General features: G+C 46.7%; 6 protein-coding genes and 1 pseudogene across 6 annotated transcripts; 3 read left to right on the top strand and 4 right to left on the bottom strand.

Annotated features, from left to right (window-relative positions):
• Positions 1-23,946: 23,946 nt before the first annotated feature.
• On the bottom strand, positions 23,947-26,348 carry LOC125540135 (phenolic glucoside malonyltransferase 2). The gene is made up of 2 exons (XM_048703726.2): positions 25,471-26,348; positions 23,947-24,727 (listed from the first exon to the last, which is right to left on the bottom strand). Exons 1-2 carry the CDS (start codon positions 26,119-26,121, stop codon positions 24,053-24,055), a joined length of 1,326 nt encoding a protein of 441 aa, XP_048559683.2. The 5' UTR covers positions 26,122-26,348; the 3' UTR covers positions 23,947-24,052.
• A 616-nt stretch (positions 26,349-26,964) lies between these two features.
• LOC125540136 (phenolic glucoside malonyltransferase 2) lies at positions 26,965-28,866 on the bottom strand. Its single transcript, XM_048703727.2, has 2 exons — positions 28,063-28,866; positions 26,965-27,979 (listed from the first exon to the last, which is right to left on the bottom strand). Exons 1-2 carry the CDS (start codon positions 28,711-28,713, stop codon positions 27,305-27,307), a joined length of 1,326 nt encoding a protein of 441 aa, XP_048559684.2. The 5' UTR covers positions 28,714-28,866; the 3' UTR covers positions 26,965-27,304.
• A 232-nt stretch (positions 28,867-29,098) lies between these two features.
• On the top strand, positions 29,099-29,917 carry LOC125538221 (uncharacterized). Its single transcript, XM_087545197.1, has one exon. The coding sequence runs from the start codon at positions 29,183-29,185 to the stop codon at positions 29,846-29,848; it is 666 nt and encodes a 221-aa protein (XP_087401323.1). The 5' UTR covers positions 29,099-29,182; the 3' UTR covers positions 29,849-29,917.
• Positions 29,918-31,667: 1,750 nt separating this feature from the next.
• Positions 31,668-33,861, top strand: LOC147987270 (protein FAR1-RELATED SEQUENCE 5-like; annotated as a pseudogene).
• An 11,377-nt stretch (positions 33,862-45,238) lies between these two features.
• Positions 45,239-46,551, bottom strand: LOC125534372 (uncharacterized). The gene is made up of 2 exons (XM_048697624.2): positions 45,799-46,551; positions 45,239-45,696 (listed from the first exon to the last, which is right to left on the bottom strand). Exons 1-2 carry the CDS (start codon positions 46,414-46,416, stop codon positions 45,589-45,591), a joined length of 726 nt encoding a protein of 241 aa, XP_048553581.2. The 5' UTR covers positions 46,417-46,551; the 3' UTR covers positions 45,239-45,588.
• A 15,139-nt stretch (positions 46,552-61,690) lies between these two features.
• LOC125540134 (G-type lectin S-receptor-like serine/threonine-protein kinase At2g19130) lies at positions 61,691-64,473 on the bottom strand. The gene has a single exon (XM_048703725.2). It carries the CDS (start codon positions 64,317-64,319, stop codon positions 61,929-61,931), a length of 2,391 nt encoding a protein of 796 aa, XP_048559682.1. The 5' UTR covers positions 64,320-64,473; the 3' UTR covers positions 61,691-61,928.
• A 720-nt stretch (positions 64,474-65,193) lies between these two features.
• Positions 65,194-65,775, top strand: LOC147987269 (uncharacterized). The gene has a single exon (XM_087542334.1). It carries the CDS (start codon positions 65,194-65,196, stop codon positions 65,773-65,775), a length of 582 nt encoding a protein of 193 aa, XP_087398460.1.
• Positions 65,776-71,327: the final 5,552 nt, after the last annotated feature.

The raw sequence follows: 71,327 nt of genomic DNA, 5'->3' as shown, positions 1-71,327 counted from the left end.
GCACGGAGGAGCACATTGCGACCCTCGCAGCAGAAGCGCAAAGCAGCCTCTCAAGGCAATCCACCAGTTCGGCGTTTCAAGACCCGGACACCTTCAAGCGCGCTCGGAGTAATCGGCAACTAGACCGCCTAGCACGACCTGAGCTCGCGTAGCAATGCGGCCCCCACCCCAGTCCCAGCCAAACGGCGAAATCCGTGCCACGCGTACATAATTACGCGTTAAAAATACCATGGGCACAGGTGGGGGGCACAACTACGACACGCCCCAAGACGCGGCTTAAACCGCACTAGGGGATTCCCGCTTTACTATCTTTCTCTTTTCAGGACTTTAATCTCTGGAAACCCTGACCGGTAGCATGATTGTCGAACACATGATGCAGCAACCAAGGAGGCAGAAAGCTACGTCACACCACGGAACTCCTAGGTGGATTACAATAACGAGTGAAATATTTGCTTTAATACTATTCCTCAGCTTGCCCTTGGAAGGGACATAGTCCTACTTTTTGCTTATCGCACTATCTGTATCATTCTGCTTTAACGCACCTTTTTGAATAAACAATGCATAACATTACGACTATTATTGCATTCTTGTTTTATATATATGTGTTCATTAATGACGCCTTGCAACCGTACACTTTGGTATGACCAATACACCAGGGGCTTAAGTACCCCACATTATGGTGTGAGAAGTCCGAACACTTTCACAAGTGTGGCACCCCGAACTTATAGCATTATATGCATCAGCTCCGAATCATGTCTTTGGTCAAATGTTGGGTTTACCCAGCTCCTATGTTTTGGTACCTTACGTTCCGCTCTATTGGCTAAGGTAGCACTAGGAGAACTACTGCGATTGTGCCCCGGTTCTGCTGGGCTAAGCACCTCAGTAGAGAAAGCTAAAACTGACTGTCATGATAAGGCGAGAGACTGGTCGCTGTTCGGCGAGGTTTCGAGTCCCTAAAGACTTATGCCGCTTAGAGCGAGGAGTCGGTCCTGTCCGGCTTAAAGGCGTGTATCGCGCCCCGAATTCGGCCTTCCGAATACCAGGGGCTTCGCCGAAATTTGAAGTTATAGAATTCTATGGCTAAGTGAGAGCGATAAAGCATTATTAGTCCGGTTGCCTTGTTCGCTGTGCTGAGCACCTCCCTCGAAGGACCCAAAAATGGGAACAAGAGTGCTCAGGTTTATCCCGAACACCCCAGCACTCGCGACATGGGGGCAGAAGCCGAGGACTAGCCATCTCTCAGATTGGATAAACGGCCAAACAGAAGGTAATATTTTAAATTCAAACAAGCGTTGCATAGCGCATATGAAACAAGTTTTCATCATACAGGATTACACGGGCAAGTTTACTCAAATATTACATCCTTTGGACGTTCGTCCGCTACAAGACAGGCACCCTTCAGGACACCCTCATAATAAATTTCGGGGGTGTGATGCTCCTTGCCCTGCGGCGGTCCTTCCTTGATCAGCTTCACGGCGTCTAGCTTGGCCCATTGCACCTTCACACGGGCGAAAGCTCGGCGTGCACCTTCGATGCAGACGGACCGCTTGACGACTTCCAGCCATGGGTAGGCATCCACAAGCCGCCTCACCAGGCTGAAGTAGCTGTTCGGAAGGGCGTTGCCAGGCCACAGCCGGACTATAAAGCCCTTCATGGCCTGTTCGGCCGCCTTGTGTAGCTCGACCAGCTACTTCAGCTGGTTGCTCATAGGCACCGGGTGTTCGGTCTCAGTATACTGAGACCAGAACAGCTTCTCCGTTGAGCTTCCCTCCTCGGCCTGGTAAAACTGTGCGGCATCCGACACGCTGCGGGGCAAATCTGCGAATGCTCCTGGAGAGCTCCGGATTCGGGTAAGTAATAGGTAATTTATTTTCACATGCTTGCTTTGCATATAGAATGCCTTACCGCCGCTATTTTCTTCATCGCGTCAATCTCCTGGAGGGCCTTTTGGACTTCGGCCTTGGCACTCTTTGCGCTCTCAAGGGCCGCGGCAAGCTCAGACTCTCGCGTCTTCGAGTCAAGCTCTAACGCCTCGTGCTTCGTCACGAGAGCCTGGAGCTCTTGCTGCACCTCGCCCACCCGAGCCTCTTGCCTTTCCCGCTCGGTGCGCTCCTTGGCCGCTTTATCTTCGGCCTCGCACCGCGCTTGCTTTAGGGTCGCCACTTCGGTCGTGGCCCCTGGCAAATTCATGATGATCCCGTCCTTTTGCAATCGCATTCTTTTTATACATATCCATAGACTAGGTACTACTTACCTTTGTTCTCCTCGAGCTGCCTCTTGGCAAGGCCGAGCTCATCCTTGGACCCTTTAAGGTCCTGCTTCAGTGCGGCGACCTCCGCAGTCAGTGCGGCAGATGCCAGCAGCGAAGCCTGCATACGCATATTGACATACTTATATTAAACTCCTGCGATATTGTTTGATCCTCGGTTCGGCTTTTCTTTGTGAACACCGAACAGAGCATCAGGGGCTACTGTCTATGCGGTAATATTTTTCCTATATTTTAAACACTTACCTCAAAGCCTGTTAGAAGGCTGGCATAGGCTTCAGTCAATCCTCTCTTGGCGGACTGAACCTTCTGGACCACCGCACTCATAATAGTACGGTGCTCCTCGTCGATGGAAGCGCTGCGAAGTGCTCCCAGCAGATTTTCCGGCGCCTCTGGATGGATAGAGGTCACCGGCATAGGTGTCTTGCCCCTCTTGGAAGGAGGCCGCCTGCCCGAGTCCGGAACCACTGGAGGTTCCGGCGCGGTGTTCGGCTGAGGGCCGAACTCGGAGCCCTCAGGGGCCTTGTTCCCTCTGCTCCCGGAGTCCGGAAGGTCGCCTTGAGGCGCCTCCGGGACTGTCTCCCCTCGACCCGGTGCCTCTTGAGACAATACCTCGGCGTCGTCCGCAGGGCAAGGGGAGGTGGCGGTCGGAAGTGGATCGTTGTCCATATCCGACGAGCCCAGGGAGCCGTCCGATGATACGGGCTCGTGGCGGCCTGCATAATCATATTCGGCGTTAGGGGAAGCAGTGCGACAAAGGAATGCTATGAGTTACTCTGGTATCCGAATACTTACGACTTCGCCAGGGGCTTGGCCCTGAGAAGCCACTCGTCTTCGCCTTCGGCGACGGTGGTGGAACTGTCCAGAAGGAGAGTCCTTCCCTTCTTGGACCCTTCGGCCTCCCCAGTTGGGGCGCCCTTCCTTTTCTTGTCTCCCCCAACTGAAGGGGGAGCATCTTCTTCTTCCTCCTCGTCTTCGGGGGAGGAGTGTGTCGCAGAGTTATCAGACGATGGAGTCCGATGACGCCTGGCGTCGGGAACTCTTTCGGGTTCCCTTGGCCTTCTTGGTCTTCTCCGGCACCTTGTAAGGAGCCGGAGTCAGCATCTTCGTCAGGAGAGCGTCTGCTGGGCCTTCGGGCAAAGGAGCCGGACAGTCAATCTGTCCGGCCGTCTGCTGCCAGTCTTGTCAAAGGTACGGGAGCTTAGATCCCGCATAGAGTCAAACTATGAAAAAACAAGTATCCTGTGAGAGGTAAGACAGCTTACCGCGTTGGCTTGGCGCTTCGCGCAGAATCCGCGATCCTCGGTAGTAGGAGGGGGAACCTCGGCACCCTTGAATAGGACCTTCCAGGCAACCTCGTGAGTTGTGTCGAAGAGCCTGTTCAGAGTTTGGTGCTGGGCCGGGTCGAACTCCCACAAGTTGAAAGCCCGTTGTTGGCACGGGAGGATCCGGCGGATGAGCATGACCTGGACTACGTTGACGAGTTTGAGCTTCCTGTTCACCATGTTTTGAATACATGTTTGGAGTCCAGTCAGCTCTCCGAACTACCCCAGGATAGGCCTTTCTCTTGCCAGGAGGTGAGCCGCGTGGGGATGCCAGATCGAAACTCGGGGGCCGCTGCCCATTTAGGGTCACGCGGCTCGATGATGTAGAACCACCCCGATTGCCACCCCTTTACGGTCTCCACGAAGGAGCCCTCGAGCCATGTGACGTTGGGCATCTTGCCCACCATGGCGCCTCCGCACTCCGCCTGGCGGCCGCTCACTACCTTCGGCTTGACATTGAAGGTCTTCAGCCATAAGCCGAAGTGGGGCTTGATGCGAAGGAAGGCCTCGCACACGACGATAAACGCCGAGATGTTGAGGATGAAGTTCGGGGCCAGATCGTGGAAATCCAGGCCGTAGTAGAACATGAGCCCCCGGACGAATGGGTGGAGAGGGAATCCCAGTCCGCGGAGGAAATGGGTAAGGAACACTACCCTCTCATGGGGCCTGGGGGTGGGGATGAGCTGCCCCTCATCTGGGAGCCGGTGCGCGATGTCGTCGGGCAGGTATCCGGCTCTCCTCAGCTTCTTGATGCGTCCCTCCGTGATGGAGGAGACCATCCACCTGCCTCCCGCTCCGGACATGGTTGGAGAAGGTTGAGGTGGGAAGTGCGGACTTGGGCGCTGGAGCTCGAGTGCGCGAAAATGGATGAGCAAAGGAGGAAGAAGGCGTGGATGAAAAGGTGAATCCCTATCCCTTCATATGGGTGGACGAAACTATGCGTCCTCACTAGCCTGGTAAAACTCGCTTATCCCCCAAGCGCCGTAATCGATGGCGCGGTTGGGTTACCCACGCCCGTATTGATGAGAATCCCGTAATAAGGGGGACACGATCTCTGCTTTGACAAGACGTGTCAAAAAAAAACTGCCTCGCGTTATGTGCGGGGCTAATTAAAGGAAACGGTTCGAATAATCATCGGGACATGGCATAATGTCATGTTGCCAAAACAAGTCAGCAAATTGGATTTGTGGAAATACTATTCTCTCTACGGTGGTATGTGGAACTTATTTTACAGGGTCGGACACTATCCTTGTATTCAAATTATTCTGTGATGTGTTTGGAGGAGGAACCCGCCTTGCAATGCCGAAGACAACACTGCGCACCGGACTCATCGTCATTGAAGTCTCGTTCAGGGGCTACTGAGGGAGTCCTGGATTAGGGGGTCTCCGGACAGCCGGACTATATCCTTTGGCCGGACTGTTGGACTATGAATATACGAGATTGAAGACCTCGTCTCGTGTCCGGATGGGACTCTACTTGTCGTGGAAGGCAAGCTTAGGCAATACGGATATGTATATCTCCTCCTTTCTAACTGACCTTGTGTAACCCTAACCCCCTCCGGTGTCTATATAAACCGGAGGGTTTTAGTCCGTAGGACGACATACAATCATACCATAGTCTAGCTTCTAGGGTTTAGCCTCTTCGATCTCGTGGTAGATCAACTCTTGTAATACCCATATCATCAAGAATAAATCAAGCAGGACGTAGGGTTTTACCTCCATCAAGAGGGCCCGAACCTGGGTAAAACATCGTGTTTCCTGCCTCCTGTTACCATCCGCCTTAGACGCACAGTTCGGGACCCCCTTCCCGAGATCCGCCGGTTTTGACACCGACAACGGGTTAGATGTTTCTAGTCCGTTGTATGTCATTTGCCATGTTGGTAATCTTGTGATGATGCTAGGCTGGATTAAGCTTAATCGAAAACCTTCCAATTTTCTAACAATCCAAAAGCCTTATCCATTCAGGCAATTTTCATTAACTGGCTTTGATACTACTATGAAATCAAGCCCATTTAAGGGTGCTCACTTCAAGAGATAGCAGACCAAAATTACCATCTGGCTCACTGCTACGAATGTGTAATGGGTTTCAGCTAGCACTCTGATGGGGGCACTTACTCCTGAACAAGACAAAGCTTTCTCAGATGCCACTATAATCTTTGTGGATGTCGTCATTAGTGTGTTGGGTGATAGGCTGATTGATGCATATTTACATATGTGAAATGCCAAAGGACTGTGAGATGCACTTCAATCCAAGTTTGGCACCACATATGCTGTTGTGAAATGTATTCTGTAGACCAGTCTAATGACTATAGGATGATTAAGAACCGTTCTATGGTTAAACAAGCCCATGAGCTTTAGTGATGGCAAAAGAACTTAAACTCCTTACTTGTGTGTTGTCTGATAAGTTTATTGCCGGGAGCATTGTTGTTAAGATTCCTCCTTCACGGAGGAGCCACTTCTCTAAAACACCAAAAACTAGAGATCTCTGTTGAATTTTCATTGAATCTTTTTTCGATGAAGGGCGCTTTTATTAACTCATAATGTAGCATCAAGTGGATACAAAACATAATGAGCGACACCCGACCTCTGCATAGCTAAGATGCACACAACCTTAACGAAGAGTCTAGCAAAGTATATATATATAAAAAACGACAAGTTAGCAACAGTAAAGCCATATGAGTCCAAAACTATGCCAATGTCGACGGAGGAGGTGGACCGATCCGGAGATTATGTTGCCACCCATGTTGGGTAAAAACCAATGTTTTGAATAGCGGGCTATGGAAAATAGCGGCGGGCCTGTAAATCAGTTATAGCGGAGCTATAGCGGGCTAAAGCGGACTATTTGTGAAGGCGACCATTTAGCGGCACCTTGCTGAAAAGGCTATAGCGGGCTATAGCTGAGCTATAGCCGGCTATTTAAAACTATGGTAGAAACCTCCTTGGCCACCCGCTCCAACCGCATACACACCGCGTTGAACAACGATTCTCATTGAATCTTTGAATGTTGAAGAGAAGGTTAACATGACACACGAGCTAAGGGATACAAGTTGCTCCAGCCGTAGCAAATGATTTGTAAAAACATGGCGATATCAGAGGGTGACTAGCATCACCAGCCGTTGGAACTGAACTGCTCGACACAACATCACAAGTATGACTGGACTTGAAAGAAAAGGGGAAGAGAAGAGAAGACATCATACCTCGGACCTGTAGGCCGTCCGTCGGGACTGGCTCGGAGATGTCACTGGAGACCGAGGCGACCAGCAGTCCGCATGCATCAACAAGCAGCAGCTCCCATCTCCTCGGCGTCAATGGCAACCATAGCACCGTGTCTCTCTTGCGCCATGTCGGGGCAAGAGAAGGGGGTGGATCGGAATCCACCCGATGCGACCTCCATGGCGCTACTGGCGCTGCCGCCGCCGTAGAAGGATGAAGACCGGCCGTAGTTTGTGCCACAGTAGATTAGGGTGCAGCCGCTGGAAGCACCGACGACAAGGGTGGAGTAGTCACTGGGAGTGGGCGATTTGCATCTGCTGACGTGGTAACGCCTCATCGGATGGAACACATAGCATGGTGCGCAAGCTACCGAGAACAGACTCCTAGTCTGTAGAAAATTTTAACTTTTTTCAACCGAAAGAAAAAACATACATTGATACGAATGATATTAACAATAAATCTCAGTCGACTTAGGATAATCAAATCCACGTAGGAACATCTAAAAAAATGGCGCCTGCTAAGCGTCATCCGGTTGGTAACCGAGAAAAATCACCCGCCCTATTCGCCCTACGATCTATGAGAATCGGACCGCTCAGATTCACGTGGGTGCTGAAACGTAGGCTTTTCACACATTACATGGGCGCTGGGACTACAAGGCTGGTTATACACGTCGTTACTCGCCTCCATGACCCAACCAGCTACTACTAAGGCAGCTACGTAGTCAATGTAGAAAAGCCTCCCATTCCGTTCAGCTAGGGGTCGTCCACTAGTATCCATGCAGCCTACTTCTTGCGTACATATTTGACACTTTGGATTGGAAGTCAAACGACAGAGCAACACGAGCTGTTGCGGCTTCATGTTGTGACCGCGGCCTGACCTCCTCGACGACCAAGGTGATACTACGAGGCGTGTTGCAATTGTGGCTCGACTGCTTCAACGAGCACGGAGATGCTACGAGCCGTGAAGTGACGGCAGCCCGGCTGCTTCGACGATGTTGCGACCACATGTTTCAAAAGACATGGCGATGTAGCAATGGCCTTCTTTGAACAGTCGTGGTGTGCTTCAGCGACATGCGTCGACGGACACGGTAATGCTACAATGGCAGCCTGGTTGCTTCGATGATGTTGCAACGGCGTGCTTCGACTGGTGCGTGGGTGCTTCGACGGTCGTGGCAGCGGCGTGCCTTTTGAACGGCCACGTCAATGTCGCGACGACGTGCTTTTGACGACCACCTGGTTGCTTCGCTGTTGCGATGGTGTGCTTGGATGCCGTGGTGGGTGCTTCGGCAGCCGTGGCGGCGGTGTGCTTCGAACGGCCACGTCGATGTTGCGTCGGCGTGCTTCGACGGCCGCCCGGCTACTCGACGATGTTGCGACGGCGTGCTTCGACGGCCGTGGTGTGTGCTTCGGCAGCCGTGACGACGACGTGCTTCGACGACCGCCTAGTACTTCGACGATGTTGCGACGGTGTACTTCGACAGCCGTGGTGGGTGCTTCGGTAGACGTGGCGGCGGCTGCTTTGAATGGCAGCGATGCTGTGACGAAGGCTCGGCTGATTCGATAATACTGCAACAGCGGTCCGGCGACTTCGATGATGTTGCGTGGCGACGACAAAGATGTTCACTGGCCAAGCATGCATTGCTACTGGAAGTGTTTTGCTATACATGTGTAGCTATACATGGCAAAGCACTACGTGTGCACAAGTAGGAGTAAGAAAATGAACATTTAAATTGACACAAAGAACACTCAGCTTCAGGCCCTGAGGCTGGATACTACCACGGCTACGCGGTCGTGATGGTATGGCCTACTATCGCGGGTGGTGGGCAGAGAGGCGCTCCGAGCCACACGGTTGTCTGGAATCGGACGTCACCAGGCACTATGCATTTTGGATCAATGGTTTAAAATATAGCAGTTGCGCTTAAAAGAACATAATTAATTCAAGACCATAATTAAGATCTGACAATGTATTTAGTTCAAGGTAGATCCTATTAGCTATAGTGTCAGAACAAAAGGCAAATCAGTAACCTGTTCCATAAAAGGTAGATGCAAATTATATGGCTTTCACAGAACTGAAGAAAAGGTTTGGTTACATTGAAGTGAGCAACGAACACATACCAGAATTATATGGCCTTCAATCAATTAGATTTGCACCATTTCTCAATCAGATCCGTACCTATCAATGATATGACAAAGAGCAGTTTCACCACCCTACAGAAGAGATGGTGCAGAAGCAAATGGTTAAACGATTATGATAAGACAGTGTAAAGCAACTGAATGATAAACTGTGATAAAACTTCAAGTAAACTACCATCGTGTGCATGCGCCATCTCTCTTCCTTTCATCTTGCATCAACTCTCTCCATCGGAGTCAGGTTTTCTTTATGCTTCTTCTGAATGATAAACTATGATAAAACTTCTAAACTACCATCGTGTGCATGCGCCATCTCTCTTGCTTTCATCTTGCATCAACTCTCTCCATCGGAGTCAGGTTTTCTTTATGCTTCTTCCAGACCTCAAAAACACCATGGCCAGACACAAATAGGAAATTATTAATCATATGGTCCCACCAATTTCTTAAAGATACTTCCAAAATTTAGTGATGATGCAAAATTATTCATCATCAACTACCCCCCAAACCCGCTATTCCAAAAATTATTGAAAACAGGCAACAGTCATTTCATGTCAGTTCTCTGCCATTCCATAGGTGCGTATGGGTAATTCAAAAAGCAAGGCCGGTGAACATCAACGAGAAGAGGACGTAACTACAGGTATGAAGCACTCTACCAGTGATACGTGCATTTCTGACAGTGACAAACTTTATGCATAATGTGTTGCAGGCCTTACGAGCGGGAAAAATGTTGAAGAATACAATGCAACCATCATACCCGTAGATGAAAAAGTTGACGATAGTTACGCGACGGAACCCGGTATAATTCTGTGTGAAAAATACTAAGAAGTGGTGCCTGACGTGCATTTCTGACAATGACAAGCTGTATGCATAATGTGTTGCAGGCCCTACGAGCGGGACAAATGTTGAAGAATACAATGCAAGCATCGTACCCGTAGTTGAAAATGTTGACGCTATTTACACGACGGAACCAGGTATAAGACTATGTGAAGATTTCTGAGAATGTTGCCTGCATACTTTGTCGCCTATGTATCATTGGTCTTGTATTCATCCTGACTACAACTCTACAGATGGATCAAGGCCTGGAGACCATCATGATGCTTCGTTGTCGACTCCGAGTAATCTAACACTCGATTATGGCACTTATGTAGCACAAGATTCTTATGGTGCAGACTCGTCCGCCTTTCATGTGACATAGTTAATAATTGAGACCGTTCACCTTCATGTACAACATACAACATTATTTGTTGATTGGTAATTTGTAGGGCGGGAACCTTTAAACGGCGGGATGCGGTCGTATTATGAGAATAATAATGATGGTATGACGAAGCTACGAGATGATACTCAAGGTATTCCTAGGCATGCTTATCGACCTTCCAAACCGACGTCTTCGGTAGCGGATCAGTGAGGTTTATGGGCTTTCTAATTTTTACTTATAACATGATGCAGACGACACAACTTCCGAGCAGCATGAAACTAGAGCTGTATTTAATGAACGCAAAAAATACGCTGTGGAAACAAGGGAGCAGTTCAACGCACGGAGGCGTGCAGCTTATCAGAAGAAAAAAAGAGGAGGATATTGTCAGGTTATGAGAGGATCAGCCTTCCCTTGCAAAATCTGGTGAGTTGTTTAACGTAAGTTTGCTGGCTACTCTTAGGTTGATGTGCAGAAGTATAGTATGGAAGGTATTCGTTGTAGTAACCTGAATGTGATCTAAGTGATTTGTAAACTCCACCCGAATATATCTGGCCTGAGTAAACATAACCTGAATACGCATAAGATGAACAGATAAACCTATTGCTCATAATTTTTTTTGTTCACTAACTCTCATACTTGTGGTACATATGGTAGACCATAGGGATCTTATCAATGCACGTAGGCGGGCGTCTTATCGCAATAACAAGTCAGATGGTTTAAATAACCAACAAGACGATGGGCAGTCTGTTCGCTGCCGGACTCTATGTGATATCACAAATGTTCAAGAAGATGGGCAGATAAACAAACCCACACGAGATTATCATCAGATGAAAATTGATCTTGGTCCCCTTAGTGTTTCAAGTAAGACTATTTTATGATCATCTACCGTTTGTACATATGTATTCACGTTTCAGCCATTTAAATAAATACTAACCAAGCTTGTTGAATCAGATAATCCAGCTAGCTCGGACTATACATCAGTCTCACCTAATGATGCAACATACCCTCGTGAAGCTACTGTCACATAGGGTGTCATTTGTGTGAAAGATAAACAAGGTAAATTGATTTTACCTTCTCCGTGATCGTTTGATGTCAAGTTGTGTTTTTCCTTTGGCTTTTTAGAGAATGACATGAAAGGCACCATTAGATGACTTGAATGACACCAAAGAAAATACGCGAAGAACAGAAGAAGATAGCAAAAGAGACCATAGAAACGCCCTAAGGAGGGCTGCCTATCGGCGGAAAAAACATCGAAATGTCTGAGATGAAAATGCACAGGTCCTTCATTTATCAGGTAAGCTTAAAATGCTTTAACCATTATAGTCAGTACCGTCATAACCATTAAGCATTAATATGTTTGGACAACTTTGGTTCACCAGACAACCCAACTAACTCTAACTATACATCATTCTCGCATGATGCATCAACATTTCCTGCTATAACTACGGTCACATCTGGTCTCATTAATGACAATGATCTACAAGGTAATCATATTGTGCCTACTCATATAGCAATTGCTGGCATGGTTCTGTTTTATTCTCTAATTTTCGGGAATGTCCTGAATGACACCAGATGTAATCTTGAATGACACCCAAGAAACAAAGCAAAAAACGGATGAAGAACGCAAGAGAGAACATAAAAACGCCCTGCGGTGAGCTGCTTATCGGAGGAAAAAGGATAAGCTTATCGAAGATGAAAACAAACATCCACTTTCGACATCAGGTAGAAGCTTACCTTGAGTTTCACTTTCGACATCAGGCCCTAATATCCTTGATGACACTACCCCCACACGCCTTAAAAGAAAATTGTTCTAACTATGTTTTGAAAACATTGTTCAACCAGCCAACCTGAATAGCTCCAGCATTACAGAATTATTGCATGAGGAAGCAACATTTCCCCCTTCAACTTTACACGCGTCTGGTGTCACCCATAACGCTGTTCTAGCTAGGAGGCAATGTGACAATGAGCGGAAATGTAAATTAACAAACGAGCAAAGGGAGCAGAAAAATGCATGTAGCCGAGTATGTTATCAGAAGAAAAAGGACGAAGTAACAGTGGATGTCAGAGAAACACTGAATGAAAAACTATGATAGAAGTGCGTGCAACTCCGCAAAAGCATGTCGGTGATTGAGAAGGGGGAGTCCCATGTCCGCAACGCCGCAAAAGCAACGTCGCAAAAGCATGAAAGAAGGAAAAACACCCCGTGCAAAGAATGCATCGCAAACCCATTTCCAGACCTAGCAAACTCAACCTCTGAATGTCCCGCTTCCCCAAGCCACGCATCACCTGTCTCTCGGGCTGCGGAAGATGATTCATCTGATGGCGACCCTAGGACAAACATGCCGAGTTACACTGTCGGTGCTGATGGTATGAAATTGCTATTGTCACTTTCTTATGCTCATTCTCAGCAACCCTGTTCTAACATGATGTTGTCTATTGTCACATTCGGCACGACGATAATGCAGAAGACATCGATGTATTCCTAAGCGGCACCATGCGCGATGAGCCGACAGCATCCGACTTGATGGATGAGGAGTACTACATGTTTCACAACGAGGTATGGTCAACTCTAAACTAGGACATTGTGGAGCTTTATTGTAGTTAGAATTATTAGTTATCATTGTTTTGAATGTTGTGTTTCAACAAATTCCCGTAGGATCCGATAATGACATATTAGATGATGACGAGGAAGCGAGCATGTCTAGCACTAAACCTAGCAAGATTGATCCATTTGACAGCGCCGAAAACTGCAAACACTACAAGGCTAGGAAGTTTGTGTCTGAGACTGGCGGGTTCTGCTGTCGCAATGGCTAGATCGAACTTAAGCAACTGGAACCAATCCCAGAGCTGATGAGGCTATGGTCCAGCATGGATGTAGATTTTATACATTTTCGGGAGAACACACGGTTCTTCAACGGGCATTTCGCCTTCACAACCCTTGGCATCAGCCTTGATGAAAACTACACAAACATGAAGTCTGGGGTGTGCACATTCCGGGCACACGGCACCATCTACTACAATGTGCATTCGTTCGGGCCTAGCTCCCGTCCAGAACATCTGCAGTTGTACTTCTATGATGACGACCCAAACCTAACTCATCGTAAGGTGGCCACCAAGCAATTAGACCAGGATGTCGTGAAGAGGTTAGTAGACATACTCAAAGAAAACAACAATTCAGGAGTTTGGGTGTACATAAGGACAACCTCGATGATTATAGGATAGACCTAAACACCGATAAGAGGCTTGACCAAAGAAGATATAATAGACCGGTGTCATCTGACGTCGCTGCAATTTGGGTTGAGGGCAATGACCTAGCAAAAAGGTTTGACCGGAGGATAACACTTTGTGGTAACAACAACAAAAGGCATCGTATACGTGTGACCTCAGGAGCATATGACTCGTTGTCTTATCCCTTATTCTATCCAAGGGGGGAGCTAGGTTGGCATCCGAAGCTACCTAAACGTAATGTTTCTTGGGAGGTTGTACAACATCCTCGACTGGGCCATGATGATGAGGAGGATGCAGGTATGTCGTTTGTGTCCCATTTTGTTACAAATAATATCTTATTTCTCAAAATAATGCTCATGCTATGGTACTCAAACATGTGCAGAGGGGAATAGCAGGTTATGCATCTCCGTGAGAGACTACTACTGTTACATGCTGCAAACACGGCCTGCGATCTTCAATTCCATATTCTGTGGAGCACGCCTGCTGCAGCAATGGGCGGTTGACACGTACATCAAAATTAAGAGTTGTCGGTTGAGGTGGTACAGGAAGAACCAGACGCAGATTTGTGTCGACTTGTATAAAGGAGTTGTTGATGCGATCACATCGGGGGAGACGCGAGCAAGCGCTGTTGGGGTAAGAATAGTGCTCCCTGGGACTTACCCTGGTGGCGACCGCGACATGAAGAAGAGACATATGGATGTCATGGCAATTGTCCATACATACGGGAAGCCTGACATCTTCTTGACCATGACTTGCAACCCTAAATGGGAAGATGTAGGATCAAAAGTATGTCTAGAGGGGGGGTGATTAGACTACTTGACCAAATAAAAACTTAACATTTTCCCAATTTTAGTTCTTGGCAGATTTTAGCTATTGTAGGACAAGTCAAGCAATCATCACAAAATTCAAGCAAGCATGCAAAGAGTATATTGGCAGCGAAAAGTAAAGCATGCAACTTGCAAGAATGTAAAGGGAAGGGTTTGGAGAACTCAAACGCAATTGGAGACACGGATGTTTTTCCCGTGGTTCGGATAGGTGGTGCTATCCTATATCCACGTTGATGGAGACTTCAACCCACGAAGGGTAACGGTTGCACGAGTCCACACAGGGCTCCACCCACGAAGGGTAATGGTTGCGCGAGTCCACGGAGGACTCCACCCACGAAGGGTCCACGAAGAAGCAACCACCCACGAAGGCTCCACGAAGAAGCAACCTTGTCTATCCCACCATGGCCATCGCCCACGAAGGACTTGCCTCACTAGCGGTAGATCTTCATGAAGTAGGCGATCTCCTTGCCCTTACAAACTCCTTGGTTCAACTCCACAATCTTGTCGGAGGCTCCCAAGTGACACCTAGCCAATCTAGGAGACACCACTCTCCAAGAAGTAACAAATGGTGTGTTGATGATGAACTCCTTGCTCTTGTGCTTCAAATGATAGTCTCCCCAACACTCAACTCTCTCTCATAGGATTTGGATTTTGTGGAAAGAAGATTTGAGTGAAAAGCAACTTGGGGAAGGCTAGAGATCAAGATTCATATGGTAGGAATGGAATATCTTGGTCTCAACACATGAGTAGGTGGTTCTCTCTCGGAACATATGAGTTGGAATTGTGTATGTGTTCTGATGGCTCTCTCTACGAATGAAGAGGAGGTGGAGGGGTATATATAGCCTCCACACAAAATCCAACCGTTACACACAGTTTTCCAATCTCGGTGGGACCGAATCAACAAACTCGGTCGGACCAAAAAGGTAAACCTAGTGACCGTTAGAGATTTTCGGTGGGACTGACATGCAACTCGGTAGGACCGATATGGTTAGGGTTTGGGCATAACGTAATCTCGGTGAGACCGATTACACAAACTCGGTGAGACCGAGTTTGGTAATAAGCTAACCAGAGAGTTGGTCAGGTAAACTCGGTGGGACCGATTTGCTCTTTCGGTGAGACCGAAAAGTTACAAAAGGGAAATAGAGAGTTTACACTGCAATCTCGGTGGGACCGATTCGCTCTTTCGGTGAGACCGAAAAGTTACGAAGAGAAACAGAGAGTTTGCAATCCCATCTCGGTGAGACCGAGATCCCTATCGGTAGAACCGAATTGCTAGGGTTTGGCAATGGCTTATGACAAGTGAAACTCGGTGGCGCCGGATAGAAAGAATCGGTAGGACCGAGTTTGGCTTAGGGTTTAGGTCATATGTGGATATGGGAAAGTAGTTGAGGGTTTTGGAGCATATCACTAAGCACATGAAGCAAGAGGCTCATTAAGCAACACCTCATCCCTCCTTGATAGTATTGGCTTTTCCTAAAGACTCAATGTGATCTTGGATCACTAAAATATAAAATGAAGAGTCTTGAGCTTTTGAGCTTGAGCCAATCCTTTGTCCTTAGCATTTTGAGGGTTCCACTTTCACATCCATGCCATGCCAATCATTGAGCTTTCCTGAAATAGTCATCTTGGAATAGCATTAGCTCAATGAGCTATATGTTGTTATGAATTACCAAAACCGCCTAGGGATAGTTGCACTTTCAGAAGAGATAACGAATGAGTTGCTTCCTGGTTAGACGGCGCAAGACCGACCTGATATTGTGGCTCGCTTGTTCTACGGCAAACTAGAGGCTATGAAAGACATGTTGCTCAAGAAGCATATCCTGGGTGTTGTTGTTGCTTATGTATACGTAGTCGAGTTCCAAAAGAGGGGCCTCCCCCACGCACATTTTTTGTTGATCATGGATTCAACATATAAGTTTATCGTCCCGGAGCAGTATGACCGACTCATTTCTGCGGAGCTCTGAGACAAGCAGAAGTATCCGAAATTGTATGCATTGGTGGTAAAACATATGATGCACGGACCATGCGGTGCTCTCAACCTGAAGAATGTTTGCATGCAAGATAATGAATGCAAGTGCAGATACCCGTGGCCGTTCAATGAGAACACGGTACAAGGCAAGGACCCATACCTAGTTTATCGACGTAGAGACGATGGAAGACGTGCTAAGGTCCGAGGGAAAATGTTGGACAACCGATGGGTTGTGCCATATAACCCTTACCTTCTACGGATGTTTAATTGCCACATCAACGTTGAGGTCTGCTCTAGCATAAACGCCGTCAAATACATTTATAAGTACATTTATAAGGGTCATGATAAGGCTTCTTTCAGCATCGACCAGCCCGACGCCGATGGTAACATTGATGAGATCAAGAGATACGTTGACGCAAGATGGGTCATCCCGTCGTAGGCTATGTGGAGGATATTTGGCTTCCCACTGTGCACCAATTACCCGCCTGTCTTGCAGTTGCCTTTTCATCTCCCGAATATGCACAGGGTTGCATTCAATGCACAGGTTGACTTGAAGAATGTTGTCTCCTCCGAAAATGCTTCAAAATCCATGTTAACGGAGTATTTCAAGGCTAACGAAGAACACCCTTGGGCAAGGCATATATTGTACAAGGATTTTCCCGGAAGCTTCACGTGGGAGAAGAGAAAGAAGTTCTAGAAGCGGCGGGTGGAGCGTTTTCAAATAGGTCGTATCGTGAGGTGCATCACATCCCTCGTGCACATGTCCCCTCAGGCTAGGATATCCAGCGTGACACGGGGTCAAATGTAGAGAGGAAAGACGGTTGGGGTACCAGCAACTATGAGATTCTGCGGGCAGAACAACATACTTGCATGTTGGTGCAAACTTTGATTAACCTAATAAATCAGTTGCCGGAGATGGTCGTGAAGCATATCCAAGCATGCGACAAGAAGCCACCACCACCTTCAAAGGACCAAGCATGAGGAGTCTACAGTGTTATTTATATATCTTAGTATGTTAGTTGTTGCATTGCTCCTTATGAGCATTTATCAATATAATCGTTCGGAGTCAAATAATGAATGGTGATTATTTTGCTTGTTTTCTCTTATTTGTGCTCGATGACAATGTGATTTTCAGTTTTCTTTTATTTATCCCAGCAAACATGCTATTGTCATTTTCTTTTATCACTACACGTTGAGAAGAACAGAAGATTGTCTTAAGTTGCATGTTTGTTCTCAGCCCCATGACATGTTTTAGCAATGGCAGCATCGATACAAGTGCTTACTCGGAAACTATTTAGATAGCAAAAAAATGTATGCCGATATATTTAGAACTGAACGATATACATCCTTGGGTTGAACTCCGTTTCAGTTTTATTTGGTGCAAGATTAACTAACTTCCGTCCCACTACAAATTCGTCTCAGTTAAAAATAATAGTTCGAATGACTCTGTACACAATATTAAAAATAGATGTAATTACGTTGCTGAGACACCTACACCATTGTCCAGCTAGCAAGCAATTTTGATAGAGCTGCTCACGGTTCTATCAAAATATTTAGTGCGTGTTGTTGATGCTTCAAAATAATTTAATATCTAGAAACTGTGGTTTTTAGAATTTACTGCCAAACACAGCAATTACGAAATCAGAAAAGGCTGACTAAAGAAACATTTTAAATTATATTTCTCGACATGACGCCATCATTGGCATAAAGCCGACACACAAACAAATTTCGACTTATGTTCACAATTTCATTTCATTTCATTTGAAGTATTAATAAATCCTTAAAAAAACTCTGGGTTGCATAATAACTCAATGCTTTGTACTTATGTTCAGCACAGCTTATTTGCAAAATGAAACAATATCCTGTCTTTATGACATCAAATTGCACGCAATCAAGGCAAAGTATACTTTGTTACACACATAAGGAAAATAAACTTATCTTATTCAAGCATGAGACGTAACGTTGGTGCATTAATGGAATATATATATTACATGACTACCCTTACGGTAACAGGGTATCTCCTTCATTATATTGAGATCCACAATTATTGTGTTACTAAAAGTAAATAAACAGTAATTATTTGGATACTCGCCTCGATTGGAATCAGATCCTGATTTGTTTGATTACTATAAATAATAAATTGTGTTTATTAAGTTGTCTAAGATTGATCAATCTTTATTTGGTTTCCAAAGATTGATCAAACTTTCTATTGGACAACTAGAGCCCCAAAACTAATTTTTGAAAGTTATTGCTTTTCCCGCCGCCCACTATGGTAATATATAAATGCCACGCACCACCATACACGAGCCTCCATATTTCTACACAGGTTCAACAATATCATCTACATCCTCTACGACTATGGTGATCTCTTACAACTTGACAAGAACTAGGAGGGTGATGGTAAATCCGCCGGCTCCTATCATCCCTCATGTAGAAATCCCTCCGATGAACAGCCAAGATCTATCAATCATCATGTACGTTGATTTGCCATCGCGCTCGTTTATTTACCTCATATATTAATTCTATGCTATGCAGGAACTTGACTTTCCAGAACGTTGACATGGAGCATATATAACATAATTGTTGGATCATTCGTGCTAAGGTGTTGTGGAAGGCCCAGATCAAGGAGAATGCAATGAGAAACCAATACCTTCGTTGTATACTACTTGATCAGGATGTAAGTCATTACTCATCACCACATATAGCACTTTTTTTAGTATGCAGATGTGTTAACGAGTTTCTCAACCTGATTTTTTTAATGATAAAATATTATTAGGGAACAAAGATGGAAGCAATTGCCTACATCAACCAAGCATTCAGCTTCAACGCCGTGCTGCAGACCGGGATGACATATGACTTCACTTCCGTCGGATTCAACCCCAAGGAAATGCTAGATGGACATTTTTGGTATATATGCATGGAGTTTGTCATCGCACTACATTCTAGGACCGAGGTTAGCATGTCGGCCCACAGGATATCATCGACAATTTGTCCACCGTGCTTCCCATAGCTCGGGGCCATATTGTCGCTACGGGACAAAACCATCACTGGTGCAGCACCTTCAGCTTTGTTATTGCACATTAGTCCATACATAGCATTGTCTCATTATGATTACATTTTTTCAGATGTTGTTGCTATTCTTGTCTATGCTGGTAAGATACAACATCAGTGGGATTCAATATATAGACGGCATGTCCCTTTCATTGAGATTGGCCTCATGAATTTTTGATAAGCTCCATTCAGTATATGAGATTTTCATATGGTTATTTTAATTTTATTATTGTTCCCTACGCCTAACATTTGTTTTTGTATGTAGACGGGAGATAATTTTTCTACGCCTAAGTCAGGAGCATGTTGGTCGTCACTTGTACCATTTGCAACGCACAGAAAATCTCTTCGAGAAGATTGATGTTACTTACGTACAGTTAAATTGGGGGGATCAATGCCTCCAAACTATGAGGGAGAGCACATTCTTCTTCTCTCCTGAAATTAATGATGATGATCATTATCTACAAGGTAGGGTTTCTAAAGTATTTTTAATTTTGTGTCATTGTGTTATTTTATGTAATTCTGTAATAAAGTTGTCATTATTACTAACACTTATTTTTATCAAAGATATCCACGAAGCCAGCCTGATGACTTATGACGAAGCAATTTCTTATGTCAATGATTGCGTTCAAGCCAGGAAAAATGGACGCTAGAGTAATTTGTGTATCAACATGGTGCATGCAACATTTCGTTGCCAAATGTCGTTATATCTCTTTTTGGTTTAATAGTGTATTATAATCAATAAAATAGTATGATCAAGTGTCAGCATTTTTGCTTGTCAACTTATAGTGATCCCCTTTTGGCATTATGCTTCAATGTATGATACACGTACTCCTATTCAAATATTTGGTTTTATACAAAGGTGAATTGTTTCTTTTCGCTGGGAATGATAAAAATATATTATGCAATCGGAAGATATTATTCACTCATAAATTCTGAGAATGATCTGGTACGTCCCCAAGATCTGATACATCCACAACATTTCCTAATTACAAACAAATGGCATTAATTAAATGGCTTTCGATATTTGGAAGGCAATATTAAGTCTCCATAAATATGACACACACACACACACACACACACACACACACACACACACACTTATTGGCTGGTGAATAGGCTACGCCCGTTCCTCAGTGAGATCATTTCAGAAACGCAAAGTGCGTTCATCCCGGGGAGACTGATCACAGACAATGCCATAATAGCCTTCGAATGCTTTCACAAAATCCAGCACAGCAAAAACCAGAGGGACACCTATTGTGCCTATAAGTTGGACTTGGCAAAGGCCTATGATCGGGTTGACTGGAACTTATTGGAGAAAGCACTCCAGAAGATGGGTTTTGACCCAAGGTGGATTAACTGGGTGATGATTTGTGTAAAATCAGTGAGGTATACAGTCAGATGCAATGGTGAATTGCTGGAACCGCTCTACCCTTCGAGAGGCCTCGGACAAGGTGACCCGTTAAGCCCCTATTTATTCCTTCTTGTGGCTGATGGACTTGCTACCTTGCTAAGCAGAGAAGTGGCCGCAGGGAGCATAACCCCAATAAAAATTGCGCGGGGGAGCCCGGGAATATCGAACCTGCTCTTTGCAGATGACAGTCTCTTGTTTTTTAAGGCATCGACGAAACAAGCAAGTAAAGTGAAGGGTGTCCTCAACACATTCCAAAAAGCAACCGGCCAGCTGCTCAGTCAGGATAAATGTTCACTTTTATTCAGTGAGGCGTGCCCGAGCCTAGAGCGAGAAAGCATAATGAACACACTGGGAGTGGTTTCTGCCTCCTTTGAGAGCAAATACCTTGGGCTCCCAACCCCAGAAGGAAGGATGAAGGATGAAAAATTTGTTCCAATCATGGACAAATTCGGGAAGAGATGCAATGACTGGAATGAGAGGTTCATGTCCCAAGCAGCGAAGGAAGTGAACGTCAAATCAGTTGCACAAGCCCTGCCAACCTACCCCATGGGAATATTCAAGTTTAATCAAAGCTTCTGTGAGAAGTATGAGAAAGTTATAAGAGACTTCTGGTGGGGGGATAAGGAAGATAATAGAAAGATTCACTGAATGTCTTGGGATAACATGACAAAAGCAAAGAGGAATGGAGGGATGGGCTTTCGAGACACTCACCTGTTTAACCAAGCACTCCTCGCTAGGCAAGGGTGGATGATTTTGCAAAACCCTGACAGTCTTTGTGCACGTATACTAAAGTCAAAGTACTTTCCCCATGGCAAATTACTTGACACAGTATTCAGCTCTGATGCTTCCCCGGTTTGGAGAGGAATTGAATTTGGTCTTGAGCTACTCAAGGAAGGCCTCATTTGGCGTGTAGGGGACGGGAGGAAAATTCAAATCATAAGAGACCAGTGGATCCCGGGGAATGAGGGGCTTAAGACAGCTACCTTCATTAGAAGATCGCGACTCCCATGGGTGAACCAACTTATCACCCCAGGGACACGGGAATGGAATGAAGAGCTGGTGCGACAAATCTTCCACCCTTTTGACGCGGATGAAATATGTAAGATAAGAATCCCAGCAAATGGAATAGAGGATCATGTGGCATGGCACTATGAAAATACGGGTATCTTTACAGTCAGTAGCGCGTACAAACTCGCGGACAACCTGAGAAGAAGCGGAAGAAACCAGGCCACGAGCTCCACAAGTGACCCAGGAGATCGTAGCGTTTGGGATGCGATATGGAAAGCAAGTGTTCCTGAGAGAGTGAAGATTTTTGGATGGAGAGTGGCCACCGAATCCCTGGCAACAAAGCACAACTCTCTCCGTAGAACACTAGTGAAAGAAGATATCTGCGATATCTGTGGAGTTGAAAAAGAAGATGAGTTCCACGCTACTGTGTCATGCACCAGGAGCAAGGCACTGAGGCACGCAATGAGAGACCATTGGAACTTCCCGAAGGAGTCTCAGTTCTCCCACACGGGACCGGAATGGCTGCAGAACCTGCTGTTGGCCAATTCCAAGACGGTCAGAAATAAGATACTACTGATCCTATGGCAGAGTTGGAGTTTAAGAAATAATATAATCCATGGTGACAGAAAGGACACGGTGTCGGGAGCAGCCCAGTACCTAATCAGACTGAATGATGAACTAACAAGCGGCTAGTACAAGCCGGAATCGAGCCCGACGGAGGAATATGCTCGCCTGTTCCCTGACAGGCTATGCAAAACACCAATGAAGAAGGCAGATCATTGGACCGCCCCAAATCCAGGTATGGCAAAACTGAATTGTGACGCAAGTTACTACGAAGAAACAGGTGAGGCATGGGGCGGGGCAGTGGCCAGGAACCATCGCGGAGAAATCATGGCTTCGGCAGGCCGACGTTTGCATCGCTGCAACACAGTAGAGGAAGCGGAAGCAGCGGCAGTTCTTATGGGCCTGACAGAACTCTCAAACCTGTTCAGTGGAGGCTTATTGCTTGAGATCGACTGTGCCAGGCTAGGACGAGACCTAGCGACACCGGGAACCTGCAAATCAGCTAACCATGCCCTGGTTTACGATATCAAGTTGTTGATGGGAAGATTTGCAGTGTGCAAGATCAGCGTGGTCGGCCGGGCGTTAAACACCGTAGCCCATGAATTGGCAGCAACATGTCGCAGAGAAGGTGACTTCTCCCTGATAGGTGTTGTACCCCAAAACGTAGCACAATTTGTGACATCTGATTGTACCCCTACCATGGTGTAGTGTAAGCCATGGTTCTCAAAAAAAAATATGTATGTACGTGCAAAACTAATCAAAGATGAGCTACCGCATGCATGTACTTGTGCATGTTTGCTTCCCTGTATATTTTGCATTCATTTTATTTTTCAGTAATTAAATTCTCTTTGGTACAAAATCACGTCGAACACCATCCAAATAAAGTCACATATTGAAGCTAAACAACAACGTAAATTTTTGGTCACATACCTCATGAGGGGCAAATTGGTCTTTTCATGTGTCATTTAACACCGTTAAGGCTCAAAATGGATGGAAGTGTCATAAAGGGCATAAAATTTAGACATGGTGTTATATAACGAAGAAAAAAGTTTTCAGTGTCAAATAAGGAAACAATATTTAAAACAGTGTTATATAAGGAATTTTCTCTCATATAATTAATGTATGCGTGTGTGTATGAGCGTCTGCGTATGTACAATATTAAGAAAAATATTAACATCGATTCCTTCAGCTATATCTCCCTAGTTATTTTGTATTCTTATTATCTAAACCACCGCAAATTTGAAAAAAGAAGAATTGAACACAAAAGAGTTGTACATTTTCAACTGTGTATCGCCTGCTCAATTTCGATTTATCATTTTCTAATTTTGGAGCTCTCTTGTTCAATTATGATTATTCAATATTGGATTTGGTTCATTATTTTGATCAGGTCAACTATTTAGATTGGATGAAGAATTTCTCAAATTAATCAGCAACAATCAGGTTGTAATAACACATTAGTCATGTGCACTATTACACCGCCTAACAAAAGAAGCGTCTACACTTGATGTAGCCACCAACGTAAGAAATTTTCCTACATATAAGAAGTGTACGAGCTAATTAGCAGATAACACATAATCACATAAGCAAGAAAGCCCATTGAGACATCGCATTATAAAAGGACATTTTATCATCTTCGACACGTGCCAAGTCAATTTTTGTCGAAATCTCAACCACACAAAGTGCACGGAGAAGCACGCTCAGCCTTTCTAGTAAGATAAAGAACCAACAACTAAAGATCCGCAACTTCGAAATAAGGATCTCTTAGTTAAATAAACAATTCAATTATAATGTATAAATAATCTTTATAAAACATTTGTGTGTACTGTTTTGAATTGACCTAAGTAGGTCTTTTTGAGAACAAAAATTGTCACTCAAGTAGCGCCAGAAAGTTAGATTTGAACTCGTCCATTTGTGCCGCTTGGAGGAGTGCCACTGAGACCTGCACACCCCGGCCGTCCCTGCTGCCCATGAGTGCCACCTGACCGTCCGTGTTCATCCTAATCGGCTCTGTTCGCCTTGGCTTCCCCCACCCGAAGTCGGCGATCTGGTAGGCACTAAAGCCCGACGATCCTGATATGTTCATCAGCCGGTCCATGGAAGGCATGGGATCGAACGAGAAGAAATTCCACCCAGCGATAGGGTCTTCCTTCATCTTGTTGATCTCGTCCTGGACCGCCGACGCCGCAACCGCCAGGGCGCGCTCGCCATGAAGCTCCCGGGCGGGGAGCCTTGCCAAGCACTTGGTGAGGCATGAGCCGATGTACCCCGCGCCGACGGGAGGGTCAAGGCGCTCGCGGATGTCGGCGAAGAAGAAGAGCCACACGTCGTCGTCCAAGGAGAAGGACTTGCACCGGGCGAAGCACGTCCACGCAAGCGCGACGACGGCCGCGAAAGCAGACGGCGGGCGAGGCAGGGGCGTGCCGCCCGACTCATTGAGGTGGACAATGCGCTGCTTCAGGCGTTGGATGTCTCCTTCGTCCAAGGTGAACGTTCGGCGAGTGAGCCGCTTTCGGTCTTCGAAGACCGATGATGCTAGTGCCACCTGCGGTTAGGAACATGTAAGGTGTCAAATGAGTAATGCTACACCTATGTAATTATCTGTTGCGTATCTTAGACTAATCATAATGAAGAGTAACTTAGACTAGTAACATGTGAGGAGCCATATGTTACTAGTCTTTGTGAGGGCATTTCCAACAGGAAGCCACAAATTTCCGCGGACAAGGCCAGTCCGCAGACACGGATGTGAGAGGCCGTCATTCAACCGTAGCCGCATACATTTTAACAACAGTTCGAACCAATCGGATGAACCCGTTCAGATTTCATATAAACATGTTTTTCTTCATCATATTATCTATTTTGTATTGTTATCGCTTATGTTACTCTTACTATGGGTAGTCTTACCGGGGATGTGAACATGTGAAAAGATTTGATTGGAGAAGAATAAGGCAGGAGCCCACCCAGTTAAATTCAGGGGAGGAGATTAGTTTAAGTGAGGAACTTTCACACTAATCTGCTCCCCTGGAAATGTAGCCAGTTTGTAAGTCTAGCATTTTCGGTGTCAAATACACCAAATTTTCAGAGAAGGTTCTGAAAGGTGATGGGACCATCACTCCATCTACAGCAAAATTGATCTAGATTTTTCACCTCAGTCTTTCGGCGTCTCTGTACGTACTGTATAAGATTGTGATTGGATGTGCTACCTTTCTGCTCTAAAAGTACTCAAATTCAACACGAAGACATCAAGACGCTTAGTAGTAGTATGAAACAGACGAAGCACGTACGTACCGAGGGCAAATTGGGAGCGAACTTCCGCAGAACATCACTGGCCAGCTCGTCGCCTGCGGGCATCTTGACGAGCGAGCGGTCGAAGCACGGCGTGGCGGCCGGCGTCTCGCCCCGGCACGCCGTCGCCCACGCGTCAACGAACGTCCACAGCGCCCGCCCGTCGGCGGCGCCGTGGTGCACCGTCAGCCCGACCGCCACGCCGCCCTCGAAACGGGTGGCCTGCACGGCCAGCACGGCGGTCGGCAGCCGGTCCATGTCCACCTCCGGCACGAGCGCCTCGAGCACGCGCAGGTCGTGCTCCTCGTCGCCGGCCAGGCGGCGGATGTCGGCGTCGCACTCGGCGACGACGAACCTGACGCCGTCGGAGGCGGAGCAGCTGATGCCGACGTCCCCCGTCTCCTCGAGGTGGACCAGCTTGCCGGCGAGCGGCGCGAAGCTGCCCAGAGTGGCCGCGAGGGAGGAGCGGAGGGACTGGAGAATGGCGTCGAAGGGCGGCATGTCGTCGCCGGCCTCGTAGAGCAGGACGTGCTGCAGCACCGGGAAGACGACCCAGAGCGCCTCCATCGCGGTGAACCTGATCGGCCCCGGCGGCGGCGCGGCGGTCTCCGGCACGCCGACATAGGCCGACTCGACGATCCTCACCGGCGACATGGGGACGACGGAGCAGATCGGGAGCTGCGCGGTCGCCGGTGAGGATTATGGAGCCGAGCGTGCGCGCGTGCGGACGACAGGAGCCTGCTACTCGCAGGCGATGGACATGAACATTGATGATGATAATGATAGATATAATGCGGTGGCGCTAGGCGTGCCAGCGGTATCAAAAACTGGTGAACCGGAGCGATTTTATGATCCTACGAAAGCCTCAGCTGGGCAACGCGCATGTGGTGGTACCCAGAGAGATAGAGAGAGAGAGAGAGAGAGTGTCGAACCCAACCACGCAACCTGGGACACTCGTCAATCACGACTTCACTTTTTGTTTGACGAGCAGTCGTGGATTCGTGGGGACGCCCACCGATTGCCATTTTACGTAGTGTCAGCGATGACGTCATTTTCCTCAACAGTGATCTTCTCACGTGTACTGCTATTTTCGTCCTCCATCAAACATTTGAACCTAGTACTAAATTTGACTTTGCCCGAGAAGGCGTCCATATGTGCCGGTGGTACATGAACGATTTTATGGTACACGAACCTCAGCTGGTGCCCAGACCCAGAGGAAGTGTCAAACCGAGCCACGCAACCTGAGACACCGGTCAACTACAACTTTCCTTTCCATAGACGAGCAACAGTGAGGCTCACAGCTTATGGAGTGCCAGCCATGTCATTTTCTTCAGTAATGATATTCATAAGCGTGTTTCTATTTGCATCCTCCATCAAACATTTATAAGCCTATTAATTTGAATTGACCCAGATAGGTACTCCCACCACCATTTCTTTTCTACTTCGCGCATAATATTTGCTTGAAATTAAACTATAAAAAGTTTGACCAAATTTATATTTAAAATTATCAACATATATAATACAAAAGCTATGTATATAATATAAAAACTAATTTGATGATGCATCTAACGATATTGATTAGGTACAGTGAGTGCTTGAAACTTTTCTATAAAGATGAACCAACTTTGCAAAGTTTAACTTCAAAATTTTATATGCAAACTATAAGGAAGTGTTCGAGAGACCTCCAGCTCTCTGAAATCTCTGAACCTGTGGAGCTCCTTTTTTCCCACTCCGTCATTTTTAGCTACAACTCCGCCCACTCCCGGTGCGAACTTGAGGAGTGAAGAGTCTCCAAACATGCCCTAAAGAAACGAAACTAGTACTTGAGAAAGAATCGTCACTTGAGCAGCTCGAGGAAACTAGACTTGAACGCATCCATATGTGCCGGCTGGAGCAGCGACACCGACACCTGGACGCCCTGCCCGTCCCTGCTGCGCATCAGCGCCACCTGACCGTCGTGGTTCATCGTAATCGGCTCTGTTCGCCTCGGCTTCCCCCACCCGAAGTCGGCGACCTCATATGCTCTAAATCCCGACGAGCCCGATATGTTCATGATACGGTCCAGGCAGGCATCGGGGATGAGCGTGAAGAAGTTCCACCCGGCAACAGGGTCCTCCTTCACCTTGTTGATCTTGTCCTGGACCTCTGACGCCGCGGCTGCCAAGGCGTGGTCACCACGAAGCTCCGGCACGGGGAGCTTCGATAGGGACCCGGTGAGGCACGCACCGATGTACCCTGCATCGACGGGCGGATCAAGGCGGTCGCGGGTGTCGGCGAAGAAGAAGAGCTGCGCGTCGTCCTCCGAGGAGAACGGCTTGCACCGGGCGAAGCACGTCCAGGCGAGCGCGACGACGGCCGTGAAAGTTGACGGCGGGCGAGGCAGGGGCGCGCCGTGGGATTCTGCTAGATGGACGATGCGTTGCTTGAGGCGTTGGATGTCCCCCGCGTCCAGGGTGAACGTTCGACGGGTGAACCGCTTTCGTTCTTCAACCAGGGACGACGGTGGTGCCACCTGCGCATAAGAATATCGATTCCTCTGAGCCCACGAAAATCCCAGTTCGAACGTCGAAGACATGAAAGAGAGCAACCACGTACCGAAGGCAAATTCGGGGCCACCTTCCGTAGGACGCTCCTGGCCAGCTCTTCGCCGCCGGGCAGCTTGACGAGCGAGCGGTCGAAGCACGGCGTCGTGGCCGGCGTCTCTCCCCTACACACCGCCGCCCACGCCTCAACGAACGTCCACAGCGCCCGGCCATCCGCGACACCGTGGTGCACCGTCACGCCCACCGCCACGCCGCCCTGGAAGCGCGTGGCCTGCACGGCCAGCACGGGGGCCGGCAACTGGCTCATGTCCACCTCCGGCACGAGCCCCTCGAGCACCCGCAGGTCGTGCTCCTCGTCGCCAGCCAGGCGTCCGATGTCTGCGTCGCACTCCGCGACGACGAACCGGACGCCGTCGGAGGCGGAGCAGCTGACGCCGACGTCCCCCGTCTCCTCGAGGTGGACCAGCTTGCCGGCAAGCGGCGCGAAGCTGCCAAGAGTGGCCGCGAGGGAGGAGCGGAGGGACTCGAGAATGGCGTCGAAGGGCGGCATGTCGTGGTCGGCCTCGTAGAGCAGGACGTGCTGCAGCACCGGGAAGACGACCCAGAGCGCCTCCATCGCGGTGAACCTGATCGGCCCCGGCGGCGGCGCGGCGGTCTCCGGCACGCCGACATAGCTCGCGTCGATGATCCTCACGGGCGACATGGCGGCCGGGGTGGGGTGACGGAGGTCGCAGTTGCCAGGTAGAATTGCCCGCTGGCTATGGCGAGTGGGTGGAGCTGGGCACCACACGGATGCACCGCGCCTTCATTATATTTGGCAGTACGTACGCCAGTCCATGTGCAGGCAGGACATACAGACCACACAACTTGTCGACGGAGACGGATCGGACGATTTGTAATGTACCGGGAATCTCCGGTAGATAGTCCTCCGGTGAATCTGTGCCGCGCCATGATACTGCAATTGACACTACCTAGGACGTAAAGATAAAGGCCACGTGCCGGATACACCAAAACTGAGAGCATCTCCAACAGATGCGACAAAAAGCGCACCCGCATGATAAAATTTGGTTTTAGCGCGCGCCGAATGGTTCCGCGCGCTCCAGCGGTGGCGGGATCTTACCGCGCGCGGAAGAAAGCGGCACGCGGCGCGGTAGATTTGGCGCGCCTATAAAATGCCGCGCTCGCCACGCGCCCTTCCCTCGCAACCTCGCCGCTTTGCCACCTCGCCGCTTCGCCGCTATCCGCGTCACCATCGCGCCACCATGCCGCCGCGCCGCCGGGGTTCTTCGGGCTACCCCGGCATCCGTGAGCGCCTCAACGGCTGGTACTCCGCCGAGATCCGGTCCGGCGACGTCCGGCTCGGCCTCGGGTCGTTCCGGAGCGCGTACGAGGCGGCCCGCGCGTACAACGCGGCGGTGTGGCGCTTGGATAGGCCCCGGTCGCAGATGAACTTCCGGAACGTCTTCACGCGCAAGCAGGCGCAGCGCGTCGCCCCTCCGCCGCGTCTCATCACTGACATGGACCGTGCCGACCACGTTCGGCGCTGCCGTCGCCTCCTCATCGCCGAGGAGGACGAGCGAGCCATGGCGGAGTGGCGTCGTCGCCACCTGGAGGACGTCGCCGACGAGCGTGCCTACTGGGCGGAGAGGACGGCAAGGCGCCGCGCGGAGCGGGCGGACCGGCGTCGGCGGAAGGCATTGGCGAATGCGCAATGCAATATCGTTGAAGCAGGTGGGAGGTCGATCTTCACGTCAGACGATGAACGTTGGGACGACATATGGCTCGATACCTCGGACAACACCGACGAGGATGGTGATGATGGTAGCGACTTGGAGTAGTTTCTATCTATGTATGCCGTAGTAGTTTCTATCTAGTTGCACCGTAATTCTATCTATCTATGCTTTCAAACTATCTATCTAGTTGCATCGATGTAAAATACCTTTGTATCGTTTTTTATCTATGCAATTTATCGTTTTTTATTATCTTAATATTTATCTATGCTTCCAAAAATGTTGTAAAAATGAGCGCGCGTGCTGCATTTTTGCGCGCTGCTGAAGTGGCGCGCGCTGCATCTTAGTGCGGCTGTTGGAGTCAGCGCTGCGCGCCGCGCCAAATCAGGCGATGGGCGCGCGGCAAAGCTGTTTTTTGGGCGCGGCGTGTTTGGGGTCTGTTGGAGATGCTCTGATGAAAGAGCCGAAGATGAACGAATAATAGGTGATACAAAAAGCAAAAGTAAGAGAGAGAGAGTCAAAAGCAATGCTGCACCTACACAAGGTTAGGTAAGGTTTTTACGTAAATGCTTATGTGGAGTTTTGCGATTGTGGGGTCACCTGCACCTACACGTTTTCTTTTGATGAGCAACGGTGGGGAAATTCCACACTGCCAACGACATGCTTATCGAGTGCCAGCAATCAAAATCAGTGGGGGTCATTGTTAAGTGTTTCCCTTTTCTAAAGGGAACCGCTACGCGTCCGCCGGCGGATGTGTTAGAATCATCCGCCGCCCGGAGAGCCGTTGGATTAGCCACGTAACAGCCGTCGGATGAAACCACCGCCCACAACTGACCAGGTCGTTATTTCCTGCAACAGTCGCTCTGTTTTAGAAACAGAATCCCCTGTCCGCCGTCCATCAGGCACAGCTCCGCCCAAGCGCGGTGGCACTCGCCACCACCGCAAAAAATTGATGTCGCCGACGCGTGGGGGCACCTAGTCCTTCAGCGCGAAATTCCTGCAACAACATGGCGCACCACATCGCGCGGCAGATGCTGGGATCCAACGCAGATCGAGCTCGCCGGGGGCCGCCTCTTGGAGAACAGCCGCGTCGTCGTTCTCAGCTCCGACCGCGGCCGCGGGGCTTCCTCCGCGAGCTGGAGTATCATCCTGGTTCACCAACCCTCCGGTTGTGTTTTCTGAAACAACTTCTACCAGATCAAATCAGGGCAGCTGGGTGAGTTTCCTGACTCTGAAAAAACATGAACACTTGTGTGTCTCTGAAACTCATTGAAAACCTATGTATCAGAAACATAGCTAGAATTTCCTATTTGTTTCATGTGTGTGGCAGCTAGAAATTCAAATTTGTTTCGTGTGTGTGAGTCTCTTGAAAAAACATGAACACTTATGTGTCTCTGACTCTGAAAAAACATGAACACTTGTGTGTCTCTGAAACTCATGGAAAACCCTATGTATCAGAAACATAGGTAGGATTTTCTATTTGTTTTATGTGTGTGGCAGCTAGAAATTCAAATTTGTTTCATGTGTGTGAGTGAAACCAAGGCAAATACCAAGCACACATGTGTGCTTGCTCTATCTCTCCAAAACATGATCCTCTCTGTTAGTTGATATTTATCAACCTATGATACGATTTTGAATGTGTGTGCTTATGTGAGAAAAGGCCATTGACTGAAAATTTGTGTGTAAATGAAGCTGAAAAACCATTGATAAATGTATCTGTGTACCTGAATTTCTGAAACAACAAATATAACTGTTGATAGCAACTATAGAAAAATAATACTTTCAACCAAGACCTCTCTATTTACATGAAAAAACATGTGCCTTATTTTAGGGAGCTGGTGCTGAAGGGGAAGAGAGCTATGTCCAAGAGAACTTTTCTGTTGATAATCATGAAGATTCAGAGGGATTATTGCATGCTGATGATGTGATGCAAGATGATTCAGATGATGGAGATGTTTCATCACAGCCACTATCACCCTATGTTGGCATGGTGTTTGACACATTTGAGGATGCCCAGAAATTCTACAATGAGTATGCCTTCAACTTGGGATTCGGCACACATATATCTTCTACAAATTACAGCCAAAAGAGAGGACAGAAGCAAGAGGATGCAATAATGATCAAGAGGGTCTTTGGGTGTGTGCACGCTAGAAAGCCCGATAAACCGGAAACAAGTAGCACCTCAGAGAGCATTGCAACAGACACAAGCAACTCCAGCAGGCGCCCTGGTACTGAAATGGATGTGACAAGAACGCGTCAGAAAAACAGGATTCTCCGTCATGATTGTAAGGCACACATGATTGTTGGGATTAGGGAGGGGAGATTGACAGTCACTTGCTTTGTTGCAGAGCATACACATCCACTGATGCAACAACCAGAGCGTGTTAGATACTACCGCTCGCACCGCAAAATACCTGCTGAAGATTACGAACTCTTGTTGACGTTGCATGATATTAACCTGTCAAATTCAGATTGCATGAGTTTCCTTGGTAGGATACATGGAGGTGACCCTAGGATACTGCCGTACGTGAAGAGGGATGTTGCGAATGAATGTGCAAAGCTTCGGGAAGCGATAACACAACAGGACATGGATATGACAGTGAAGTACTCTGAGAGGAGGAAGGTCGAGAATCCAGAGTTTTTCTTTGCGAAGCAAAAAGATCCTGCAAGGAACTCTGTCACTGCATTGTTTTGGGTTGATGGGAGGACAAGGGCGTTGTACCCGAAATATAAAGATTGCGTGTTCTTTGACACAACTTTCTGCACTAACAGATACAACATGCCCTTTGGTCCTATAGTTGGTATCAACAATCACCTCCAAACCATTTCACTCGGGTGTGCTTTGTTGCCGGATGAGACTATTGAAACGTTCAAGTGGGTCTTTGAGTAATGGATGGTTGCAATGGACAATGAGCATCCAAAGAACATAATGACTGACCAGGACCAAGCAATGGCAACAGCTATAGAGCAGGTGCTCCCAAATACTTGCCTTAGATGTTGCAAGTTTCATGTGTTTGGCAACGCGCGTTCTAAGTTGGGGAGGCTGCTTAGAGATGAGGCATTTGCAGATGTGTTTTACACTTGTATTAACAACTCTGAAACGATTGAAGAATTTGAGGAAACATGGCAGCACATGTTGGAGTGTTTCGAAGTTGCTGAAAACAAACACTTGAAGAACATGTGGTGAACAAGACATACGTGGGCTCCAGCGTACTTCAAGAACAATTCTTCCCGTTCACAAGCACGACAGGCAGGTCCGAGGGGCTGAACTCATATTTCAAGACAATGATTCGTCCAGCTGATTCTGTATGGAGGTTTGTGCAACAGTATGAACTGTGCCAGGAAACTGTGCTTGATCGCGAGGACAATGCTGGGTTCACTGGTAAAACGACGGCTCCTCCACTATACTCTCGGTAGGCCAGCTTCACTATACCAAAGCAAAAAAATCCAAAAAAATGTTTTTTCATGATTTGTTTTGAGAACTTTGCTTCCTTTTGTGATGTTGCAGATACAATATTGAGCGCCAAGCTGCTGATTACTACACACGCAACGTCTTCGGCAAGTTTCAGAAACAAGTGACTGCGTCTACGGGCTACATTATCAACCAAGACGCTGAGTACCAAGGGCGAGGCCTCATGTTCAATCTAACATCAAGCTTATATGAGAACCCAAAGCTCTTCTCTGTGCGTGTTATGATGGATGAAGGGGTGTTCCAATGTAGTTGCCACTACTTTGAGATGAATGGCCTGGTTTGCGCCCACATAATAAGGGTGATGGTGCACCTCAATGTGCAAGTTATTCCACAACAATACTTGTTGGAAAGGTGGTCCGAAGCAGCAACAACAAGCATGGCCAGAACTGGGCGATTGCTGGAATTTGGGCACCCCTCGACAAACACGCTCAAATACAACTCCTTGTGCCGAAGGTTGACATGGCTCGCCTCTGATGCATGTTGCAATGATGATGCATACAAGATATTAGATGAAGCAATAAAAGTTCTTGAGCCTGCTATAGCAGCGGCGAAAAGAGGGGTACTTCCAGAACAACAAGCAACGCAGCGCAGTGAACCCCCAACGCAACCTGCTGCTGCAACGGGAGCGTTGAGTGATGGCTTACCATAGCCTCAAAGCACAGAGATGCTACGAAACCCAGCATGTGTCCCAAAGAAAGGCCGACCAACTGAAAGAGAGAAGAGAAAGAAGACTCTGGTGGAGCAGCTAGATGATAAGCAGAAGAAGAAGTCAAAACAAGAAGAGAAGAAGCCAATGCCAGCACTGAAGCCAAAATCTGAAAAAAGAAGTATTCGCTGCAAGTTCTGCAAAGAAGAAGGTCACAACGTGCAGACATGTGGACCCCTAAAAGCTGCAACAAAGGCGGCAATAACACCGCCTACATGTCAATTCTGCTCCGAGGTGGGGCATACTGTACCAACTTGTGCATACTGGAGAGCCATGATGACAAATGATCCAAGAAATGCCCAAGCAACGCAACTCAACCTCTAGGAAGAAAAAAATGAGAGAAAAGACTTGGGAAAGTTCTTGGTCCTGTTGAAGGATGTTTTGCATTTTCTTTTCGGACTCACTACATGTGCTTGAGCAAAAAACATACATAAATACTCTTTTTTGCAACCTTGATGATGTATTCAGGTTCTATTCCAATTTGAGACATACAAAAAGATAGCTCACATTTTTGTTACAAGATATGTTATGTGTGTCCTGGATTTGAGACATACAAGGTATCTCACACTTTGTGTCGTAGTTTTGAGGTCTTTGCCATATTTCCAATAATGCTTTGTTTCGTGAATGTACCATTTGCATATACATGAATGTACCATTTGTTTCAAGTTGCGACATCATATTTCCGGTGCTTGCCAAAAAAGCTATTGTATACATGGATGCTTCTACATGGCATGTGTTGTTATGGGTAGGACACCTTATTTCAGAAAACCAATAATAAAAAAATGCAATATGGATAGTTCACATATCTGCATGGATAGTTCAGAAATACTAGTCATTTTCATTCATCTCTGCATCAGCATGATAGCACTCAAGTTCACATTGACAGCACAACATGGGTGATGCTCCAGTATTTCAAAATAAAAAATAGGAAAAAAGGGACATGCCCCAGCATGATACATGCTCCAGCTTGGGTTCCACAAAAGATAAAGTAGATGGTTAACAGCATCTTGCTGTTTCTAGTTACACAAAAATGATGTAGCGCATACATTTGTCCACAAAAAAAGCAGTCTAAAACTATCTAGGAAACACTTTGCTCCGATTGACATCTTCTACGAGCTACTCAACAGTTTCTGAAACTCTTCAGCTGAGTTGAGTGTGTTTCGAGGGTGCTTAAAAAGTTTCGCTGCAACAAATGATCGGAATTTGAGCAACGACCTCGTGTCCTGGGCATACAACAAGGGAGCTTCGTAAGTTAGTTAGGAGAAAAATTGAAAAACGTGATTACCATTAGAAAACTAGCTAAAATGGAAACAACAAGTGCTCCGAAAACAACAAGTTATTTAGCTAGTATTGTTGCATAGCAAAAAGGGAATACCGCGCTGAATGGTCTCATCCCCCTGCCAGTTAGATTCTCCATGTATAGAATAGCAAACAACCCACAATCAAACCTGCCAAAATAAAAAAAAAGTCACAAAATACATATAAAATTTGCTCACTTGACAACAAAACATAAAAAAGTTGTGGATGGACACATGAAAAAAAGGAAAATGGTCAGAGAACAATACGTTGTTGACTGTTGCGGGTACCCATTCGGGCTGAGACGATCAAACTTGTCAAAGTCAAGGTTCCATGGGTTTTGTTCTCTGACCAAAGTCTTGAAGTTGGCTATCTACAAAATTTGATATTGCAAAAAGATGGATTACACAGTTGTATCTTTTATGATTGGTACCACAAACAACAAAATTTATATAGAGAAAAAATGAAAAAAGAGAAAGGAAAGAGGTGTAGCGTCCATACCAGATTGCAACATGGCTTCTCAAGGATGCTGACATAGTCAGGGTCATCACCCCTCGAGTCAAAGACGTTGAATTGTTTGTGCATCAAGTTTGCAACCACAACTGCCCAGTGTCCGTCCTTGACAATGGTGAAGAACAACTGCAAAAGTAAGAAACAAAAAATAACTTCAGAAAAACAGAGCATGTTGCGCTAGGATAGCTTTGATGAAAGAACAAAAAGTTTTTTACTTGATCAGATTTCATGATGTTGTTTCTTTCACATGCCCTCTCAAGATCTTTGCTGCAAGAACGTGTCTGAAATGAGCTTGGGTCCATGGCAAGCTTGGACTAATGCAAAGAAGAAGGTATTGGTTAGAAAGATATGGAAGTTGTGGGCAGAAACTCTATTGTGAAAAATAAAAAATGCATAGTTGACTCACGGCTGTATGCGGTGAGAACGCAAACTTCCTAGGTTTGCTTTTGCTATACATTTGCTCGATGTTGAAGCTTTCAACATAAAGTGACATGACCTCATTGTTCAAATGTGCTCGCTTTTTTAGCCCGTTGCTAAAATGCTTGAAAGAAACATCAAACCCACCTATCCTAATGAATGGAGGTCTGCATGTTGCAAAAAAACAGTGGCTCGGTTAGTGGCAAACAAGTGGATGGAACGAACAATTTATCAACACAAAAAAGGGCTAAAACACACTTACAAGGGCTCGCCTTCTGGAGGGTCCTTTATGTGGTAATTTGTGCAACAGTATTGCTTGTATATGGCATCATCGGAAGCATTAACTTTGATCTTCTTCATCCTCTTCAGCTTTGGTGCGTTTTCTGGCGATTTTGCAACTCTCTTGTGTGTGGCTTCTTCGCATCACGTTTTCCCCCTCTGCTCACTTCAATCACCACCTCCTCTCTTGTCTCAGCTACTCCTGCTTCTGCCCCACAATTGAAAAATAAAAAGAAAACAGAAACAAGATGAGAAAAAATAATGGTTTGGAGCATGAAAGTGCTAAGTTTCTGTAAACAAAACAAAACATGGGTTGGAGCACAAAGTAGTTGGGGAGAAATGAGTGCAATAACCTGCAGGGCCTGTCGAAATTGGAGGACGTGTTGCGATGGGAGTCACATCGTAAACTGGCCCAGCTGAGGTAGCCGGAGATTCACCAAACAAAGGGCTCCTCGTACGGATCGACAAGAAGGAGTCCAAATCTGCAACAGAAGTTTTTGCTGGGAATGTACGAACTTGAGGAAACTCCTGAAATAGTAGATCATCATCACTCCCCGGTTCAAACAATCCAAAAGAAGGTCTGTCTTCAAGCGTGTCTGGCCTCCTCGTCAGATTCACATGTGCGAAGCTTGGGCTGCGAGGAGGCTTAAATTTAGTGCCGTTTACCTTGCTGCCTGAGTCTTCTCCCCTGCCATTGCTCTGATCATTGCCGTTGTTTTGACCTACTTCCACTGCTGGTTGCTTGGGCTGTTGCGGAGATGGTAGAGGGGCAGTGGCTGGTTGCTTGGGCTGTTGCGGAGATGGTAGAGTGGCAGTGGCTGGTTGCTCGGGCTGTTGCGGAGATGGTAGAGTGGCAGTGGCTGGTTGCTTGGGCTGTTGCGGAGATGGTACAATGGCAGTGGCTGGTTGCTTGGGCTGTTGCGGAGATGGTACAGTGGCAGTGGCTGGTTGCTTGGGCTGTTGCAGAGGCGGTACAGTGACAGGATGAATGTTGGGCTGCTCCGGATGCTTGGGCTGTTGCGCAAAAGGTTCAGTTGCGGTCCCATCAGACATGCCTGCAGCAGAAGACCCCCCTGGTACACTGAAAGTGATGCCTTCACCTTCGGCTCTCTGTCCATGAATGCTGCACTCAGCTTTGTGTGCCTCAGACAACATTAGGCCCATTCGCTTGCAGTACATGCCTTGCAAGACCCTCCCAAATGAGCTGAATGCAACATTAAGTTCTCTGGCATGGAGCTCTTTGTGCTTATTAAATATGACTTGCATCTGTGGGGGCAACTGCGATGCACGGAAACAATGGCATTAGATTGGTAGGGACAGTAGTTTGTAACATGCCAGTGAAATGAAGATGCAAAAAATATGAAAAAGGAAAAAATGAGTTGCGAGAAAAAACCACCTCTAAATCCTCGATTGTTGGCAATGCATGGAGCCACTCCTCCAAAGAGCCGCACACGTCGTCACCACTCTCCATGTTAGATGGAGGCGGCTCATGCACATGCTCTGCGCTCCCATTGGTACCCCCTGTGCCAGCGTGAGGTGGGCTTTGAGAACCCGCATCTGCTCCCACATGTACATTTTCTTGCATGTGGGAGCTCTCAGGAACATCTGGAGTGTGTGTTGCACCCCCAACAGCACCCCCTTGGTCGCTGATTTCCGGCAATTCCTCTGTGACATGTTCACTGGCAGCTCCTTGGTGATGTTGATCTATATATGACATGAACTCAACTACTGCGTACGGTGTACTGGTCCTGAACTGCATTACAAAGACGAGAAAATAGTTAAGAATTGCAACAGACAAATGTCTTCTATATAAAAATAAAAAAAGCAAAGTCTTTCAGTTTCAATCACTTATTGGACGCTTCCCAAACCCATCATCCAGGGTGTCCACTGCGACAACAGCATAAAAGTCTCTTTCATGAACAAAACAAGCTCTAGGAAGCGAGTAGTTGATGGTGTGATCAACTAAGCATCCTCTTGGCACATCAAGATGGTCCATGTAAATTATCTGCAAAAAAGACACAAAAAAGAAAAGAAAACATCAGCGCCTCAAGAAAAAGATTTGTTGTTGCAGATAAAAGGAGTGGGATGTTACAGGAATCAAAGGGGGTGTACCGGAAGCATTGGTATACATCCACCGATGAGAAATTTCCCTCTACCCTCATTCCTCTTATCTTGGTATTTTTTAACTTCTCTCATCACATCACACAGGATATGCTCATCCCACTCGAACTCATGGACCATACTCATATCTCGTAGGGTGTAAAGATAATCTAGGGGGACCATGTTTCCTGTCCCAGGAGCTAGGACCAAAGCGAGGCACAGTAATACCCATGACCTCTCGATGGTGTCATCATCATCTGCTTTTGATAAGACGGAAACTGCGGTGGCTATCAGAGCCCTATCCCCGCCGCCCAGATAAACTTCATGGAAATCAGCTTTGCCCCTCTTCCCAAACTCTATCGGTCTGCTACCAGATGGTACATTGAATATCTTCTTAACCATGTCTTTTGAAAAGTGGATCTGCTTGTGGTCATTAATCCTACAATTCACAAAAAAAATCAGTAGATGTTGCGAGAATAAAGAAAACAAAAGGTGTTATGCAACAGAAAAGAAATACAAAAAAAGCGAAGATTACATACTTCAGCACACGATTCTTAGGGTCAATGTTCATAACAATGAAATCAAGAAGCTCTTCAGGAGGAGGGACCAAAGGAGATATAAACAGCAAATCCCCGAAGCTGGACTTGCTTATTACATCTCTCTTTTCCCCTTTGATTTCATTGGCTATTTCACGCAGCCGCTTTACCGACCAACGAGTTTGGAAGATAGGCATGCTGCAAAACAAGGTTTGAAAGAACATTAGCTAATCCAACTAATTTCAGATAAACATGAGCTAAAAATTCATGGAAATGTATTGGAACAGTAGCTAAAATTTCAGAGAAAAGATTGTAGTTTCAGAAGCAAAAACTGAGTTCCCTGTGCTATAAGCTAGCAGTACAAACATTCATGTAGTTTCACAAACATAAGCTACAGACATAACCTACTAACTAGTTTTAGAAACGTAAGTTTCTCTAAAAAAATAGCTAATGTTTCTGAAATTACATATATGTTTCTCTGAAACTACAAACTGGATAACTGCATTAGCTACAGAAGATTTGAACTAAATAGAAATTACATATATGTTTCTCTGAAAAAACAAAATGGATAACTGCATGAGTATTGGAACAGTAGCTTCAGAAAAATGAAACAAGGGGATCCTATAGAAATTGCACGCTCCAGAAATTCAGAAACACACCTATGAGTTTTCACAACTATGCGAGTTGGCTGCTTTGAGTTTCAGTCCAACGAAGGGCTGTTAATCATGCATTTCACGAAAATGCAATGGTTTCCGCAACTAGTTGATCAGGCTCTGAATTCTGTTTTAGACGCTTTTTGTTCTACTGTTAGTGTTAACTGAATTTAAGCTTCAAAAGGGGTGTCTGAATTCTGCAACAAGTTGGTGGCTCTGAATTCTGTTTTAGAAGTTCCAGTCCAGCTTGAAAGGGTTGTCTGAATTTAAGCTTGAGAGATGTTATAGTCAGCTCGCTTGTTGGTCAGCTGCATTATTTGACTAGGTGAGAGCACGTCTGCTAATTTGTAGCAGCAATAAACTGAACTAACATTTCAGCAACCTAAAACACACATATCCAATGAAAAACCATACGTATGTTCTATAATTTTGACACTGTTTCGTTCCTTCGGGAAAATGCATGCTCAAGCAATCAAACAGGGAACACAAAATCAATTAGTGCAAGTTGGGGCCCGACAACGAGCAGTAATAGATCACGGCGGAAATGCATCACGCGGTGGGCGGGACGAACAGCAGCCTGGGTGGAGCCGACGAGATGGGAGTATCTTGTTCGGGGGGAGGGGGAGGGTTGCCCGATCCATACCTGTCAGCCACCGCCGAACCCGTCGTCGTCGTCGCCACCGCGGAGGATCTGCGTCACCGCCCCCGCCGCCCAACGCCCCGCGCTGCCCGCAGCCACCCGCCGCCTCCGCCCAACGCCCTGCGCCACCCCACGCCGCCGCCCTCCCCTCATGAATCCAGTCGCGTACCCTAGCCCTCTCAGTCGATAGAGATGGTCAGTTGATAGAGTCGATAGAAGAGATGGTCAGTTGCAAGAATAACTATACTGAAACAATGACTCTGTTTCAGAAACGCACGCGCGTCGCGCAGAAGCGGGGAGGTTGTCATCCGTCCGATCAACAGACAATCCGATGGACGCGGAGCCGGCGGATGCGGCGCAAGTGATCAGTCGGGTGAAGGAGAGCTTTTCCTTTTTCTAAAAGAAAATCTTCACGATGTGGGGTAGCTGACCCCACAATAAACACACAGCAACGCCACAGGCCAGCCGTGTCATATTTTCAAAGTGTACAGAAAGACGTGTATAGACTATCTGTATTAGGAGGGCAATTTTTGACATGGTGTTTGGTGTCCTGCATTGGCAGCGCTGATGCAACTACATGGTGTTTGGTTGCATAGATGTGATTAAGAGTTAACAGTTACACATAGCACACATATTTATAGTATAGTGCCTTGGCGGCTGCAGTGGATGGTAGCCGTGGCGCCGCATTCGACACGACAAGCATGAAGTCATGGGCGAGCCATCTAGTCGGCAGCGCGGCGAACTAGTTGCTAGCATCGTCGCCGCAAAGAAAGTCTGTGTGGAGGGACGAATAGGAGGGCGCTAAGACAGAGGACGATTGAGGAGAAATGCAGTGTGTGCGTCATGGCGGTTTTAGTGCAGTAGGATGTGGGAGATGAAGCTGAAAGGAATGACGATGGTGACAGTACAATAGGACGCAGACGAGGAGGGTGAGAGGAACGATGTCGGCAATGGAGCTAGTGCAGCATGACGTAGGAGAGAAGGCCAAGAAGAATGACCCCGACGACTGCTTCAATGTAGTAGGACGCACGAGAGGAGGCCGAGATGAACAACGGCAATAATGACACCTGTATAGTAGGATGCGGGAGAGGTGTTTCTAGAAATAACGCTGACAGAGACGCCGGTGTAACAAGACGCGGCGGAGAGGTCTAGAGGAACAATTAAGAAGTGTTCAGGAGAAAGATGCAGCTCTAGTCGTCTATAATCATCGAAACGGAAACGTGACACGAAAATCCTCTCTCTCCCACCATCTAATATCTCAAGAAAGCGTATCCTGCTTGGCATGTTAAACGGACACGAGCAAAAGATATGCACAAACGGCACGGGCTCGCAGTTCATTCGAGCACACACAAGACTAAGCTGAAGCAAAGCCTCGCAGTTTCCACGCGGCCGGTTTAGCCCACACATGTGAAGAGTGGCAATTCCATTCCATACACGCAACCCACCAGGGCTCAAATCTTGGTGCTCGCATTTATCCTGAATTTATTTTAGGAATTTCGGTGATACGTTTTCAGTGGGAGGAGACGTTTCCGTCGACTACGAGGCGCCTAGGGTGACTTCGTAAAATCTTAACATGATATGCCGGCTCAATCTCTCGAAGGTGCTCATAGGGGTAGGATGTGCGTGTGTGCGTTCATAAGGATGAGTGTATGCGCGTGTATATGAGCGTTTATGTCTGTACTGATGCTAAAAAAAATACACACAACCCGTCGAATCAACTATGATGTCATTTTCTTCTGTAATGATGGATTTGAAAAGCCGTACGGAATAGTAAGTGTGCAATTTTTTTGTTGATTTTTGTTGATAAGACAAAACGCTTATATCATTTGTGATGACAACCATAAGAAATGCACGAGGCTCCTCTTGCGACAGAACGACTAGTGTTCTTCGACTTACTGGTTAAAACATGTGCTGCCATATTGGCTTCCCTAGGATAAAATTCAAAGGAAATATCACGAAAGAGGAAGAAACAATCGTCGTAGGTCGCTGCCACAGGCCCTACTAAATGTCCACCATTCTTCATGATCATAAATTCCGTACAATCAAAATTCACCACCACCCTATTGCACCTTACAGAATTTGCTAGGGCAAGGCTGTCCCGCGGAGCCATCACCTCCGCCGTCATTGCATCACCGACAACGTCAAGTCTTGGGTTTGAAGCGGTCACAAAGTAGCCCCGGTCATCTCTAGGAACAACATCAATTCTTCTAGTGTTACTCTCAATACCAAAAGCCCCATCTACATTACGCTTCACCAAATTCTCCTTTGGTCGAGTCCAACCATGCCTAACAATAAAGGTATTGTTCTTCTTCTTCGCCCTCAAGGAGTTGCGAAATATAGTGAACTGTGCTTTTACGAGCTTCGAGTTCATAATACCGAGGCACGGGACACACGGTAAGCCTACACAGACTTCTTGGGTGGCGGCCTACACAAGGCCCATGTTCTTCGCTCACCAAGGATAGCAACATCTGTACAGCAAGACTAGTTGGCGCATGTGTGCGTCAACATTTGTTTTAGGGGAACCTGACATTTTTTTCACTGAAGACGAGCCAAATGGGTCGGCTCACTTTGCTCTGGGAGTTGTTTCTTTAATTTTCTTCTTCTTCTTCTTCAGGTTTTTAATCAGTTCTCACCACCCCCCCCCCCCCTCCCCCGCGCCAAATGGTGTTTGTTTTTTAAGAGCTGAATATTTTAAAAATCAACTAAAACAAAAAAATATAGTTCAGAAAATTGTTGAATATGTGTTCTAGAAAAGTTTAGTATACATTAAAAAAATCACCGTATAATAGAAAAAAAGTATAGTGCCTATTAAAAAATGGTCATTGTATAATTTTAAAAGTTCATCATATATTAATGTATATAGCAGAATTGTCCATCATACATTATATAAAATGTCCCTTCCATATTTAGAAAATGTAAATCATATATTTAAAAAGTTTAGTGTGTATTTGAAAAAAATGTTCACCGTAAATTGATAAACATTTTACTATATATTGCAAAACCTACATTAAAAAATAAACGTGCATAGATAAAAAACAGAAGAAAACACAAAATCTAAAAAAAATAGAAAACGAAAAAAACACGAAAACAAACCCGAAACGAAAAACCACACACACACAAAAACAGAAAAAAAGGAAACAGCCGGAAAAGGCCGGCCTGTCTGGAAGCTGGCTTTAGCGTTTGGGCCTGCGCAGCAGCCCATGCAGTCGCTCGCTCGGCCGCGGGCTGGTCCGTTCGTTCCGCCGCCGCACACACGGCGCACACGGAGAATTCGCGAGTGCAAACGCTTCCGTCCCGTAGCAGACACGGCGCACACGGCCGGTAGACAGCGAAACCACCCTCCTCCCGGTCCCGGCGCCGGCGGCCGGCGAAACACCATCTCGGTGCGGGTCTGCAGAGAGGCGACGAGACGGGGGCGGCATGGCATCGGATGTGCGACCGCTGCACATCGTCCAGATGAGAACCGTCTCTTCCTTTTCTCGAATATGTAATAAGCCAGTACTACATTCTGCAATCCCTGTCTGTATGTATATTTAGCTGAGGCCTCTTCTGCCTTTGGTCCCTTGTATGTACTGGTACGCTAGTACATAAAGAGGATAAGAACAATGGTGGATGTCCATGTTGTGCAAGAGACCCCACTAGGCCATTTTTGCAGATGTCATTAGTATGTTTTCCCAGCTCTGGTGCCAATATATGGACCGAATGAAGCATGGATCTGAACCTTCGATTGGTCTTGTCTGCAATGCTTTTTTTTTTTACTGAAACCAAACTGCATTCTGTAGCCCAATGATGCAGATAAGCGTGAAACTATTGTTTTGTTTTATTGGCTACATCATGGGATTTTGGAACCAAACCAGATACTGGCCGGGCTGTGTTGCCAAATGTCTGGCAAGCCATTTGGCCCAAACCAAATCCCATAAAAATTTGGTAGGGCTAGCTGGGCTCAAACCAAACAGTGGGTTCTGCCTTCGATTTGGTCGCTGCCCTTGTAATTTCATACTGGTATATTTCAAGCCCTTTTGATTAACTTGCGATGAAAAGTGCAGCAACAATTTCTATTCACCTGGCGATCGCATGAATGGTTCAACAAAGTACCGCTCGGTACTACCGCTACGCTACATGCAAAAGGTGCGTCGTCGGTCGTCCACGGGCCACGGCACTGGAGTGAAGTACTGCGACTGCGTGCTACACACCGGGGCCTTTTGGACTTTGCATCTTTGACATATTCTCTTTTTCCCCAAAGGTAAAAAAGTCTAGCGGTATGTTCTCTTTTCGGGGCGGTTAGATTCGTCGTCTCATTGCCTTTTTTTTATCAGGGCATGCCCATGCACTGGTCAGTACACTTTGTTACGGCTGCCTGATGAGTGATCTGATGACCCTGCCGACTGCAATGCCTTTACATCTGGGCTGGCTCTAAAGCTGCACGTAGCGCACTAGCTACTCTAGTTAGATGGTACTCCATCATGTTCCTACCTTGCTTAAGATTTCTCTTGCAATAACCTACGCCTACTATGATTTCCGTTGGAATCGGATGATCTAGCAGTCTCCTCAAATGGCCGACATGCAAACAAGTCAACCGAGTCGACCAGGAGTCCGGGACTGAATACTCCAATTCCAGTCAAATAAAACAAAATGAACAGACACTCATACGCGATGCACCCAGCGATGATATAGTTTTCTCTTCCTCTTTTTCCATACCACCTGAGAAACAGACCGACTGACTACTGTAGGGTGTAGCTAACAGCCAACTTTAGCAGTCAAGTTCAGGTTTGCACTTTGCACTTGCAAAAACACAGGCAAAACATACCAACAGAGTATAGAAGAACAGTACCAACACAGAGTTCCTTACTGAAACACGAGGCCACCGACACGGGACAGCACATCACTTGAGCAACAGACAAAAAGGCTGTAGCAGTTAACTACCAACGTCAGCAGATAAGTTGAGCAGGTTTCAATCAGCTTACAGAACACAGACTGCAGCAAGAGCTGTGCTAACACAGTAACACACAGTAGTTCTTACTCTTAATCTTATGGCAAGATGTGATCAGTCAAAGTCTACGTGAAGAACGTCAGCACTTAATCTCTTGATTATCCAGACACTTTGCTATACACACAAACAAACAACCAAAGGTCACCTGCTTTCCCAAGTTGACAGCCTGCGAGATTGAGACGACGTACGTACGTACGTGCTCCATTGCCGCCGCAGATGCGTACGTAGTGCTAGCAAGGCTGAACGCTAGTTGTGGCTTCCTCCACCGCCGCCGCGCCCTTCCCTCGGGTTGCCGGGCGGCCGCGGCCTCCTCACCGCCCACATGCTCACGATCATCTCCCGCACGTAGAACCCCTGCAGAAATCGCGTACGTGCGTGGCCAAGAGCTTCGTCGTCAACTATGGAGAATAATCCGGAAATGAGAAATGCTTGCAAAAAAACTTGGAAACTACTTACTCTGTCAGTGGTCTTGGAGCTGGAGATCTCCCTGGTCCTGACGCCCGCCGCCTCGCCTGCTTCTTCCCGTGACGAGTTAAGGGACGCGGCAGGAGCGGCGCTCGGCCTTGTGCCGCCGCCGCCGAACCAGTCGGCCATGCCCATGCACCAGGCGTAGGCACGGACGAGGTACCGCAGCAGCAGCGAGCACGGGTGCACGAAGAGCGACGGCGACTCTTCGCTGGAGCTCCTCTCCGTCTCCTTGTCCTTGTCCTCCGCCGCCTCCTCCTTGCGCTGGTCGGTGAGCTCTTCAAACTTGTCCACCTCCACCTCCACCACCGCCCCCGCCTTGCGCTGGTCCGTCAGCTCTTCAGACTTGTCCACCTCCGCCACCACCACCGCAACCGCCACCGCCTCCGCCTTGTGCTGCTCCGTCAGCGCGTCAGGCTTGTCCTCCTTGCGCTGATCCGTTGGCTCTTTGAGGTTGTCTCCCTCCTCCCGCTCCTCCTCCTCCTCCTTGCGCTGATCCGTCGGCTCTTCAGGCTTGCCCGCGTCCGCGTCCGCGTCCGCCTCCTCCTCCTTGCGCTGATCCGTTGGCTCTCCCTCCACATCCACCTCCAGCTCCTGGTGCTGGTCCATTGCTCCTCCGCTCCGCTTCTTCAACTTTATTCTCCAATCTTTTCCCTTGAGGAGAGGATGGATTGGGTGCCGTCGATGCGTTCGAGGGCAGTAACTCCCCTCTGTCGCCGATTCATTTCAGACAGGCCCCTATTTATTGCCATGGAACTCGAGCAGGTGAGGCGAGGCGAGGCTGGGATTTATCTTGTCTTCCAGGAATGCCCCCCGAGGGTTTGAACCAGTTTCGTAGACTGGATTTATGTCAATGCGACTCCACCGTGTGCCGGACCGGAGGGAGTGGTGAGCTGGGCATGGGAGACCGGGAGGAGGCCAGGCCAGCCACCACCTGCTGCCGCACCACGATAGAAAATTTTTAGTAATCCGGAGAATGTCGATGGATGCCGAGGACAAAAGCACCAAACAAGCTGCGAGGCATTGAAGAATCCTCCTCGGTTCACCTACCCACCTCGCGTCATTCAAGATAAACGCTGTTCTCTCGGGTTTAAGTGAGATTCCAGGCGTAGAGATCGTGTCCTCTTGTCACCTCAGGAAATTCTCTTCTTTTGTAGGAGGAAGTAGGGTTTGGTGGCGTGATCCAATTCGAATCGCGCGCATGTTCATCCCTGCCGAGTGCCGACGTCCGTGTGAAGATATTCATAGAGATCAGAGTCTCCACAATGCGGGCGGGGTGCTGTAAAATAATATGAAAGAAAAGAAAAATAATCCGGAGAAAGTCCATCGATGCCGAGGACAAAAGTACGAAACAAGCTGCGAAGCATTGAAGAATCGTCGTCGACCATCCTCAAGATGCACCTACTCCTGCCCAGGTTTGTACCTGCCCACTCGCGCCATTGAAGATAAACGCTGTTCTCTCGTATTTAAGTAGGATTCCACGCGCAAACCGCCTTCTCAGTTGTCACCCAAAGAGTTTGGCGCCTAGATCGAATTCCAATCGCCCCTTGGTTCCTGCCGACGTCGGTGGAGGTATTTTTGTAGTATAGGTAGTACGGAAAAATGGAGATTTGTTGCATTTCGGAATGTCCATTCCATTTTGAAAGCGTCAAAGGTGGCGGTGTTGGCAGCATAAATAGTCGCGGAGTATTGATGAAGATTGTTTGTTTTTGCCCGGAGGGAGCTGGCGAGTGATGACCTGTGTAAGTGTGCATTAACGTGCATGGTTTCTGTTGCTAGCTGTTGCTGGCCGGTCAGCATCTCCTTATTTCAGCATTAACGTGTGTAGTACCGTTGAATGTTGCCTTTCGAAGACCATCGACAGGATCAAATGGACAGACTGCTTAAGTCTTGTTGAAATACTGGTGATGGTCAATCTATCACATGAATCAGACACATTCCTTTTGAAGTTGACTACTTCTGGGGTCTTCACGATCAAATCCATGTATTTGAACCTAATCAAAGATGGGCACCCTTTACACCACGGATATATTTGGAAACTGAAAGTCTGATTAAAAAAAGATCCATGTGGTATTTAAATCGCAAGATCATTTTAACAAAAGATAATCTGAAAGAAAGGAATTGGCAATGATGCACTAAGAGCATCTACAACCGAACTTGGCAAATCCGGCCTCTCAAACGCCCGCAGACGCGTCCACGGGCACTGACCGGGCACCTCTCAAATGTTGCGCCGTACATCCACATACCTTAAATTTCGATCCTCAAATCCATGCAGGTCGATCATATGATACAAACTGTTTGAATCAAAGTTCGAAACAAAGCAAAGCAAATAATAGTTCAACAAATCAGATATGGCAAAATGAAATCAATGTCCGAGCGTATGGCCTCGGATCACTGGCTCGGCGCCTGCTCCAAGCGGAATGCGTCATGCTCCGCCTGCATCCGGGCTTCCTGCTCTGCCTACATCTGGGACGCCTCCTCCGACTGCATTCGAGCCGCAGCTGCCCTCGCCACCTCATACTTCCTACGGTCGTTGATCTCCATCTTCTTGTCCACAAGCCACTTCTTCGAATACTCATCATAGAGGGTCTCGTCCGCCAACATGATCCTCGCATCTTCCACGTCCCGTGCGAGTTGCGACCTCTCCTTCTCAAGCTCTATGTTGTCAAATGTCTTGGCCTTCTCGAGCTCCCATTTGATCGCCGCTTATTACTTTTCCAACTCGATCTTCTCCCTCTCAATTTCGAGCTTCTTCTCCGCCCTCTTTCGGTCCGACTCCATCCTTTCCTTTTACGCATCCAACATGAGCTTGTACCTCTCCTCCTTCTTGTTCTTCCTCACTGAAAAAATGCCCGTCCATGTTGACGACATTTTGGTAGCCGCTACATCACAGGCGACACATGAGTTTTCCCACTTGTTTCCCATGACTTGGCAGTTGTCCTTTGGCATGGTGGCTTTTCCATTCTCCACGACAATGTCATCCTCTTCATCGTCCAACCCAATTGATTTGTTGGAGCTTGAGCCATCATTCCTCTTCTTGCCTGACTTGAGGTCAGCCACAACTTGGTTCCACTTCGGCTTGCCATTCAATATGACCTAGCAATGGCTAAAAGCAAATGGCTTCTTCTCCACCTCGTGATACAACGTGGCCGCCACCGCCGTCTAGCGAACAACATATGTATGAGCACGAGAATGCAAACACAAGAAGCATATGCAATGGACGACAAGATGAGGCAATCGAGCTTACAACAGTTGCAACTCCCAACCCACTTCGACGTTGTTTGGTCACTTGTGAGTAGTAGCCGACGTACTTGTTCACTTCCCCTTGAATGATCCGCCAACGATGTTGGAGAGATGCCATATTGCGAGTGGTCATGATAGGATGCGGCACCACATACTCCTTTTGCTCGTGGCACTTCTTCCAAATCTTCGTCCAATAGGTGTCCCCTTTTTGCTCGGTGCCGCATATTGGATCCAACATTGTGGCCAACCAAGCTTTGACCAACAAGATGTCCTCAAATCTTGAGAATGCCAGACCTCTTGCCTTCGGTGTCTTGGTCTTCTTCTTCTTCTTCTTCTTCTTCTTGCTCGGATTGGGATCGGGTGTTGTCCCAACTTCAAATGCGGTGGTGGCCTCCAATTCATACTCCAGTTCGGTCGGTTCTTCATTATCATTGATCATGTTCGACAAGAACGCCTCCTACATGATTCAAATTTGCAAGCATTCATTATGAGAAAATGAACTAGTGGTCTATGCTAAAATATGATCGGACAAGAGTAAAGAAAACGTATCGACTCTTGTTCGGTCATTCCGTCGAACATGTTGAGGGCAGCCCAGGCACTGCCGGAGCCTGTGTTCATCCGCGCCCGAACGAGCTGCGGCGAGTCAGACACGTTGACCGTCGGCATCTGCGTGGGCGGAAAGCCCTCCAGAATGGCCCAGTCGGTGCTCGGATCATCCTGTGTCCCAAAGGGGGCGGACAGCGTAGTCCACATAGGCGCTTGGAGGGAAGGGTGCGGGGATCCGGGCGCGGCGGAGGAGACAGCTGCTCCACCACGTCCGAACCTCCCTGCGCCGCCGCCGCCGACTCCCTCTCTCGATGCCGGTGTCGCCGCAACTTGCGGGCACATTCTCCGCCTTGCAAGTCGCCGCCGATGAGACCCCGCCTCCCACAGACGAGGCAGACCGTGTCTCCATCGCGGCGGTGTGGCTCGGGCTGGACAACATCTCCGGTGGTGGATCGGGACCGGAGGTGAGGATTGGGAGCAAGGGTGGAGGCCGGCGAGGCTCAGGGCGCGGGAATGGTTGGAGGGCGGTGGGAGGAGGAGGAAGGGTTTGGTGGATTTGGTGCAATTTGGAGTAGGGTCGGGCTGTCAGGTTCGACGTGGCGGGCGTACCCGGGTGCACCTGGGCGCCTCCATATCCACCCCATATTTGGGCTGGATATGGGAGGTGCCGGTCAGCCCGGACGTTTGAGGACCGTCTGAGAGGTCCGTCTGGATCAAAAAAATCGTGACCGGGCAATGACCGGGCAGCCTGCCCGGACGTTTGAAACGGGTTTAAGAGGTCCGGTTGTAGATGCTCTAAATGTTACTTTTGTGGCAATGAGAAATTGATTCAACGTTATTCCTTCACTACTCACGTGCCAAGCTACTATGGCGATCTCTCCAATAGCCTTTAATCTAGTTGCACCAACGGGTAGTATCAATATATTCGTAAACTTGGTTAGTGGGGTGCATCCCAAGTTGCAAGTAGTAGAATTTTGTGGGGATTTGCACTTTATTTTGGGCCATTTGAGACACTCATAACAACTTCTATCTTATCTTCAAAAATATCAGTTGGATTCATGAGGCTTGCTTTCCTACAATTTTATTTTTGATTTTCACTTGGGACGCATGTGTGGAAGTTCTTTTGTTGAAATTTATTGTAGCTAGATAATGAACTTATAAATAATCAACAACAAAATGTGTGCATCACTAAGGCCGGGACATTACCCTCTTTTAAAGAAAAAACTCTTCTAATACAAGAAAATCATAAGATAATTTCACACTAACTTTGGCATACTTAAATGTTATGTTCTATCTCATGTGCAAAAAAGTTTAGTAACCGAAGACAAGACTTTTAGGCCCCTCCCAATGCTCCACTTTGTACAGGTGCTAAGGTTGCCAACTAAGCAAAAAATATGATGTGGCATGCTAGTTAAGAAAAGAGAGAGTAGTATGGTGACCTCAGGAAGAAACGGTGCTAAGCACGTGTACCTAGGTGCAAGCACAATTCTGAATCTACAATGAATTAATGCACAAAGCTTAGGCCTGTTTGGTTCCAATAAGTCACCTGACTTATAAGTCAGGTGACTTAAAATCAGTGACTTATAAGTCACGCCTGCTTGGTTACCACCTGACTTATAAGTCACCTGAGCATACCTTTCTACCTTGTTTTTTTATGTAAATGTGGTGGGACCCATGCAAAAGGGGGTGATTTATAAGTTTTAAGTTGGGGTGGAGCAACTTATGACTTATAAGTTGGGGTGACTTATAAATTGGGTCCGTTTGGCAAAATAAGTCACTTTTTACACTTTTCGACTTATAAGTTGGTGACTTATTTGGAACCAAACAGGGCCTTAGCATCCAAAAGCTTAGCACCTTTGCATTGTGGACTTGAATTGCTAAGGCATTTAATATGCTTAGCACCTCATCTAAGCACATTTACATTGGGGGAGGTCTAAGAGCATAGCTCTCCCGTTTTGTCCAAAACACGAAAACACATGTTTTGATATAAAAATTTGCACTAATGGTAAAAACTCAAACGTGGAGGTGCTTTTTGGGATTTCTTGGCACTTTAAAGCATTGATGAACACAAAATATCGGACCGTATCTTTCATTTGGTGTAATCATCGGACGTGACAGCGGTACTATAATAGTCACGGTATGCATGGTGCGTGAGTCTTTGCCCGGAGGGAACTGGTGAGTACGTGATGACAACAGTGCAAGTACTGGGATTAGCTCTCTAACACGCACTTACCCACTCCAAACCCACACTTTGTCCGTCTCACATGTCGTGTTTTGTAGCTGCAGATCCCCGGGATCCACACTGACGCCAGGCCACCTGCAACTGCAAGTTGTCCACCGCAGACGCCATCAGGTGAGGTCTTATCCCCGTTCGGCGAATGTTCTACGATGAACGGTCAAGAAAATGCAATCTGCCAGCCAGTTGATCAACAGATCAAGCTTCAGTTTCAAGCAAAGTTGGTGCACCTACATCCATAAATCTACTCCGTCCGGCATCCTCTGACGTGCCCGGTGTCACATTTGTACGACGGCTGCTGCATCCTCGCCTAGATAATTTGGCGTGCCCTGTGCATTAGCTGGACAGAGATTGCGAGTCTGCGAGACCCTACACGAGTACGACCTCTTAAATCGTTCTCCCTGGTTAACAAGCAAGCTCGCCGATTCGATTGCGATATCGGACTGCGGCTTGGCAATATGCTAATGTCGCCGTCGTTCATCAACCTGTCGTTTTTGGACAGTGACATTGACGAGGCGAAGATGACGCTTGACTAATGCACGTCTGACTAGTACTTCCTCTGTAAACTAATATAAAAACGTTTAGATTATTAAAAATGTTTAGATCATTGAAGTAGTAATCTAAACATTTTTATAATCTAAACGCTTTTATATTAGTTTACGGAAGGAGTACAAGCGAGCAAAGAGCAGCAGTGAGCATATTTTTAGGCAAAACACCCTTTGTTAATCACCAATAATGTTTACAGGTACACTTAAAGGATAGACACAACCAAACATGTGACCAATCCCTAAAAAAACCATGTGCTTTGCAAGCCTATGAGCCTCGAAATTAAAGTTTTTGTGTTCATGTATAAAATTACAACTCTGAAAAGGAACTTCCTTGGTACATATTTCGAACTACTTTTTTTTAGCAAAACGTATTCCAAACTGTTGGGCTGTTCATCACAGAGTGAACCGAATCCCACATGGACGGGGTTGACCATGCCAATACCGTAATTGGTCTGTCCTATTTCGGCTTTTACTATCTTTGCACAACTGTGCCCGTGGTTGCTCAAGTTCGTGTTCTTCACAGTGCACGCCCCTTTTAACCTCTATGGAATGGAATTCACTTTGCATTCCAAGAATGATCGGGTCGAACCAAAGAAGCTGCGAAGCATTGAGGTTAGGGCGCGCCTCATCGGCTCGTCGTCCCGGCTCACCTACCCTACCGGAGTTTAATCGATCCCTACCGCCGTCCATGTCACCGGCGATAACGCTGCTCCGATTTAATTAAGATGGCACGGCGGGTCAAACGCCTTGTCTCACCTCAAAGTAAACTACGTTTGTTTCGTAGATCGGGTCGCGCCCGATTCTCGCTTGATGCAACGGGTGACGCGACTAGTGTAGTCTGTATTTTTACGTCCACATTAGTACATCATACATTTCTTAAGCAGCCGCATGCATGCAATATACTTCCTTTGTCTCATAATATAAGAACATTTTTGACACTACACTAATGTAAAAATGTTTTTATATTATGAGACGGAAAAAGTACATTACAGTATACTATACAACACACACCAACGATCGATTCTTTCTGGATACGTATTCCAAACTGTCCATTTCATTTCGAAACCGTCGAAGGTGACAGCGGTCGTATCATACGACGCGTTTGGTTGATGATTTTTCCGCCGTCTTCCGATTACACCGGCTTAGGAATACGTTACCTGTGTTTGTTTGAGTCAGACCGGTTTCGGGTCCCCTGTAATCGGAAAAGGTTCTTCGTAAAAGCAAAAACAGCAGATACCCCGTGGCATGGAATAACGCCGTTCGTCCGGTATCGATCCCCTCTCTCTATTCTCTGCTCACGCGATCTTTTCTTCACCACGAGCACCGATCGAGTAGCAGCCTGCAGGACCGGAGATTTTCCTCCCCTTCAAAAACAACACCGGATCTCCATTCGGCGCCGTGAGTCGTCGCCGTAAGCAGCGCGCCAGCGATCTCCCTCCGCCATGAGCAGCGCCGCTGATCTCCGCCACGGGCAGCAGCGCGGGCGATTTTCTTTCTCTACCGTGAGCAGCGGCGCCATCATGAACAGCTAGCGCTCTCTGATTTGGCCGCAAGTCATCCCCAGCAGCCGAGCATCTTCTACAAGACCGCCGGCGGCAGACCACGGTTTCCTTTTCCGTTGCTTGAACCAAACACATCGTGTAATCGCTCAGTCTGTGGTCTAATACAGCGTATTCTCATTACAGTATTGAATACATTACCTGCGTCCAACCAAACGCGTCTAGTGTCTATGTGCAGACTGTCTTTGCCCGGAAGGAACTGGTGAGCGATGACACGTGCATGAATGTGTATGCTGTTGCTAGTTCTCGCTGACCGGTCGACGTCTCCACGTAACCGGAGCAGTATTATGTTGACATCACTGAGATTAATTCTCTAACACGCACTTACCCTCTCGTAACCCACATTTTGTCCAGTTTACTTGTCGTGTGCTATAGCTGGAGATTCCGACGTGGACAGCACATGCTACATGCGATCTGTCCATGACAAGGTCCTATCTATCTTTGTTCGGCGAATGTTCTACTTCTAGGAGCATACACCACCCCACAGATAACATCAAGAATAATGTGATCTGCTATCTAGGCGATCGATCATTCTTCAGCCTCAAGCAAACTTGGTGTGCCTGACGTGTCCGGTGTGTCCCATTTGTACGATCCTACATGAGTACGACCTCTCAAATTGTTGTCGATAATTAAGCTCACCGATTCGCGCGGTCAGACTGCAGCTCAGGCCATGATAATGTTGCCGCCGTTCATTTTAGTTGTCGTTTTTGGACACTGACCAACGAAGATGACACTTGATTACCGCACTTTGGACTAGTCTGTGAGAGGTCCGCTTGGATTCATAGGATTTGAAAAAAAAGGGTGGATTCTAGTCATTCAGATTTTTTTCCTACACACATTGTTTGTTTCGTGGGAATGTAATCTATACAATTTTGTTCCTTACAATTCATTTGTATTATAGTTCATAGGAAAATTTCCATTCAAGCCAACCACATGTAAAGATTTCTTTGTTTTTTCTTGTGCTCAATCAAACATCTATGCGAATCTTGTACAGTATTGAAGATGGCATGAAATCCTATTCCTCCGTTTGACCAATCCTGCAAATCAAAGCGACTTTACTTGCAATCGCATTTCCCTCCGTTTCTAAATATAAGCCTTTTTAGAAATTTCAATACGGATGTATATAGACGTATTTTAGAGTGTAGATTCACTCATTTTACTCCGCATGCAATCCATACTGGAATCTCTAAAAAGACTTATATTTAGGAAAAGAGGGAGTAATTGGTAAAAAAGTTTAAAACAATGTTCACACTCCTACAAAGTGTTCAAAAATCCCAAAAATAATTAGATTTCTCAAAAAATGTCCGCATTTAAGAATTTTTTGCATGTTTATAAAAATGTTTGCATTTTATCAAAATTTGTTCACAAACATTTATAAATTTTCACCTTGAAAAAGGTTCTTATTTTTTTTCTAACAATAGTCACTTCTAGAAAATATAATTTTTCATGCTCTGTCAAAAATTGTCCAAAAAAACCAACTGAAAACCAAAAAAAAAAGCACTAAAAAATATATGCTACAGTTCCGCTTGGTAGAATCTTGTGCCAATAAGTCGTAGTCGCGGGGAGCCCCTGTGCGATCGAGCAACGAAATGGCGGAGAGAGTGTTGTATCTAGGAACCTAATTAAGGGGTACCCCTTGGAGGGCTTCTGCAGAGGTCACTTTCGGCAGGGTGGCAAGTAGTGCGTCAAACCGCCGCCACGCGTCGCGTGTTAGACGCACCCTTGGGATTTGTTTTTTTTTTCAGCATGCATTTTCGGCATTTATTTGGGTTTTTTTTTGTTGGGGGGAGGGGGGGGGGGCAGAAGGGGTCGGCTTTTACTTGATTTTTCCTAGGTTTTGGCAAAAAAATAGTTTTTTTGAAAAGCAATGCGTTTTCGTCATGATGTGCTTCGATGAGAAGTACAACTGTGCTTACTGAAAAAGACAGGGCATAACATGTGCTTCCACAGAAGAGAAAAGCACGGTTGTGCTCCACGAGCAACCCAGTTTCTGCCTTCACGAGAAGCAAAGGAAAATCACATTTGTGCTTCCAGAAAGGAAAAGCGCATAGCTTGTGCTTCCACGAGAACCACAACTATGTTTTCCAAAAATAGAAATGCACAATGCTCCACAGGAAGCCCAAACGGTGCTTTTTCTGTGCTTCCTCAAAAAATGGAAAGGCACGGAATGCGATTCTCAAAAATGAAAAAACACAGGTTGTGCTTTCCAAAAAGGGAAAAGCACATCTGTGCTTCCTTTTTTTTGAAACGACACAAATGGGCTTCTGAGTTTTGTTTTTTCGGTTTCGGTCTTTTGGCTTCTTTTTTCTTTTTCTTTTATTCCTATTTTTATTAAAAAAGATTGTCGAAACTTATTAACATGGGATCTAGTTTCAAAAATCTGGACACTAGAAATCCAAAGGTGAAAATGGTTCATCATTTGGATGCACGGTTCAAGAGGTAAATAAAAAAAAACAAACCTACGGAAAACGGAAAAACTCCTTGGTTGCGATAATTGGCACATATGCAATGCGCCAATTGTCAGCATAAGGTGGGAGTGACCTCTGCGGGAGTACCCATTGATTAGAGATTTCAGTGTTGTATAGTATAGGAGCTCAGTTAAAAAATATGCTATCCCTTGTTGTGACAGCTATTACTCGCCGGTAGCTAATCCTATTATGAATCGACTAATGGCGGGCGCTATCAGGTCGGCCAACCATTGCAGCGCTAAGTCTCTTTTTCAATTGTTTTTTAAAGGTTTTTCCTCTCTTGTAGCACATTTTATCTTTGTTTTTTAGTTTATGTTCTATTTTTACTTTTTATTTCTTTGGTTTCTTGTTTAATTTCTTTGTTCTATTGTCGATTTTCTTTGTTTATTTTCTTTCCGGCATTGTGGTTTTTATTTTATATTTTGTTTTCAATACATGTCTACTTTTTCATGTGCAATGTACATTTTTCGTATGCATCACTGTCATTTTTTATATATGTTTAACAATTATTTAAATACAAGATTAATGTTAATTTTCCATATATGTTTTAATGTGTATTTTTATATACATAGTACATTTTTTGCATAAATAAATAATATTTTTAAGCAAATAATTTTTAATACATGATTAACATTTTATTCTATTATATTTTAATGTCTACTTTTTCATACAAATTTTACATTTGTCTTATACACCTAAAACATTTTTATACACTTTTTAACATTTTCCAAATACATTATTACATTATTACAAAATTATTTTTTGAATATTTTTTCTGAATACCTGTTAAAAATTCAAATACCCATAGGAACTTTTATTGGATGACAAATATATTTTCTAGAAATATGCATTTAACAAAACATTTTACGAACGATTTTTAAAAGCATTGATAATTTTTTGGCGTTGTTCAAACTTGTGAACATTTTGATAAATGTAACGTACATTTTTTTGAATGTGTGAATCATTTTCTTGGAAATACACAAACACTTTTGTTAATACATTGTATGGACATTTTTATAAATTATCACATGCATTTTTTTTCAAAGCGTGCGGCATTTCTTACATGTTACAAACATTTTTCATACAAACATTTAACTGTTCTGAATGCATGCCAATTATTTTTGTAAAATTTTATGTAAAGTGTTTATGTATTGTATAAATTTAGTTTCGAACAAAAAAAGTGTAGTCCATCTGATCCATAATAACTGTTGTGGTTTTTGAACTAAAACCATGAGACTTATTTTGGATCAGAGGGAGTATATGTGTAGAATATTTTGAGATCTAAACAAAAGTAAAAAAAATAAGGCAAATAATGAAAATACAAATATGAAGAAAAAAAATAAAAAAACACAGCTGACGTCAGGATGAAGTTCGATTTTGTTACTGGGCCGGGCCAGCACCGGCTCCCTATAGGCGAGCTGTGGATAGGACTTGCTGCGGGCGGCACATAGATGCACCCATCCGTTGCACCGGTGTAGTTGTAGTGAACGTCGTGTTGTTTAGTTAGGGTCAACTAACCCAAGTGAGTTGTTTGGACCCACCACTTGTAGAGAAGCTTATGTTTCATTCCTTTAATCCTTTTCGAGGCATTTGACCTTTCTTGTCCACTTAATAATGAAGTACGTAGTTGCTTAATTGTGAAGTCAGAACTCAGGTATGGTTCATACCATTCATGCTGGTTACTCAAGTGATCGTAGACTCCTTCAGGCCTATGCTAGTGACATGCATGCGTCGCAATTCATGGAGACGATGCTAGATTTAATTAGGCTAATCCGTTAGAACCTAATCTCGGACTAAAACGCCAGCGTTATGCAGAAGCGTACAAACTTACAGTGCTTGGCGAATCTCCATGGCCACTCGATGCAGCCCCCTGGGTAGCCCGTGGCTGCACCTTGTGATCTCCAGCAGCAACAAGGAGATGGCCGTGGAAGAAGAACAGCAACAGGGAACGCTGATGGAAGCAGGAAGCCGCCGGCACTGAACTTGAGGTGGCCGGCGGTGGTAGAGGTCTTGGATTGGCTGTTAGGAGTAGTTGGGTGTTAGCCCGTATGTATGTCCTCTGCCCAAGGAGTCAGGGACGAAAACCAATCGTTGGTTTGTGTGCGCCCGATCAATGCACAAACGTGAGGAGAGGAGACTTTGTCTCCCATATTTTTCTCTTGGTTTGTTAAACTTGTGAGATCAATTCCAACCGACGAATCCCTCGACTGACCATGAGACTGGCGGTTAGGATCAGTCATCGATACCGATGTGCGATTTTCTCTAATGTACACCGTTGCACGACGACTGTTAATAGTCCTGTTTTTCAGCGGGTTAGGGTTCAGTTATAATGCTACCCTGCCAGCCTCTCCTACCCTGCCAGCCTCATTAATGGGGTTTGCAGAATACAAAGTGGGAGTGGAGTTTCTGTGGAGAAGATAGGAAGGAGAAGAGACGCGGCGATGGAAGAAACATTGCTGTGGAGAGAAAAGTAGCACCCTGCTTCATGCAATAACTGGACCACTAATCGATGTTACTCTCTGGCCGACCATTGTGGCTACCCATTTCTGCTTGCGCGTGCATTCAAGGAGGCTGCTGACGTGGCATGTATGCTGAGTTGGAGTAGCCGGATCTCTGAATAATGACGTGGCACATCGCTGCGCATGGTGAGAAAATAGAAAGTAGTGGGGAGCAACTTCTTAAAAATGGTAGATCTGACACAAAATGCATCAATCAAAAAAACTTTACTTTGCTTATTAGTGCTGCATGGTGCCGTGCGGAAAGCCCAGCCATGCGACCATCAACATTCTACTTGGTGACCTTAGGCCATTAGTAATGATCACATCATTAAGAAAAGTGCAATAAGAATTGCATCAACATAAAATTTGCAGTCAAAAAAAATATTACAAATTTTAAATGAGTGACTAATAATTGTGCTCAACATTAATTTCATTTCACATTATTACATTTCAACATTAGAATGGTATAAAAAAGTGATCATAAAAATGACATTACCATTCATTGCTTATTAGTTTTCTAAGTAAAACATCTCAATGGTTCCATTCTACTCAGAAAACTATTTATAACCTTTGGCAATATTTAAATTTACAACCGTGAAAAAAAACATCATCAGTGACATAAATCAAATGTACCTAAAGTACATAATTTCAGCCCATAATAACCCATGGGAGCCCTTTAGAAAACTTTATGGCCATTAGCATTTACTTTTCTTTCGACACAAGCACAAATTTCTAATTTAAACAGTGCATAGAACATTAACAAAACAACAACCGAATTGTTTTTCATAAATGCACTGCAAATCTCATACAGGACCGAAAACTCACTTTGGGCCCAAAGCCGCAAGCTATCCTTTTACATTCATTCGGAGCAGGAGAAAAAAAACTTTAAAGAACATAACACGGGAGAAGACAACCATAGCCGCAAGCTATCCCATAGCCAGAATTAGCCCGTTCCACGCCCGAAGGCCTGCCATCGGCTGTAAGTGGCCGCCAGTCGTTGGATCAGACCCAACGGCTGTGATCGCCCTGCATTGAGCAAAGTCACGATCCGGCCTAACCCTAGCCATTTCCCACCGCATCCCCGATGTTTCCGCTCCAGAGAGACAGGGGCGACCGAGCGGCGCCGCCCGTCACCGCCGGCGTCCATGGCGGCTCGGCTGCCTCTCTCGCCGGATCCCATGGCGGCATGGTGGCCCCGTTCGTCGGACGAGCGTGCCTAGGCCATCGGCCGCGCGCTCCTCCGTCGAACGGCGCCTGCCGTGTCGCGCGCATGCAGTTAGGCGGCGGGGCAAGGGATGCGTTCGCCGGTGCCGCCGCGGCATAAGGAGGTGAGGTCCAAAATCCTCAAAACTTTTGGGAACTATTGCATCAGCAAGGTTTGAGATTTGTAGAAAAATTGGGAATTTCTCATCTAGGGTTAGGGTTCCGAATTGGGGTAAACATTAGGGATTTCGTAAACATGCAATTCCCCTCCTTCTATCTTCTCTGACCGATCCCGAATAGTGCTAATTCAACATGAACTTGATTCTAATCAGGCCATAATAACATTAACCGAAAACCAGATATGAATAATTAGCCTTAACGGGGCATAATGAGACTTTTATTTCTAGTAATTAGCACCAACAAAAATCTATTGGGCCATTAAACTTAGCACTTGTGCACTTAAACAACATCATTGACTTTAACCGTATAGATCTATTGAGGCCTGTAACTTGAGAGATTCACATCTGGCAGGCCTAATTAGGGCTCTAGCCAGATTAGGGAGGCTCATGATACCATTGTTAGATTTAATTAGCTTTAGGCTAATCCGTTAGAACCTAATCTCGGACTAAAACACCCGCGTTATGCGGACGGAAGCTTACAAACTTACAGTGCTTGGCGAATCCCCATGGCCACTCGATGAAGCCCCCTGTGTAGCCCGTGGCTGCACCTTGTGATCTCCAGCAGCAACAGGGAGATGGCCGTGGAAGAAGAGCAGCAACAAGGAGGCGTTGATGGAAGCAGGAAGCCGCCGGCACTGAACTTGAGGTGGTCGGCGGTGGTAGAGGTCTTCTGATCCCCTGTAGCACCCTTTTAGGATTGACTGTTAGGAGTAGTTGGGTGTTAGCCCGTATGTATGTCCTCTGCCCAAGGGCACGACCTCCTCTTTTATATCTGGCGGTGCTAAGGGGTCATGGACCAAAACCAATCATTGGTTTGTGTGCGCCCGATCAATGCACAAACGTGAGGAGAGGAGACTTTGTCTCCCATATTTTTCTCTTGGTTTGTTACACCTGTGAGATCAATTCCAACAGACGAATCCCCAGACCGACCATGAGAATGGCGGTCAGGATCAGTTGTCGATACCGGTGTGCGATTTTCTCTGATGTACACCGTTGCACGACGGCTGTTAATGGTCAAATAGTGTTTGGCTCACCACAACCTGTTTTCAGTGGGTTAGGGTTCAGTTATAATGCTACCCTGCCAGCCTCTCCTACATGTAAGAGGCAGATGTGCCCCTAGGTTTGAAGAACTTAGGACCACTACTGGATGCTATGAGCTTCAGTGGGTAGTTTGTTCGCCAATCTACTATATGCTATGAGCATGTTTGGCTTAGATAACTGCCGTTCAGTGTAATGTGCCATGAGTTTTCCTATAGGCAGTAGTGCATCCCAAAGGGATCTTGTGTCTGTAACTGGCTGCCTTGTAGGAGTACATACAACATTTGGCTGACCCCAGGAATGCGAAAAGAAATGAAAAAATAATAATAATATAGCCTTTCCCAGGACTGCAACTCTCCAACATGTTGAAAACCTCACATGTCACATCTGCTGGAATATGAATTATGAAAAGGCAAGAAAGCAGGAAGACTGAAACTAGTTCTTTGTTCATTTATTACAGAATGCAGACAACATTGTCCAGAACGAGTTTGAGTCAACTGGAGCAACTCCAACGCACCGACCCAAACGGACGAGTGGTTTGTCCGCATTTTGTCTGTTTGGGTCTAAAATGTTGCGATAGGTATACATAAGTTTGACATAAAACTAAGTGTCAGATGTTGGTGAACCTACTCCTGCTGTGATTGCATTCAGTAGTCTCGGCACTCGAGGCATATCAACCTCAATAACACCCTCAAGAAACTGCACCACCTCGGCCATGGTTGGTCGATCAAACTCATTATCTTGAATGCACCAACATGCAACTTTGCAAACTCTTGCAACCTCCTCAAGGTTCACGTCACCTTGCAAATTTGGGTCTACCAGACTTCCAATTTCTCCACTGAGAAGCTTTCGTGCAACTTGTAGCGGAAAAAAGGCTGAATAATCACCATCCCCAACTTGACTTGAATTTCTCCTCCCTGATATGATTTCAAACAAAACCATCCCATAACTGTAAACATCGACTTTAGATGTAACAGCTGATCCGCTAATCCATTCAGGAGCAAGATATCCAATGGTTCCTCTCGTTGTAGTCAATGCTTGACTAAATTCTCTCCCCAAAACCTTTGCCATTCCAAAGTCTGCAATTTTGGCTACGAATGAAGTGTCGAGAAGTATGTTTTCTGGCTTGATATCACAATGTATAATGCAATCCCGACAACCAGTGTGCAAGTAGGCTAGGCCTCTGGCAACTCCAATAGCTATCTGGTATCTGAGACTCCAGTCCAAAACTGTACCATTGGCCTTAAATAGATGCACATCAAGGGATTGATTCGGCATGAATTCATACACAAGCAGCCTCTCGTCGCCTTTGCAACAAAACCCTATCAGTTTGACTAAGTTGATGTGCTGGATGATTCCAACTGAACTCACTTCTGCTCTGAATTGCTTATCTCCTTGATGGGCACCTTCAAGTCTTTTCACTGCCAAGGTGACTGAGTCACTTAGATACCCCTTGAATACAGAACCGAAACTGCCCCCTCCTAACCTTTCTGTGAAGTTCTTAGTTGCACGTTGCAAATCAGCATACCGAAATGAAATGATCCCAACTCCATTTACCGGCGTGCTAGTAAACCACTTCCCTTTTTTACTCCAAATCACCAATCCAAGAATCACCAGGACAAGAGCAGCAGCGCTTGCACCAACCGCAGCACCGACGAGGTTGATTCCACTCTGCTTCTTACTTACCACACTTTCTGGCAGCTCTGCTGCGGCAAGGCGGATATAAAGCGTATCGCCGTTTGCTGCTGAAGAAGCATCAGATTGTTGTTTTACATTGTACAATTTCCCATGCCAAATAGAGCAGCCACCTTTACCGTAGGAATATGCAGTGCAAGAACAGTTGCCCAAGCAAATCCGTTGGCAGTCATCTCCACTTGTCGCGGCCGGTACTTTTGCTCCCTCATGGGGCAACCTCATACCTTGCACGGGGTAGAACTTAGCTGCAAGACCTGGCTTGTTCCCCTCATTCTCACAGCCTAATGGAGTGTTCCTCCTGCACCCATGGCTTCGGTCTCCCAGATCCCAGTCCTTGGGTGATCCCAGCGAGAAACCCTTCATGCAGCTGCAGAGTGGATCCGCATTTTCTCTACAGATTGTGAAAGGTCCACAGGTTGCAAAGACGTCGCATTGAAAGATAGGCTGCCTGTAATTGATCAACCAGTTATGTATGGGTTCCAACCATGCACCCACCAGCCCTTGGCCATAGACATCTATTGCACATTGCACAATGGCCGTGTCATCCCGCAATGTGTACATGAAGGTGGACTCATTCTCAGTGTTTATGAATGTGAAATTTGGTGTCAAGGCGCCAATCATCTCGGGTGCTAGGTTGAAGTAACGGCCGTTCCATGCCCCACTGGTCCAGAATTCTAGGGTTGAGTTCCACAGGAGATGACCAAGCCTATTCTGTCCTAGCCCCAGAGTGTAGAGACCAGGAGCCTGGTCAATCAGATTTTTCCTCGAAACAAGGCGGCGGTTCAGACCGGTGGTCTTATCCCAGCCAATCTTTGCGCCGGCGAGAAGGGTATCGGTTGGGTAGTCAAAGCTCTGCCAGAAGACTATGGATGGGTTTGAGGAGCTCTGTAGGACGAAGTTGCCATTGTTCATGAGCACAGCTTTGGTGTCGTTGGTTGTGACATTGGCATGGGTAGACCATATGACTTTCTTGGTGGCCTGATTTAATATGGCCAAGTTACCGTCACCGGCGATTGCGAGCTCCGGCGAGATGGGGTCGATGACCGGGCTCTCGCCGTTGGCAGACCAAACCGGCATTATCTTAGGGACCTTGTTGAACCAGATGCCGAGGTAGGTGTGAGAGGACTTACTGTCCATCTTGAAGAAGCCGAGCGCAAACTTGCTGTTGTTGGAGACGAGCCTGTCTGTGCCGGCGAGCCCATGCCCATTGCCGGCTGACACCGTGTCCATGGCGGCACCATGCCGCGATGCCGCGTGCAGGGAGAGGAGGAGTCCGAGGAAGACATGGAGGAGAGTCATTATGAGCGGAAGAAGGAAATGAACAGGGTACGCGTGGTGGGGAATTGGAGGAGTAAGATTGATGCAAGTCTACTGCGGGTCAGCTATGATCACATTCCAGGCCGCAGGTCAACGAGGGAGATGCTCTTGGGCTGTGGGCGCACTCCTCACAGAGTCTGTGCCAACCAATGATAACATTGTCTTACTATCATTTAACTACACCGAGAAATAGAATAGCTGTACGAATACTCTTCGTTGGTCAACACTGGACGCTTGGGGATGACGGAAGTTTGTTCTGAGGTGCTCATTTGGAATTTCAAAATCTTGCAAATTGGACATAATAATCCGATGATATCCCGTGGTTGCCGGTATCGGTGAGCCAGTCCACGGTCAGCCAAATGGCTAGTCCAAGAAGGATGCGGACGGGAGGAATGAGGAACGGACGTGCGGGAGTCAACGAGCAAAAAACCACCAGTTAGATTACTAGGAGTGAGGCTATACGCGTTGACGCTCTAATATATGAACTATTTATGCAAATCTTAGAGCAACTCCAACGGGCCGACCCAAACGGACGGCGTTTCTGTCCGCTTTTTGTCCGTTTAGGTCGGCCGCCCGCCCGCCGTCCGCCCTCTTTTAGTTTTGGGTCGGCAGTGCGCCCAACGGGCCGACCCATTTTCATGACCCCGCGTGTTTAACATCGTGCCGTTGCCCTGGTTTTGGCGCTCCAGTGCGCGGGAAAGGTTCGCGCACGGGGGAAAGCTGCCTAGCGCGCTTTGGTTTTGGCGCTCCAGCGCGCGGGAAAGGTTCGCACGCGCGCCGTGGCCGGCGCTCGCTATAAAGAAGGCGCTCCCTTCACACTCTGTCGGCCGCCCACTCTCCCCGCCTCTGCGCTACCATGTCGATCCGCCATATGGGCGCTTCGGATTTTCGCGGAGTCCGCGAGCGCCGCTCCAGTGCCTTCTCCGCCGAGATCTGGTTTCGCGAGAAACGTCTCGTCCTCGGCACCTTCGACACCGCAAAGGAGGCGGCCCACGCGCACGACGCGGCGGCGTGGCGCATCCTGAGGCCTCGTCGGGATATGAATTTTCCCAACGTGTCGAGCCAGCGGGCGCAGGATCTGGCGCCTCTCCCGCGGCTTTTCACCGACGAGGATCGTCGTGTCCACTGGAGGCGGCAGCGTCGCCTTGCCATCGCAGAGAAGGACGTGGAAGCCTTGGTGGTGTGGCGCGGAGGCTACCCGCAGGACATCGTCGACGAGCGCCAGTTCTACAAGCAATTGAGATCGGAGAGGGACGCGAGGAGGAGGGAGCGAGACGCCTATCAAGAGGACAAGCGTTCGCGGAAGCAGGCAGCTCAATTGAAACTGAAGCTACGAGAAACTTCGAGTTGGGACTTTGAAGACGAGCAGTTTGCTGACGCCTACCTTCAAACGTCGAAGGAGGACATTACCGAGTTGGAGTCAGAAAGCGACGAGTAGTGGTATTTTTCTTTTATCTGTGTACGCTAGAACTATTTATGTATCCATTTTAATCTGAAAAAAATGGCCGGCGGCGTCGGCGACCTAGCAGGCGGGCGAGTGTGTGAATCCAATGTGCCACCGACCAGCGGGCCCGGTGAGGAAAGAGGGCGAGCGCGCGCGTCCGTCTTGTGTCCGCACCGACGCAAATCTGGCTCAAAAATGGGCCGGGAATGGGTCGGCAGGCGGACGAAAGCGGACGCATGTCCGTTTGGATCGACGCGTTGGGCCGGATTTTTTGTCCGCACCGACCCAAACGGACGGCCGCGGACAAAATGGGTCGCTGTCGGTGTCAAAACCGGCGGATCTCGGGTAGGGGGTCCCGAACTGTGCATCTAGGCGGATGGTAACAGGAGGCAGGGGACACGAAGTTTTACCCAGGTTCGGGCCCTCTTGATGGAGGTAAACCCTACGTCCTGCTTGATTAATATTGATGATATGGGTAGTACAAGAGTAGATCTACCACGAGATCAGAGAGGCTAAACCCTAGAAGCTAGCTTATGGTATGATTGTATGTTGTCCTACGGACTAAAACCCTCCGGTTTATATAGACACCGAAGGAGGCTAGGGTTACACAAGGTCGGTTACAAAGGAGGAGATATACATATCCGTATTGCCTAGCTTGCCTTCCACGCCAAGTAGAGTCCTATCCGGACACGAGACGAAGGCTTCAATCTTGTATCTTCATAGCCCATCAGTCTGGCCAAAGGATATAGTCCGGCTGTCCGGAGACCCCCTAATCCAGGACTCCCTCAGTAGCCCCCGAACCAGACTTCAATGACGATGAGTCCGGCACGCAGTGTTGTCTTCGGCATTGCAAGGAGGGTTCTTCTCCAACTTTCAAGTGTTCGTAAGCAGTGTCCGGCTCCATAAATGTTGAACTTCTTGGCTTCGTGCCCAATAAGGGCTATCTCCCACACGTCGAATGAATACGAGGCGCCAGGGCGTTTTTACATTCGCCCCCTAACCAGATAAATAAATTGTCTATTAAAGGGATGGGGATTCTTAGATCCAATTCATATCATCCTCCCCTAGCGAGAATTCATCAGAGCGTGCTTCGGAAAGATCCATTCCAACATGGCCGACCTCCGCAGCTCCTCCTCCCGCCCCCGTAGCCCTAAGCCCGGTGATTGGGAGAGGTGTTCAGTCCCGCATAGCCGATTAGTCGAGCTGCAGACTAAGGGATTTCTCCCTCCAGCGTCTATGGTGCCCGTTCGAGCCGGGCTTGCCACCTATAATGGCGGGGCGCAAGCGGAGAGCCTTCCTTGTCCCTCCATGGGAGAACGGGTCTGCCTTGTTCCTTATTTACTAAGGGGACTCGGATTTCCAATTCATCCGTTCCTCCGCGGGCTCCTGGAGTTCTACGGCCTCCAATTACACAATCTCACCCCTGCCTTCATTCTACATATCGCCGACTATGTTGCTCTCTGCGAGTTGTTCCTGGGCTGCGTGAAAGCACAAGTGCTCCCTAGGTGGTTTTGATAATTGATGACGACATATCTCTTGTTGGACTAACATTTCTATCTAGCATGTTTCAGATAAGTTCGGCAATGGAGTGGCATGGACTAAAGGTTGTGGGAACTCCTTCAAGATGCTAAGGACAAAGGATTGGCTAAAGCTTCAAGCTCAAGACTCTTCATTTTACATTTTAGTGATCCAAGATCACATTGAGTTCATAGGAAAAGCCAATACTATCAAGGAGGGATGAGGTGTTGCTTAATGAGCCTCTTGCTTCATGTGCTTAATGATATGCTCCAAAATCCTCAGCTACTTTCCCACTTCCACATATGACCTAAATCCAAAGCCAAACTCGGACCTACCGATTATTCCTATCCGGCGCCACCGAGTTTCACCTGTCATAGCCACTGCTAGAAACCCTAATCATTTCGGTCTCACCGATGGGATCTCGGTCTCACCGAGATGGGCTTGCAAACTCTCTGTTACCTATTGCAATATTTTTGGTCCCACCGAGATATGCAATCGGCCCCACCGAGTTTGCTTGGCCAACTCTCTGTTTCACTTATTACCCAAATCGGTCCCACCGAGTTTGAGTAATCGGTCAAACCGAGTTTTGGATTTACCCTAACCCTAGCACATCGGTCCCACCGAGTTGATCCAGTCGGTCCCACCGAAAATCTCTAACGGTCACTAGGCTTCCTATTTCGGTCTGACCGAGTTTGTTGATTCGGTCCCACCGAGATTGGTAAATCGTGTGTAACGGTTGGATTTTGTGTGGAGGCTATATATACCCCTCCACCTCCTCTTCATTCGAAGAGAGAGCCATCAGACTAAGCCTACACTTCCAGCATCCTATTTCTGAGAGAGAACTACCTACTCATGTGTTGAGGCCAAGATATTCCATTCCTACCATATGAATCTTGATCTCTAGCTTTCCCCAAGTTGCTTTCCACTCAAACCTTCTTTCCACCAGATCCAAATCCTATGAGAGAGAGTTGAGTGTTGGGGAGACTATCATTTGAAGCACAAGAGCAAGGAGTTCATTACCTACACACCATTTGTTACTTCTTGGAGAGTGGTGTCTCCTAGATTGGCTAGGTGTCACTTGGGAGCCTCCGACAAGATTGTGGAGTTGAACCAAGGAGTTTGTAAGGGCAAGGAGATCGCCTACTTCGTGAAGATCTACCGCTAGTGAGGCAAGTCCTTCGTGGGCGATGGCCATGGTGGGATAGACAAGGTTGCTTCTTCGTGGACCCTTCGTGGGTGGTTGCTTCTTCGTGGACCCTTCGTGGGTGGAGCCCTCCGTGGACTCGCGCAACCATTACCCTTCATGGGTGGAGCCCTCCGTGGACTCGCGCAACCGTTACCCTTTGTGGGTTGAAGTCTCCATCAACATGGATGTAGGATAGCACCACCTATCCGAACCACGGGAAAAACATCCGTGTCTCCAATTGTGTTTGAATTCTCCAAACCCTTCCCCTTACATTCTTGCAAGTTGCATGCTTTACATTCCGCTGCTCATATACTCTTTGCATGCTTGCTTGATATGTATTGTGTATGTTGAAATTGTGCCTAAAACTCCACTCAAACCAAAAAGGCCTAAAAATTACAACTTTAGCACTAAGTGTCTAATCACCCCCCCTCTAGACACATCTACTTCTAGATCCTACAAGTGGTATCAGAGCTTTGGTCTCCATTGCCTTGGTTTAATCACCATTGGAGGAAGATGGATATGTCTACCTTAGGGAGTCTTAGACATAGAGTGCCTATTCTTGATGGAGAGTATTTTCATGAGTGGAAAAATGAGATGCTTGTAATTTTCAATCAATATCATTTGAACAAGTATATTGCTAGCCCTTGTGCACCTCATATTGATCCTTTGCATCCTACCCTAGATGAAGATATTGACATGATTCGCAATCTTAGAACTATTGAGCTCATCATTAGAGGATTGCTCAAAAATTTGATTGCTAGTTTGCCTACTCTTAATTGTGCCTATACTATATGGAAATTTCTTGAGGAACGATTTCTCGATCATTCCTTGAAAACTTTGGATGAAATTCTCCATAAATCTATTGCCTTGAGTAAGATGAACTCTAGTGATCCTAGTTTTGGTAATTGTCTATTTGAACTTACCAATCTTAAGCATGCTAAAGGAGATGTTGGAATCATTAGTGATATCATATTCGAAGCTATAAGAATTCATAAAGGTGACCACTTTGATGATCATTTATCTAATGAATTACCCTTTCTAGGAAATGATGAGTCACAAGATCATGGTGAACATGGATACTATGATGATGATGATGATAGTGACTTCGATCTTGATGATGTAATGAGACATTTTGGTCTTATGGCAAATCTTCGGGGATATGAGTCAGGAGGAAAGGAATGGGTTCTTGATAGTGGATGTACTGATCATATGACCGGAGATGAAGAGAAGTTCCGTGAGCTTGCTGAAAATGACGGCCCTCGAAAATATGTCACCTTTGGTGATAATTCAAAGGGTAAAGTGGTTGGCCTTGGTAAGGTGGCCATCTCACATGATAGTTCCATTCAAAATGTCATGCTCGTTGAATCTCTTGGCTACAACTTACTTTCAGTATCTAGACTTGCTGATTTCGGTTTGAATGTCCTATTTACTGAGGTAGAGTGCCAAGTATTTCGTCGAGACAATCATAAAATGGTCTTTACCGGTATGCATAGAGGTGATCTTTACATTGTCGATTTCTCTAAAAAGGCACAACCTAAAACTTGCTTTATTGCTAAATCCTCAAAAGGTTGGTTGTGGCATAGACGACTAGGTCACGTTGGCATGAGAAACCTTGACAAGCTTATTAAAGGAAATCATATCCTTGGAGTTAACGATGTCATATTTGATAAGGATAGACTTTGCAGTGCTTGTCAAGCAGGTAAACAGGTTGGAGGAAGACATCCCGTGAAGAACATCATGACCACAAGGAGGCCACTCGAGCTACTTCATATGGATCTTTTTGGTCCCAACGCCTACAAGAGTCTCGGTGGAAATTCTTTTGGTCTAGTTATAGTTGATGATTTTTCAAGATTTACGTGGGTGTTCTTTCTTAATGACAAGTCGCAGGTCCAGAAGATCTTCAGAAACTTCGCTAGGAAGGCCCAAAATCAGTTTGACGTGAAGATCAAGAAGGTTCGGAGTGACAACGGAACGGAGTTCAAGAACGCAAATGTGGACACCTTTCTTGACAAAGAAGGGATTTCACACGAGTTCTCGGCTACGTACACACCTCAACAAAATGGAGTTGTTGAGAGGAAGAACCGGACACTCATCGAAATGGCAAGAACGATGCTTGATGAATACAAGACGCCGAAGCACTTTTGGGCAGAAGCGGTTGAGACAGCTTGTCACACAACAAATCGCTTGTATCTTCACAAGCTACTCGACAAGACGGCATACGAGCTCCTCACCGGTAACAAACCCCAAGTTGGATACTTTCGAGTATTCGGCTCAAAGTGCTACATTCTTGATAAGCATCGTCGTTCAAAGTTTGCTCCTAAATCTCATGAAGGTTTCCTACTTGGTTATGGCTCAAACTCTCACACTTACCGTGTCTACAACAATTTCACCCGAAAGGTTGAAGAGACGGTAGATGTGAAGTTTGATGAATCTAATGGCTCGCAAGTAGAGCAATTGCCAATTGATGTAGGAGACAAAGATCCTTCAGAAGCAATCCAAGACTTGTCCATTGGCAAAATTCGTCCAACGGAGGTGAAGGAGAGTACTTCATCCGTCCAAGTGGAAGCTTCTACTTCACGACAAAGTGAACCAAGAATTGACACGGAAGCATCCACAAGTGGGACACACCAAGATGAAGAAAACGAGGAAATACATCAAGACGAACATCAACAACCTCCTTCTCCACCACGACAAGAGAACGACAACGTCAACAATGAAGAAGACCAAGAAGAAGAACAAGATGAAGAAGATGTTCAACAAAGACCCAAGCAAAAGCTCTCATGAGTTCGAGCAAGAATTGCCAAAGATCATCCCGTCGAGCAAATCTTAAATGATATACAAA

Source organism: Triticum urartu, chromosome 2A, assembly GCF_056163025.1.
Source record: "Triticum urartu cultivar PI428250 chromosome 2A, HENAU_Tu73, whole genome shotgun sequence".
In the NCBI taxonomy this organism is placed as follows: domain Eukaryota; kingdom Viridiplantae; phylum Streptophyta; class Magnoliopsida; order Poales; family Poaceae; genus Triticum; species Triticum urartu.
The sequence above is the reverse complement of the archived record's forward strand: the minus strand, read 5'-3'. Positions and strand labels throughout refer to the sequence as shown.

Bases quoted from the DNA above. Each gene is read 5' to 3' on its own strand.
- LOC125540135 (XM_048703726.2), bottom strand. From the start codon at position 26,121: ATGTCGCCGGTGAGGATCGTCGAGTCGGCCTATGTCGGCGTGCCGGAG. The intron at 24,728-25,470 runs GTACGTACGTGC...TCCTAACCGCAG, and splicing joins TCGCTCCCAATTTGCCCTCG to GTGGCACTAGCATCATCGGT.
- LOC125540136 (XM_048703727.2), bottom strand. From the start codon at position 28,713: ATGTCGCCCGTGAGGATCATCGACGCGAGCTATGTCGGCGTGCCGGAG. The intron at 27,980-28,062 runs GTACGTGGTTGC...TCTTATGCGCAG, and splicing joins TGGCCCCGAATTTGCCTTCG to GTGGCACCACCGTCGTCCCT.
- LOC125538221 (XM_087545197.1), top strand. From the start codon at position 29,183: ATGCCGCGCTCGCCACGCGCCCTTCCCTCGCAACCTCGCCGCTTTGCC.
- LOC125534372 (XM_048697624.2), bottom strand. From the start codon at position 46,416: ATGGACCAGCACCAGGAGCTGGAGGTGGATGTGGAGGGAGAGCCAACG. The intron at 45,697-45,798 runs GTAAGTAGTTTC...CGATTTCTGCAG, and splicing joins GCTCCAAGACCACTGACAGA to GGGTTCTACGTGCGGGAGAT.
- LOC125540134 (XM_048703725.2), bottom strand. From the start codon at position 64,319: ATGACTCTCCTCCATGTCTTCCTCGGACTCCTCCTCTCCCTGCACGCG.
- LOC147987269 (XM_087542334.1), top strand. From the start codon at position 65,194: ATGTCGATCCGCCATATGGGCGCTTCGGATTTTCGCGGAGTCCGCGAG.